We start from the raw sequence: 72,089 nt of genomic DNA, 5'->3' as shown, positions 1-72,089 counted from the left end.
ATGCACACGCACAAGACAGAATCTAAGAGCAGGTTTTAATTTGATTTGAGATTAATTCCCTTACTTTTAGATTATAAATATATTTTTGCTCACCCAATCATTACTGTTGCGTCTGAAGTTTGGTAATATTAAAAATTGTAAAATATAATGATCACAATAGGTAATAAACTTTGAGTTATCAATGCAATTCAGCATGAGATATTATTAATTGTTAGTTTAACTTTTACGGATACCCAAGTATAGTAGACAACATTTAAAGAATGTGTCAATTGTGTTGAAAGTTATATTTCGTAATAGCCCCAATTTTAACCATGTGAATCCCTTAAATAGGGCGATTATACATTTTCCAACGTTTCATTCTAGCTTGTAAACCTAGAATTTATCTTCAACTACATTATACTTGTTTTAATTATTCATGGTTTTGGATCTGGAGACCCCTGAGCAGCTGATAAACATTCAATTCACTGGATTCTACTTTAAACGAATCTTTAATTTATAATATAGGAATAACCGTGAAAACAATAAGTTCATTTGAGTAACAGTACTAATATGTTTATATTCAGTAGCATAAGTCAGGAATGACTTAACTAGTCCCCTTTTTCAGTTCTAAATGACTGTCTTTACAGTAAAAAATACGTAAGTAAAGAGCTATAATATTACAGCTTCAGTAGAAAATCCATGTACTTAAGCTCGAATGATTACACATTGTACAATCCAGTGAACTGTAAAATCCATCCTCCTTTTCAATTTCTTTTTTATAAATATTGACAGGACAGGGCTCAATCCAGTTCTTTCCCCTAAGAAGGCGTGAGTTATTCATTATAGGTTTAGTCATAAAATATTCATTTGACTTTTTCATTAACTGTAAACCAATTATGTGGTATTTGTTAATCGTTTGGCTAGTAAAGAGTAAAATCTTTCACTTTTAAGATTTTTGGAAATGTTTAATATGAATGTATCTTATTGCAACATGAGAGTTATTGAAATTGCCTTGAATATTAGTCAGGGACTAATAGAATATATCTTACCAATTGTTTATCACAAAGATAAGTATTTACCCTTCAAATAATGTCAATAGAATCTTTTTCAGCCGTCGAAAATCTGGTAGTGCAGAACTGCTTGCATTTAATTTCCTAATTTCAATGACATGCACACTACTTTATTTAAAGGGCTCTTACCACCCCTTATATCCCCTTAACGCCTCCGCCAACCCTGATATACACTTGCCCTTACCCTGCATTGTCAAACACCCCTGACATAGTCTAATCTACTATTTTTTCAAATGTAATATATTAGGGCTATGGTAGATGTGTGTTACACTATGGGATACCGTATAAATTAAAAGACCAAATTGTCTTAAACCACGTGTTCTCCCATAACTGCAATAAACATTTATACTTATATGCAAACCCCGTACGAAGGACGGGTACTCTGCTAGTTACAAGCATATAATATTCATAGCTAAACAGCCTTTGGAATGAAACCGTTGGTTTTATGACATCAGCTCCTTACAAGTTTAAATTGATCTTAAGTCTTGTATTAGACTGTATAGTATTTTAAAATTAATAACTTAAATAATAAATATGCATTTTTATTATTTAAGTACAGGTTTTATTTTTCAAACTTCAATGTAGTGTTAAACATTTAATTAGTAATTAAAAGTAAGAATATTTAGAATATTGTGCTTTAGCTTAACATGGGTGACATTGGTTGCTTATAAGTTTGCAGAACGTCACATTAGCTCTTGCTATAACATTTATAACCAATCACCTAATTATAATCGATAAATAATTAACTGCTCGTCCGTCATAAAAATATTTGTGTACATTTCCTCTAATATAATATAATAGGAGGAGTAGCTATGCCATGGTTTTGTCTTTTTTAGGAAAATAAGGGTTAATAATGATTAATATTATTAAAACTAAACAAGGATTATTCCATTATGTACATGACTATGTTATAATCTTTTGAGATATGCGATATAAAGTGTTTTTAGAATTTCTTTTGTAAATTATTTATTCAAAACGATATATTTTGATGTCGTAATTGATCAAGTTAATCTTTTTACGGATCTGTAAATGTATTATAAAAATATATCTGTGTAAGGCATGTGTTTCCTAAATAGTTCAAACGTGTGGTTCAAACAGAAACGTAAGGTAGAGAGGAACACGTTTCCAATTAACTTTACAAATCGCTTTACAAAGGGATGCAGTAGTGGCTTAGTACAGTTAAAGACACATTACTGCAACTAATATTAGGAAGTAAACAACATATGATATAATACAGTTGTTATATTACACCCCAAACGAAAATAGATAGTGTAGGCATAATCAGCAAAAAGGTATAAGTTAATTATCTGGTAAAACTGTAATTATCTTAAAATGATGTAAAATACAAAACCATTTTTGGTGAAATGTTTACATACTTGTTGACTTATAAACTTATAATTGAGTTGTTAAAATTAATTAATATATCCTACACTAACATATATATTTTAACTTTAAACACAAATATTAAACCAATGTAGTAAGCGTAATTTCAATTAGGATGTGCTCAATCACGTATTACCACGTTCATATTGCATCTTCAAACCAAATTTTAATCAGATTTAATTAATTTGTAGCTAATGAACTAATTTAATGAGTTTCACATTTCGTTGGCATGAAACATTTCGAACGTAATCTATTAAAAACTGTTATGTGATCTTGAATATTTTTTTTATCAAGGCATTCAAGCGTACAAATTTACCTAAAAAAAGTACATGCATTTTTATTAATTTATATAACAATTTATGTAAGTTCTAAAAAAAAGACAAACCTTAAAATTAAGAAAGACACAATGTTACGAATCTTTGTTTTAGTTTGTAATATCATTAATAACGAAAGTGTGACATTTGTTAAAGTCAAATATTCTCTCCACGTTTTCATTTGCTTATCATTCCGCGGAAACTCCTAATCTTATATTTGATAAGTGTTTGCATATTCTACCCAACACCTTCCTTGCATACTTAACTAACAGTTTTGTTTTAACTCTTCTCTGAATGAGAATATATTCATTTACAAACAAATAAATAGACGATGGTACTGATGTTATGGATGTTTGATTTAGAATAAAAAATAATTGTAAGACAAGATAGTATAAAATAATGGTAAAAAGCAGAAAAATCTAATATGTATCTTGTCAGTGACTACAGAATGAAATTGGTAGGTATTTATTAATCATTTGTATTGACGATTGTTTCTTTGCAGTACAGTAGTCTGAAAATACTAAACAACATTCAATAGTCATGAATAAAAATGTAGGATTTAATTTTGTAAATTGAAATACAAAACCTTGGATTATACAAAATAGTGCATTTAAGGGGAGCAAATTCTTCTTTCAATTTAACGCTTTCATGTTTAAATTTTAAAAAACATCCTTTGAAATGTAAGCTTACAAATATAAATAGCTTACAAAAATTTTGAAAGAAGATAACTAAAGAACTTAAGACAATATTCTCATGAAATTTAACAGTTGAGTTTGTTTTCCATCTATAAAAAAGGACACAAACATTTTTAGAGATTACGGAAAAACACTGAAAAGCCCTTAAACTAAACTACCCCTTATAAATAGAAATGTTGTGTTGTTTAAAACAAAGCCTTTACGGAGCACATATATTCCCTATAGGGGAGGATCCCCATGTACCTAAAGTGGGGAGTCTTTATCACCTACACAACATGGCTGAGTATCGCAACTGTTAAAGACAATACAACATCTTTTTCATGAAATTTTTAAATAAAACTGTTACTAGTTAATTAACAGTTTGTTTAGTTAATGTTTGAAAATATAGCAAATGTTCCAGTTTACATAGAGATAATGGATTTGATAGTGGATTGAAATATTTTTTTATATCCAGTTACCTTAATCACCTCGAGTATACAATTCTGTAAAAAGGGCCATATTTTCCATGGTGATTTAAATATGTAGAGCATAGTTAAAGTAAATGGTAAATTATATTATAAGAAATAGGTTTTATATAACCGTATCAGTCAGTTTCCTAATAGTTATGATTAAGTACGTATGTTATTGTTTTCTTGTGGTTATTTACTTTTAAAAACTCTACTATTGGCCCTTATAATTGGAACAACCGTGATTGAAAAAAAATACTTCTTTGCATTGCTTATCCAACAATGATTAGCGACAAAAGGGAACGACAATAATTAAATAGAATATAATAACTTAAATAATGAAAGTATCTGGATATATTTTTAGACATTTTAGGATTATACATGGGGTAGCTTCTGCTAAATTGTATGTCAAAATAATCTTGAGTAAACATTTTTAGTACTAATTTACATTTTACTTTAACTATAATTAACCATTTTGACCTTGTTAAGACCTTGTGCCTTTTTTTCCTTTAGATTATTAACAAGTGAAAGTACAAAAAATTAATTTACTCTACTAAAAAAAATATAAGTGACGCTACACAAGCCATTATTTATGTATTTTCTTAAAAAAATTTGTGACGTAAAGTTCTGATATTTGTCAGCTTAAAAACAAACAATTTGGTAGTTGGAAATATCAAAACCAACAATTCGGTAGGTGGAAGTTGTCAATTTATTTTCAAAGCTTCTGCGATTGAATGACGTGTGTTCCTGTTTGTCAATCAGTTTACTTTCGTCAAACGCTTCGTGTCAGCTTTAAGGTTTGATGAAATGATGAAGTTAAAATCAAATATTGTATTGGGGAATGTTATTACCAATTATAATTTTTTAGGTTTCAAATAATTTGTATTCGTGCACTTCTTTATTTCACCATTAAAATTGTAAGCAACATTATTGATTTTTATCATGATAGAGAATGGAATTTATAAATATTTTCCCCTTTAATTTTAACAAATAGGACTCAAAGAAACGTTAAAGTAAATGATTTTGATATTAATTAAGTTTTTAGATGACCGTATTTGCTAATTTTTACGTAAACCCAATCGATCCTTTCAAATGAAACACTATATTTTAGATTTTAGTGGGGATATAATAGTTACTGTTGTTCTAAGCTTACCTTTAAGAGATTCGTGAATAAAAGTAATGCATCAGAGAAGTAAAATAGTTTCAATATGTTCCGATATGTTCAATATGTTTCGATATGTTCAATTAAGAGCTACGTCCCAATTAGAGAAAGTGATTAGAAATATTTATTCTTACGCTAAACCCTGTTCACGAAAATTGTTTCTTTTATACTTTAAAATATCAGAACTGTATTATGGTAGTTATCTTTGTACGAGTCAAAATATGTTATATGCTCATCTGAAGTCATTATGAATTCCCGATAAACTTTGCATTTACCTGTAGTTTTGGCACATTAGATTACCCACCTGGTATAGGAGTTTTTTTCTAAAAATAATTTTATCCTAACACTTTAGATTGTCTTTTAGGAGTGATAAATTTGTAATGTTGTTGTTGATTTTGATGGAACTTATAACATCGTCATCAAAGACGAATTCTAATTTTAAATTATGTTTATAATTATATTTTAAAACTCATTAAAATTGTTAAGTTTAACGTTAAATGTACATTTTTGATGAATATTTAATTCAAAGGTCTGAGGTTGAATCTGTGTGTAAATCAATGTCTGTAGTATGTCTTCTTAACTTTCGAACAATAAACGTCACACACAGGTTATTTAGTGAAAAAAACATATACATAACAAATCACTGAAGCAAGACTATAATTCAAAAAACATGTTTAGACTTTAAGTGAAGTTTCTTTATGGTGAATAAAATATTACTGCAGATCTCATGGTAAAACCCGAACATGGACCGATTAAGAGTTCTAACACACAACGATCCATGCAAAACGCTTAAAATATTCAATAAATTTCCTTATCAAACAAACAGCACAAGTCATATGTTTTGATTCCTATTCTATCTTAACAATGGAAAATACATTGGTCCTAACCAAATAAAGACGTGTGTTATGCGGAGACAGTCAGATCCCCCAAATAAACGTCAAAGTTCTCGTCAATAGAGAATGTAAACAATGTTATCTAGGATAAATCTTTTGTTTTGTTTCTGTGACTTTTAAGACAGAAATGTGACTAGGTCATAGTTTTGATGTGAAGGTTAAAAATATTTTTAGCTTTCAAACATGGAAGAATATTACATGATGGGACAACATTGTTGAAATAATGTTTTAATAATTGTTTTAACCCCATTTTCAATTATAAATTATTATCACATAATCTTAACAAGTGAATACAGTTTTATGAAAAGTAATAATGCTCGCAGAAAGAAGAACTATTTTATTTGTTAAACCATCGTCATGCTTGTAATTTATACGATAAACAATAAAAAGATAAATTAGGTAAGGCAAATTCTTCAGGAAGTAGTTATATCGTTTCCTACTAGTTTCAGTGAACTTAGAAAAACTCTATGACTATAAAAACGCCAAAATATAACTCCACATTGATTTTTTAGAGCCGGCTGAGGATTGAATATCTCAGAAATTTACAACAATGTAATACATTATTATTTTACCTTTGAGTGAGATTTGTCATTCTGCCATCGTACGTCAAGCTAAGCTGAAAATAGGCTTAGGCACATAAAGGACGAAACCTTTTGGACTTAGGATAATACAAAGATATGAATAGCATGATATCCTAATAAAATAGCTCGGGAATAAAGCGGAAGAAACAATATATTTATAAGATAGAAATTGACTTAAACACTATAACAACTTAAATAAAAAAGTAATCCCGACCTGAGAATATTTAATCTGTTGTACATTGTAATATATGGAGCTTAGAAATTAAATATTTCATTATCCTACTCTAAAAGAGTTCCCCCTATTGGGAAGAAGCTGTTACCGGTACAGTCCAAACTTTATAAAACTTGGTATGTATGTTAAAGTAGGAAAGATAAATTTTAGAAAAAAATAAATAATCTTGATTCAACTTTACATTTTAAAATGGTGGTCATTTTAATTTTTTTTAACATAAATCACTCAAAAACGGCTAACTTTAAGAAAAACATTCAAGAACATTTCTATTTAGCATTTGCAATTACCTATCAAATGATACGAAGTGCAAAAATATTGAATTAATAAATACCTGAAATACAAAATTTTTCGTTCTAAAATGGGGTAGAATAAGGCTAGTCAGGTTTGCCCCATTTTCCAACTAAAAATGGGTTGAACAAAAATTCCAAAATAAAAAATGTTTATGTAAATAATACAAAGTGGGGGATATCTGGTTAACGAAGCGATAAAAAAATATATTCCTGATTTTCTCCTTATTTTGACCCATAGAACCATTTCCCTGATACTATTCTAATTATACTTCCAAATACAAGTGAATCCTTTATGTGCGTAATGTATTTTAACGCTTAGTAATATAACATTGCAATGGTCTAAGTGAAACTCTTAGTTCAGTATAATTTGTCAGCATTTAATGATAACTGAGTGACACCTTCCTAAGCGTCCGAGACGTAATAAAATTTTGATTTCCCCTTTATTCTTAAATGTTTTGTTTGATGATCACAACTTGAAACTCAACAATGAGTTCACATTACATTTTCTTGCAAGAATATCAAATAAATGAACTTTTCATACTTAATAAAATTATAAACAAAAATTATACTATATTTAATTATAAAAGTTACTTTTAAAGTATCAAATTTCATAATTGAAATACGATTTAAAGACCGGCTACTTTAAACAAGCCAATTTTCATATGGTTTGATTTAATTTGAATGTGTATACCATTTTACTATGCGAATGTGTGTAGGTAGTACTTTAAGGTAATGAATGTCTGTGGCAAGTCGTCATTTACCTTCAGACCATTCAGAGTATCTTGCCCGAGAAATATATCTACTAAGGCTTTACTGAAACTGAGAGGTTTAGAGTAACCAAAAATGTAATTCAGAATCAAAAGTAAAGCGTATAAGATGTAACGCATAATAAGATGTAATTCATTACGAGTAACATATTTTTTGGATTATTCGCAATAAGTTAGGTTGGCGTACTTTAGTACTTTAAATACATATTTTAATAAACGAACGATCAAATAGCTTTGGAGGGTTACGACTTTGAATTGCAAAATCAATGACAACTCTTTGATAGCCTTTACTGGTTAATTGTCAAATAGGAATTATTTAGTCGGATATAAATTCTGAAAACTCCTTAAGACTAAAATGCATTTCTTTGGATGAAGATTTACGAAAAAAAAACATCTGTTTAGTGGCATTAAGATTGTTTAAACCTGTGGCCAGTGGCTGCAGCTTGAATACTCACCGGTGGCTTTGTGAAAATACGATATATTGTGTATTTATAAGATCAAGAAATTTTGAATAAAAACTGACTCTTATATTTAGGTAAAATATAATAAATAGTCTGATCTATAAACATAATAAGCTGTCGATAGTTTTAGAGCCTAATTTCTGTCAAACCATTAAGTTTTTGACATTTACTTCACGAATGGAAACCCATTTTAGAGCTTAATTTCTGTCAAAAAATAGCAAAGGAAAAGAAAAAAAGACGAACCATGTATACAGCATCATAAAATCGAAGAGTGTGTAGAGACGGTCTGATCCCAACATAAATGTCAAATGTTACGACGAAGGAGAAAGTAAACAATTTTATCTAGGATCTGGAATATTGATTTGGTTCTGATATTCTTGAAGTTGAAACAAGTCTGGAATCGTATTGTAGTCTAAGTTCTGATTGGTGAAATTTTGGTGACATGCAAATATTAAATAAATATTAGGCCTATAATTGAAGGCACAAAATACGTTTTGAATTTACAAATTATTAACATTAAAAGCTATTAAATTAATGATGAATTAAAAGTCGAGTTTTCGCTAAATTATATTGAAAACCCATTACGAGTGTATTTTACCTTTAGATATGTAACAAACATGATTTTACCCAGATTGTTTGTATATTTGAGTATTTCAGTGGCAAGCAATAAATATGTCTCTAGTCTGCACTGAACTCTGGAGTAGAAGAGAAGCCGAGGAATGCTTAAAGTTGTGGACATTTCATTATTATTAGCTCATAATACTGATGTGTTTTCGGCACATTCGTTAAAGACAATTGATAATATAGATGATTGGAGCTTATGGAAAATTACGATTATCAAACTCAACTGTACAGTAGTGCCTTATTATAGCAATTACATAAATCTCAAAACAGTGTTTTAAGTATACAAATTTTCTTTAACCATAGAATTAGAAGAAGAAGAAAAAACATGTTTGAACTAATAATAAATACTTTTTGGCGAATGAGAAAAAAATATATTGTAATAATTTTTAAATGGAAATAATAACCTAAGAGAGTAATTTTAAGCAGTTTGTAAAACAATAACGTTAAATTTAATTGCTACATTATAGTATTACTATTATAAAATATTATCGAATCATTATAATAGGTTTATTTACAATTAAGTATGAAAACAAAGCTTTATAAGTTTGTTAGTGTTTAGAATAGTTTCACATGTATGTCATCCTGAGTGACAAGGCATTTATTCATGTATTTTCGCAACACCAACAATGTTTACAAGAATGCTGAACATTGGTGTTTTGTCGACCAGCAAGAGTGATGTATGGCGGTCCTAGTGAAAATTATGTTTAGTATATGTCACTCGCTCTATAAGTCAACGCCATACTAAAATACCCCCGCCGCAGCAAAACTGCCGTCTAAGCGAATTTCCATTTGGCCGAATTGATTTTCAATTGATCTATTTAAATAACATTAGGTTTAACGAGTACCTAGGTTTGCTGCTACAAGGAAACTAATAAAGTAGTGTGTTTTTAGTAAAATATTGATAGCTTACTATAAAATAAATAAATTTGCAAAGTTTGATCAAAATATATCCATAAACAAGCAAACTACAACATTTTACAATATTCTCCATCAGAATAACATGGGAATTTTAAATTTACCATTTTTTTTAGTTTTCTCCGTAACCAATAACCGTACAAAAACACTTTGATATACTGAATTGTTTGTTTTTTTAAGCTCTTTAAGAAGGTTTAGAGAAAAATTGGGAAATTTTGTGTTTTGAGGGTAAAAAGTGAGAAAACCCAATTTTTACCCCATAAAACCCCCCATAAAACCCTGTTCCCATGGTCCGATCATGCTGGATCGCGAACTCATTCAAGTTTATCCCGCCTTACACCTTCAAACCAAATTTCATCAAAATCGGATAAAAATTACTCAAGTTATCGTGTTCACGGACACATATATATATAAATCTATATATATATCTATATATATATATATATATACATATATAAAAATTTGAACGAATGGTGTTTTTGGCCTCTGGGGACATTAAAATGAAAAAGTAAATCGGTCCCGGGCCTAAGTCTTACCATGAGACCTAAGGTAATAGCTACTTCCCTATAGGGAAATTCGCTAAAACTTGACAATTTATGTAAACAGAAAAATATAAACCGGTATATAAAATAAAATATAATATACATAAATATCCACTGTGCATTTAATTACAGTGACTAAAAATACCACAAAAATTACCCCGCAACAGCAAATCTGTGACTATGCAAATTTTACTCTCTCACATTGTATTTTTACTAAAACATTTTCCCTTCAAGACATATTTATTTCCCGTTTTAAATAACATTGGATATAACGGGTGCTTAGGTTTGCTGCTACGAGGAAGATGAAAAATGTTCATTATTATATAATTTAACGCATTTTATATGATTGATTTTTAGGACAAGCATAACAGGACATAGGAAATATTTAGGAATTTTATATTAAAATAACAGAGAATTTAGTGTTTCAACTTATTATATTCAGGAGAATGTATAAAGACAACGATTTATTAAATTTTCCTCAATCAATAGAAACTTGAATTTATTTTCATTATACTGCAATGGAGGATGGTATAGCTCAGTTTTATTGGGTCATAATTTTAAATTTAAAATAATTATTAAATTTAAAAAAAGACTGAAATAGACGTAGGAATCCCTCTTCGTGCATTGCAAGTGAAATAATGTTACAGCTAATATTGATAACATGATTGTAGTAACACAACTACATAATTGGAAAAAAATCATAGAGAGTTTCGAAAAGGTCCTTTCAAATGTCGATACCACCTCACATCCCTGCATTGGTAACTTCAGAAGGATAAGAGACGGGTAATATATTTTGTATACAATTCAACATGTGATGCTTTGTTCAAAGGGATGATTGGCTTGGTCCTCTCTGTGTTAGTGTGATGGATCCTAAATAGAAACTACCCTGGACAAATAGTACAATCCTACAAAATATTTGTGTCTAACTGTATATTACTTATAAAAGAAAAAAAAATTAAAATGCTTATCAACCTATTATGATTGTGGTTTCATCAACAACAATTGCTATCAATGTAATTTAAATAATAAACACTTAAACTGATGTAATAGTTGTCTAAATATTATTCAATAGTGCTTTTGGTAATATTTTTTAAATCAGATATTTAAATATCCAACCTTTTTCAATATTACTGAAAATTGAATCCCAAACAGCTATGTTTTCTAATCTGGTAAGGTTTAAAAAGTTTGAACAAATTACAAATTTTTAAGTTTTTATATCACTTGTTTTTAATTTGCTTCGTATTATACCTTTAATGCACAGTTACATCAACTATGGTCATACATAGTGGATATTTTAGTATCATCATCTACTACTAGATAATGACTGGCATTTTTAGCTGAAACACAAGACTCACCCTACTTGACATGTGGAGTATCTAAAGACCTGTCTTCAAGCACCCATGTTCCTGGTCCCACTGATACCGTAGTGTTTGACCACTATTGGTACACCTACTCCACTCCCATCCTTCTTCCTTTATAATTAATTAGCATTTGAAAAAGGGAAGTTGCACATTGTTCTACAAACCATCTTGATTATGTTATCTTGCTACACAAGTAGCTAGAAGAAACAATTTTGTTAAAATATCAGTGATAAGTGCTTAAGCCCTGGATCCATATGTCCTTTTTTTCATATTTTCTACATAGTTTTAGGAAAATTATGTTTTGCCATTTCAAATCAATATTCTTATGAAAATAATTTAATACTTTTTATGATATGAAGTATTACTACAAGTTCAATACAACAATAGGTGTTTTTTACAATAATACAGGTTTTTAACTTAACACTAAATGTCAATAAACTAATGAAAATCTACAAAAAAAATCAAACGTTTTATGGGTTATTAAACATGTAAATATTCTTTTTTACATGCAGACGAGGGTAAAAATGGGGATAATAAATACTTGTTATATGTATTTTTAATAACGATCGTATAGGCAAAAAATTATGTATTTTAAATACTTTTATTAAGCCTTACATAATTATTAAGTACAAATGCAAGATAACTAAAAAAAATCATTAAAACCAATTAACATATTGTAAATACTATATTACAACAAAGATATAAACTACATTATAAAAACTAATTCCAGCTTTAATTACTATCTTTTGGTACATAGCTATGATTCAATAACTAACACACAGGAATGTACATTATTACAATTAAAGGAAATAACATATCAATAACTGTTCCCACACAAAATATTTAAATGCGTGATTTTTACACATGTTAAACCTGCATCATATTTGATTTTAAATTTAATTCGTTTCGAATGACACTTCAGAGCTTACAAAATAATATACGAATGTGTCAATTAAATGAAACGACTAAATATCCTAATAGAGTTCATCACACAAAGGTTTATATAGGTTCTCTGAGGTAAACATGTTTGCACTTCGACAAACACTTTGACACAAATTACCATTACCTGTGGGGGGCTTCAATATACAAGCAACACATTAGATTAACTTGGATTTCAATTATTGATCCTAACAGTAACAGCTTTAGGGTTGTTAGTCACATTTCTTCGTTACACGCACTTGTGTAAAAATTGTTATTCCCTAAGCATACTTTGTTTTAGATATAATTATTTATATGTAATAATTTAGTACAATATTCAAAACCACGACATTTTCATCACAGTTTTAATTTGAAATTTTTGTTAGTAATGTACAAATAATTACAGTATTACAAAAAAGAGTAGTATAATTCTATTTATAAAAAAATACAACTTTATTTAGGTGACATCATAATCATTAATTAAACCCATAAATAAGAGCAGAAAAGTAGTATTTTTAGTAAAAAATAAAGGAATGTGTAAGAACATTATGGTTCATCTAAAGTTTTGTGATAAATAACCGAAGACATATTGATTGGATTTCAAAATTATGTTTAAATTAGTATTTTAACAGTAGATTTCATTCAATATTGAATCCGATCTGTTTACCCTATCTGGTAAGTCACTTGATAATTGCATAAATATATTCCTTAGGTTTATTGTTATTCTAAGCTTATTTTTTGCTATATGTTTAACAACAAAAGATAACTAAGGTTTGGTTATAAGTTTTTTTTTACGGTTTTATTTATATATACATGATTTTAATTATTCAAAACTCGGGCCCTATACTGTTATAATACATTTATACAACTAATTATAATTAAGACTGTTTTTAATTTCTTTTAATTCACCATTTGGATTTGATTTATCTGGATTTGTAGTTGAAGAAAATCTTGGTGTAATGCACTAAACTGTGAATAACATCTTTGACTGTACCACTCTATCTTAATTATTATATTGTTCCCTCTTAATGTTCAATTTTCATAAAATATTATTTAAAATACATAAGGTATTACCTAATTTCTATATGTTGTTTTGATGATTTGAACCAGTATTCCAAATTACAGTATTCACAAAAACAAATAGTTTGCACAGGAGCTAAAAGACGTAGGAAAAGCCAGTCTGACATAGATGTCAAAAGTCCCACAGGGTCGAACGCAAACAATGTTATCCAAAATCTTACTTGTTTTTGTCTTGCCAGCTTTGGGGCTACAGTAAGCCTAAGTTACAGCCTAGCCTGGCTGAGTCTCTTATTTTTATTGTAAAGAAAATATATGTCACAAATATTTATCCTTGTACAATTTTTTTTTAAATTTTAACATATTTTAAGCAGTTGTAGTGATCAATTGGTTAGGATAGAGTTTAGAACTTTACATATTTGCAATGTCGTTAAAATTAACTTTGTTTGAAACAAAGCCAATATGAGTTTTATGGGAAATAGATTTCATACATGTTGTCTGTCTTATCACACAATTAATTATATTAAGAAGTAAAACTGGTAATGTCACCATTTCAATAGTGATTTATTTGCATTTTAAAATATAGAGAGCTTAATTATTAATTTGGCTGACAGTAGAAAGATCAATTTACAAACGTAATTGGAAATTTGATGGATTAGCGCCAATTGATTACCAACGCTAAATCACTACTCGAGTCAGCATTAAAAATGTGACTCCATCAAATAATTCGTAGTTTATGATGATATTTTTTTTTGACAGACTTAAACACATTACTAAACTGTGTAGGGATATTTACTCCATAATGAAATTGAATGTATTGTTTAAAAATTGCCTTGTGTTTCCCAACAAAGCTGCATATTTTAACAATTTACTAAGACAACAATGTGTAAAACAATGTGAAATAATTGTGATTTGTGGAACATCTCTTGTGTTATACAGTCGGAGGTGCTGTTAAAATTATGTTGAACGTTTGTGACTTTCTCAGCGAGTCAACATCAGAGTATAACATATTCTTTGTAGCTTTATGCGTCATGCGCGTGCACGAGATAGAGCAGGTTTTAATTTGATTTGAGATTAATCCCCTTAATTTTAGATTATAAATATATTTTTGCTCGCCCAATAATTACAACTGCATGTGAAGTTTGGTAATATAAAAATATTACAAAACATAATGATCACAATCGGTAATAAAAGTTGAGAAATCAATGAAATTTAGCATTGTTGTTACCTATTGACATTGTTGTCAAAAGGTAACGCAAATTGTTAGATTTACTCTTACGGATACCCAAGAAAAGTTGAAAACGGTGAAAGCAAGTATTGTTTGTGATAAAAGTTATCTTTTATTTTAACTATGTGAATCCCTTAATACATGATACATTTTCTAACGATTCATTTAGTTTTTATACCTAGAATTTATATGAAAAACAAATCAAATGTAACCCGTATAGTGTTTTTTTAATATCCATTGCTTAAGATATATCATAGCGTTGTATTGTAACTGTGAGTCCCCTGAGCAGCTGATTAACATGTAATTTATTGGATTCTACTTTAAATAGATCTTCGTAATTTGTAATACTAGTGAACCTGTGCGGCTCAATGCGCCGCAAAATAACATATGCATTTAGAAAACAAATTCATCGTATCATATATTGACTCGACGTCGAAAATTAAATACAATAATAATGAAGCCTTGGAAGGGAAGCTGTCCAGCCATTTTCTAGCTGTATGTGTATTACATTTAGTAAATTAATAAGTGTTCAAGTTCAAGTATGTTATAGGCAGCGAGCAAGGTTATAGGGTAGTTATGTTTTAAAGATTTTATAACACATAAAAAAAAAAAAAAAAAAACATTTTATCATATCAAACCAATAGGCCTATGTAGCATATTTTGAGGGTCATAAAAATGCTGCTTGAAGAAAACAAACACTAAAAAAAATTTTTTTATCACAAAAGCACTTCCATGAATACTACGATTTTAGCCTTAAAGTTACCTTCAGGAAGATTACCTTGGTCAGAGTTTTCCTTAACGAATATGCTTATCCTATTAATAGATGTAGCCTACTTAAAACAACATATAATATAGTCGCTCATGACTAAAATTGGTCTGGGTGAGAACAGCACTGCAAATGCCAAAGGTAACAGAAATTAGCATCTTTCCATTTTAAAAGGTAAGTTTGTTTCAGACGGGTAAATTTTTATCCTCGAAATCAAAATATGTCCCCACTCACTTGTTCCAGTTAAGACTTTACATTCTATTAAGTTGTTAACCATTCTGATCACAAAGCCTTGTGCCATTAATAAGGCCCTTTTTGATGTATTAATATTCCTCATAAATAAAACCACTGCCCCCTTTTATTAGTCTAATCTGTGTCTTGGCAATCCACTGGGTGTCTGCGCCTTCGTCTGTTTCAAGGACCCACTCTTCTTCCCCTTGGTAAACTGACAATTAATTTCCTGACTTGTCAAGTTCATGTAGTAATTCATTAATACTGTTAGTTTATAAAGAAAATTTGAAAAAAGTTACTTGGCTTGGTGCTTTCATAACTGCAAACTCAAAATACACCCACAAGTAAAAAAGAATCAAGATATTGGTTAAAAAAAACTATGTTTGTGTAATAGCATTATTCACATGAAGTAGATGATATGTTTGATTTGTCGATCAGCTGTTTAGTTTCAAATGAATTAATAATGTCAAAGATTTGTGATTTAAATACATAAATTATTATAGTAAAGTTTTTAAATCATGGTACCTAACTTATTCTCCACTAAATCTTACTATTCCCAGCAATAAAATAAAGTAGTAAGATCCATTATGGGTAAACTTTAAGGTACACAATCCTTGATTGAAATGTAGTAGGTATACATTAAGAGTCATAATACACAGCAATTATTATGTAGTAGACTTTGACTATTTTCAAGTAACAAACATATGTTTCTGTAAATAAAAATTATCTCCCATGTTATCCTTATGGAGAAATATGAAACTTTAAAGGGCTCCAGGGTCTCAATCTCTCATTATTTCCCTAAAAGGAAAGTTTCCTGCACAACTTCACGTTACCCTCTTTCCAATGACACCAAAAACATGTCAATCGGTTCAGTAGTTTCGGAGGAGTAATTGTCACAAAAATCGTGCTTGCGTATTAAATAAGTATAGATATGAAAAACATTGAAAACAATAAGTTCATTTGAGTGACAGTACTAATAAGTTTAGATTCAGTAAGACTTTTGGAAATGTTTAATATAAATATAACTTATTAAGCAACGTTTGGTAAAAGACGTATAGAAATTGTCTTTCTATAGTCAGGGACTAATAGAATAGATCTTACCAATTAATAACGTATTAAAGATACATGTTTATCACAAAGACAAGTATTTACTCTTCAAATGCTGTCAATAGCATCTTTTTCAGCCGTCAAAAACCTGGTAGTGCAGAACGGCTTGCATTTAATTTCCTAATTTCAATGACATGCACACTACTTTATTTAAAGGGCTCTTACCACCCCTTACATCCCCTTAACGCCTCCGGCAACCCTGATAGACACTTGCCCTTACTGTGCATTGTTAAACACTCTTGAAGTATTCTAATCTACTATATTCCTACAAAAAATCATCAACATCTATAAGTCTCTTGTAGCTAATATTACAAGCATATAAAATTCAAAGCTAAACAGCCTTCAGAATGAAATAAAAGTATAACTGTTGGTTTTATGACGCCAGTGCCTTACAAGTTTAAATGGATCTAAAGTCTTGTATTTAACGGTACAGTATTTTAAAGTTAATAACTTTAATACTTAATATATATGTATAGTTGTTAGGTTTTTTAATTCAATGTAGTGTAAAATCTAGTCAAATTAGCAATTAAAAGTAAGATTACATATAAGTATTGCAACTATAGATAATTACAATTACAATTTATTTATAATATTGTGCTTTAGCTTAACATGGGTGACATTGGTTGCTTATAATTTTACAAAACGTTAACATTAGCTCTTGGTTATAACATTTATAACCAATCAGCTAATTATAATCGATTAATAATAAACTGCTCGTCCGTTATTAAAAATAATTGTGTACATTTTCTCTAATATAATATAATAGGAGGAGTAGCTATGCCATGTTTTTTTTTTAGGACAATAAGGGAAATAATGGTTTATATTATTAAAACTATACAAAGATTAGTCCATTATGTAGCCTGCATGACTATGATATAATTTTTTGAGGAATGCGATAAAAAGTGCTTTAGAATTTATTTTGTAAATTATTGATTCAAAACAATATATTTTGATGTCGTAATAGATCAAGTTAATCTTTTTTACGGACCTGTAAATGCGTTATAAGAATTTATCTTAGTGAGGCATGTGTTTCCTAAATAGTTCAAACGTGTGGTTCAAACAGAAACGTAAGGGAGAGAGGAACACGTTTCAAATTAACTTTACAAATCGCTTTACAAAGGGATGCAGTAGTGGCTTAGTGCAGTTAAATATACTGCAACTGATTGGTTAGGAAATAAACAACATATGATATAATACAGTTGTTATATTACACCCCAAACAAAAATAGATGGTGTAGGCATAATCAGCAAAAAAGGTATAAGTTAATTATCTGGTAAAACTGTAATTGTCTAAAAATGATGTAAAATACAAAACCATTTTTGGTAAAATGTTTACATACTTGTTGACTTAGAAACTTGTAATTGAGTTATGAAAATTAATTAATATCTCCTACACTACTATATATATTTTAACTTTAAACACAAATATTAAAGCACTGTAGTAAGCGTAATTTCAATTAGGATATGCTCAATCACGTATTACCACGTTCATATTGCATCTTCAAACCTAATTTAAATCAGATTTAATTAATTTGTAGCTATTTAATGATTTTCTCATTTCGTTGGCATGAAACATTTCAAACTTATTCTATTAAAAGCTGTTATGTGATCTTGAATTTTTTTTATCAATGCATACAAGCCTACATATTTAACTGTAAAAAATGTACATGCATTTTTATTAATTTCTATAACAATTTATGTAAGTTCTCAAAAAAACAAAAGACAAACCTTAAAATTAAGAAAGACACAAATTTACGAATCTTTGTTTTAGTTTGTAATATCATGAATAACGAAAGTGTGACATTTGTTAAAGTCAAATATTCTCTCCACGTTTTCATTTGCTTATCATTTCGTGGAAACTCCTAATCTTATATTTGATAAGTGTTTGCATATTCTACCTAACACCTTCCTTGCATACTTAACTAACACTTTAGTTTTACTGTCTTTACTCTTCTCTAGATGAGAATATATTCGTTTACAAACGAATAAATAGATAACTGTACCGTTGTTATGGATGTTTGATTTAGGATAAAAAAGAATGGTACGATAAGATGGTATAAAATATTGGTAAAAACCATAAAAAATCTAATATGTATCTTGTTAGTGACTACAGAATGAAATTTTAGTAAGGGGAGAAAATGTTTTATTCAATTAAATGCACTAAGGGTTGATTCATAAAATTTCCTTTGAAATATAAACTTATAAATTTAAATAGCTCACACACTGTTTAGTACCAAATTCTGTTTTAAATATTATTTTGTGGAGGTACTAGTACTGTCGCTCCTGACGTCATGAAGACGACGCATCCCCACCATCGCAGAGGCACTCACGCACTGACCGGCGTCGCGCCCAGACGCACGCTACCGCAACTCCCCATAATGAACATTTAATTTGTCTATGCACACTCTGTCACTTTACCAGTTATGTATCAATATACCCCTCTTTTATGTAATTTCTGAGTGAGTTATTTGTTCCCCCGCTACACTATTGTCTACACCGCTCCTACGATGACAGCTACCATCTACCTCGTTCATGCCACTCTTGGACCTGCTTCGGACAACCCTGGACCACACCAAGGCCTCCCAGACTTCATTTCTGTCATTTCATGTCTGCCCGCATTTAAAAGTTTAAATTTGCTAAACTGCTTGCACCAAACACACACATTTTTAGAGAAGATAACTGAAGAACTTAAGACAATATTCTCATGAAATTTAACAGTTGAGTTGGTATCCATCCGTAAAAAAGGACAAAAGGATTTTTAGACACACTGAAAAGCTTTTAAAACAAACTACTCCTTACAAATAGAAAGGCTGTGTGTTTAAACCAAAGCCTTTTTCATAGCACATATATTCCCTGTAGGGGAGGATCCCCATGTACCTACAGTGGGGAGTGTTTATCACCACACAACATGGCTGAGTATCGCAACTGTTAATGACAATACAACATCTGTTTCATAATATGTTAGAATAAAACTCTTACTAGTTAATTAACAGTTTGTTTAGTTAATGTTTGTAAATATAGCAAATGTTGCAGTTTACATAGAGATAGTGCATTTTCTAAAATTTTCTTTATCCGGTTACCTTCATCACCTCGAGTATACAATTCAGTAAAATGGGCCATATTTTCAAAGGTGATTTAAATATGTAGAGCATACGTTAAATGGTAAATGATATCATAAGAAATGGGTTTTATATATCCATATCAGTCAGTTTCTTTATAGTTATGATTATGTACTTATGTTATTGTTTTCTTGTGGTTATTTACTTAAAAAACTCTACTATTGGCCCTTATGATTGGAAAAACCTTGATTAAAAAAATGTTTTTACTTATCTGCATTGCTAAGCCAACAATGATTAGCGACAAAAGGGAACGACAATAAATATAAAATAATAACTTAAATAATGAAATTGGCTGGATGTATTTTTTTTTAATTTTACTATTATAAATATGGTAGTTTCTGGTAAATACTACGTTAAAAGAACCTTAAATTAACAGTTTTAGTGATAATTTACCTTTTTACTTGAACTATAATTAACTATTTTAACCATGGTAGGCCTACTTGATAGACAGAAATATGTTAATTTTTGTTTCTTTAGAATTTTAAAAAGTGATAGTACAAATAATTAATTTACTCTACTTAAAAAAAGGAATTAACTGATGCTACACAAACCATTATTTATGTATCTTCTAAAAAAGGTCGTAACACAGATATGATATTTGTCAGCTTAAAAACAAACAATTTGGTGGTTGGAAATTTCAAAACCAACAATTCGGTAGGTGGAAGTTGTCAATTTAAAGTAAATGATTCTGGTGTTAATCAAGTTTTTTGACGTTCATATTTGCTCATTTTCACGAAGCCCAATCGATCCTTTCTAAATGAAACTCTAAATTTCAGATTTTAGTGGGGATATAAGAGTTACTGTTGTTCTAAGCTTACCTTTAAGAGATTCGTGAATGACAGTAATGCATCTGATAAGTAAAATAGTTTCAATATGTTCCGATATGTTCAATATGTTTCGATATGTTCAATTAAGAGTTACATCCCAATTAGAGAAAGTGATTAGAAATTTTTATTCTTACGCTAAGTTTACGAAATTTTTTTCTTTTATACTTTAAAATATCAGAACTGTATTATAGTAGTTATCACTGTACGAGTCAAAATATGTAATATGTTCAGCTGATGTCGTCATTATAAATATCTGATAACATTTTTTTTGAACTGTAGTGTTGACACATTAGATTACCCACCTTGTATACGCGTTTTTTTTTTTAATATAATTTTAACATAAAAATTTACTTAGATTGTCATTTAGGAATAATTAATTTGTAATTTGATTGGTGATTTTGGTGGATCCTATAACATTTTCCTCATCAAAGACAAAATCTAATTTTAAATTATTTTTATAATTATATTTTTTCAACTCTTTAAACTTAAGTTCAACGTTAAAGGTACCTTTTTGATGAATACAAGGTAGTCTAAAGGGTTTAAATTTTACAGTATTTAATTCAAAGGTCTGAGGTTGAATCTGTGTAGAAATCAATTATATGTATTCTTATATTTTGAACAATAAACGTTACACACAGGTTCTTTCTTAAAAAAAAAACCATATAAATAACAAACCAATGAAGCAAGACTATAATTAAAAAAAAATTTAGACTTTAAGTGAAGTTCCTTTATGGTGAATAAAATATTACCGCAATTCCCATGGTAAGACCTGAACCCGGGACCGATTAAGAGTTTTAACATACAACGATCCGCGCAAAAACACTTAAAATAATTAATAAATTTAATAAATAATTAAATTAAAAATTCAATATTAAATAAAAAAAATAATTAAATAAATTAATTAAATATTAAATAAATTAAATAAATTAAATTAAATATAATAAATATAATAATTAAATATAAATTAAATATTTAAATAATTAAATTAAATTTAAATTAATAATTTAAATTAAATTAAATTTAATAATTTAATTTAAATTTAATAAATTTAATAATTTAATTTAAATTTAATAAATTTTCTTATCAAACAAACAGCACAAGTCATATGTTTTCATTCCTATTCTATCTTGACAATGGAAAATACATCGGTCCTAACCAAATAAAGACGTGTGTTATGCGGAGACAGTCTGATCCTCTAAATAAACGTCAGCATTCTCGTCAAAAGAGAATGTAAACAATGTTGTCTAGGAGAAATCATTTGTTTTGGTTCTGAGATCTTTAAGAAGGAATGTGACTAGGTTATAGTTTTGATGTTAAGGTAAAAAATATTTGTAGCTTTCAAATATGGAAGAATATTACATGATTCTACGGGACAACGTTGTTGAAATTATGTTTTAATAATTGTTGTTCCTCCATTTTCAATTATAAATTATCATCCTATAATCTTAACACGTGAATACAGTTTTATGAAAAGTAATAATGCTCGCAGAAAGAAGAACTATTTTATTTGTGAAACCATCATCGAACTTGTAATTTATACGATAAACTCAAATAAAAAGATACATTAGGTAAGGGAAATTCTTCAGGAAGTAGTTTTATTGTTACCTACTAGTTCCAGTGAACTTAGAAAAACTTTATGACTATAAAAACGTCAAAATATAACTCCATATATATATATATATTTTTTTTTTGTAAGAGCCGGCTGAGGATTGAATATCTCAGAAATATACACCAACAATGTAATACTTTATTATTTTACCTTTGAGGAAGATTTGTCGTTCTGCCATCGTACGTCAAGCTAAGCTGAAAATAGGCTTAGGCACATAAAGGACGAAACCTTTTGGACTTAGGATAATACAAAGATATGAATAGCACGATATTCTAATAAAATAGCTCGGGAATAAAGCGGAAGAAACAATATAGTTATAAGATAGAAATTGACTTAAACACTATAACAACCTAAATAGAAAATAATAATGATCTCAGAATATTTTGTTTGTTGTAAATTATAATTTATTGAGCTTAGAAAATAAATATTTCATTATCCTACTCTAAACGAGTTTCCCCTATTGAGAAGAAGCTGTTACAGTCCGAACTTTATAAAACTTGGTACGTAGGTTAAGATGTGAAAGACCAATTTATAAAAAAAATCATCTTGATTCAACTAAAAATGTTAAATTGGCGGCCATTTTAATTTTTTAACTTAAATTACTCAAAAACGGCTAATTTTTTTGAAAAAAATTCAAGAACATTTTTATTTAGCATTTGTAAATTACCTTTCAAATGATACGAAGTGCTAAAAGATTGAATTAATAGATACCTGAAATATAAACAATTTTTGTTCTAAAATGGGGTAGAATAAGGCTAGTCAGGTTTGCTCCATTTTACAACTAAAATGGGTTGTACATTTTCAAAAATAAAAATGTTTATGTAAAAAATACAAAATGGCAGATATTTGGTTAACGAAGTGATTTTGGAAATAGTTTTATTCTTGATTTTCTCTTTATTTTGACCCATAGAACCATTTCCCGGAGTTTGGCTGTTTACTTACAGGACAGCCTGTATACGGTTAGGTTTTGAAAAAAAAAAATTATTTGATTAACCTATGAAGAAAATACAATAATTTATTTTATGTATCAAATAAAAATAGTCTATTATTCTTTGTAAACCTAATATTCCATTTTAGTTAATTTGTATTAAAATGCGTACATAATTTTACGTTTGCGTCACAACAAACTAAATGTTTACCAACAAATGTAAAACATACCAACATTAATGATTCCTAAAGCTTTTAAGGTATGACATAACAGACATCTTTATTTATGTTAATTTATTTTGTGAATATAACGTAAAACATTTTACATGGCCATTCACATTTCATATTCCCAAAAAACCCTTTAAAACGCATAACCAAATTTTTTGATAAAATATTCTTACGCATAGCATGCTGATTCCACTGGTTTGTACTTACATTAAGAGGAAGCATATCTCAAGCCCCGTACCTCATTTGTATTCAATGAGATCCACCAGGCACCAGGAAGTTCCGATGATGACAATGAGTTGTAAGCTTGCTCTATGTTAACATGATTTACACGCTGGTAGGGGAATGCTAGGGGATGGCATAAAGCGTGCAATTAAATAGTGTTGATACTCTCAATTTCTAATTGGTATACATCCTATTAAAAAAAAATGTTGTAGTTTATCATATCGTTTGTGCTTTTACGAGTGCTTAAACGAGTGCTAAATAACTAGTGCATGTTTTTTTTTTACTGAAGTTAATGGTAACCTTAAGCCTCAGAATAAAAAAAATTAATATCGCAACGAATTTACCCAGTCAGTGTCTTATACAATCTTATTTTTTTAAACTGAACATAAAAATTATGAAACAATTAAATATATGCATACCAATGTCATCGTCATGTATTGAGATAAAAATTATATGTGGTGATTAAGGTTTTTCGTTGTAAAAGATAAATTTACCTTGTTAGATTCTTTAAATAGCCCAATATGTTATGAGTTAACAAACACATATACTCAATTGCGATTTATAAGGCTAGGTCCACTTGTCCTATAATTTACATAATTATGAGTGATTAAAAACCCATATGCAAACATACTTATATGAACGTAAAAAAACAATATTAGACTGTTTTACTGCAGAAGATATATGTGCTTTATTGGTTGAGAACTATACATTTTTACCTTAATAAAAAACAATTTTCTAGAGAATCATACATTTTATATTGTACTCCTTATCAAACAGTTTTGTATGAGTATAATCCAAGCACTTCATGTGCCTAGAGTTAAGCTATTTAACTGTAAAGTCTTTCCTGTAATTGTTATGTGTATTAAAATGGCTTTGGCTTATGTACAAAAATGTTGTAGGATTGCAATTTCAAATTATGTTCTTTAATATAACATATTTACCAAATATAATACACAACAGCTCATGAAAGTCTCATTTAAATAAAATCAATCAAGATTATTGTATTTGAACGATAAAAACTATTGCAAGATAAATTCAAAGTATACTTTTTACCAGGGCATGTCTATAACCTATTCCCTTCAAACGCTTCTAGAGAACAGTTGAAATGTTTTTATTCAAGAGTTGCCAAACATCAAAACCGTAATGACATATTGCTTTGAGACGACCTAGTGTGCAGATGTAGAATTCAATTTTGCTTTTATGTTTACATTCTATTACCTTTTCAATTTCAAAAAAATACATCTGAAACAAAACGAATATGGTTTTAGCAGCTCGTGTCAAAAGTTTATAAAATCTTTTATTTTCACATGTATGCTACGGATAAATATGACATAAATAAATACAGCGTTGGTTAAAATAAATACAAAGGTTGTATCATATCAGTTATTTTTTACTAGGAATGGAATATTTCTTGGGGCTAGAGACCAGATTGATTCGTTACATTACAAGAACCTTTAAAAATATAAACATATGACTTAAAACGAAAATAATATTTTTTTATATACATTATAGATTTATTTAAATGTTACTATCCAAAAAATATATCTTGATATTACCCTCCTACCATATTATGGTTTTTACCACCTGCATGTTTTTCAACGAGGCTATGTAATGCCAATTTACAAAATTATATATAAAAATCCATCCCATCTTTAGGTCTAAAAACAACTTTATTTAATTTGTATTCGTTATGACCAATTACAACCTCTAATTTTACCATCAATTATTTCTAATACTTTTAACATGTAATTTTCAAATATTAAATTTCAATACCCTCTTTTTTCATAGTATTTAGGAAAATCTATGTTTTAGTCCAGATTTTCGAGTTTATACTTTGGGTGACCCTGAACAAGGAAAAGTGGTTGGTAAAGTGATATATGTGCGTTTGTAGATGAGTACAGAGCTACAGACTACACCTCAGGTGCGATTTTGATGAAATCGTAGGTATAATTCTATAAGTACTAATCTATGGCATCTCCAGGCATTTAATTTTTTTAATTAGTATTTTTAATTAATTAATTTTAGACCTGGTGATTTTTCATAAAACGTAGTAAATGAAAAAAATCAGATAGTTGAAAAAATGGTTCAAACTGTTACAACTGCCAATGACGCTCTATAAAATTCAAGGATTAATTATTATTTTTGTTTAACTTTTTATGTGTAAATGGAAATTAACCCAGAGCTCTCATTACACAAAATCGTTACTATGAACAAAATATCAGATATGCAAGTAATTATTTTTTCTCTGGAAAATTTTTGTTATGAAGTTTGATTGATTTTGCCTTGTCTCATAGTTAAATTATTTAACATTAAGTTTTTTAATAATATGGTCGGCCGATAGGGAAGATATAATTAAGCCAACTGATCTGACTCTCCCCACATTATAATACGTAGCATATCTTTGAGACTCTTCAAATCACTATATTACTTTCTCGGTTGATTTGGGGGACTTTGGTACACTTTGTTGGTATTTCCCCCATTTAACAACATTTAAACATACCTTTGATACTGGTTTCCCTTTAGAAAATGGTATTAACTGTAATCAATCGATATTATCCAAATTATTGGTTTTATAGAAGGTTTTAACAACTGTAGTTCAATTTCGTTATAAACTGGAATACAATTTTACATTGTATCTAATAAGAGTGGTGACACGAGTAAACAGTATATTACACTAAAATCCCATAAAATGCTGGAAAAATATTGACTATGGTAAGCACCTTTTGCCATATAGTGGTTCCAAAACACTTTCGGAACCATATAGTATGGGCACAAAACTAATTGTAATAGACAAAATTATTTCACTCCTCACTAAATGTGATAAAAAACTAAACCAAGATGGTTTAACTAAAGTTGGTTTATGACAGCAAATTAGAAAACAATATAAAACTAATTACGGGAACTTTTTCCTCCGAAAGTATTTATTTTTACTTTCAAGCTTAGTTTACTTAAATTACGGTCCAATATGACCAAAAATATAGTTAATTACACGGCAAGTAATAATTTTTCTCACTTTGACTCGGTCATTTAGCATGACCTCGTGTCAAAAAGAGACACTTTGCGCCTTAGATATGATCACCTATTATTACTACTAAACGAAAGGAAGTGTAAAATGTTAACACATTCTTAGCTGTTCTTAAATTTATGGATTTCCTACTCCAGCTTCTGAAATACATTTAATAAGTTTGAAAACACTAAGTAGTGAGAAAATATTTACGGAATGCATGTGATAAGTAAACATTAATGTTAATGTCTTGAAACTCTAAGACTCAGACGGTAATTTGGCTCAGACTCCCAACCAGTATTTTCGCTGATGCTAGACTTGTAATCTGCCCTACTGGATGGGATTTTCATGTGTCCTTTACTCATGTTTGCAAAAACGTTTTTTTCTATTATTTTAAAATAACACTTCACTTATTTTACTCTCTATATTCCTTGCCTTTAAGAGAAGTGCAACTGTTCATTTAGATTTATTGTGAACAAGTTCGGAATATTTAAGTTAAATCCGTATGCTAATTTTACGGGTGCATTGAGAATTATCCACCAGAAACAACAAAATTGAACAAATTTTAGAATAAATAAAATCGTTTAATCAAATAATGCAACAAAAGCTGTTTATTGTATAACTACAGTATATTTTCCATGATGCTTATAAATACGTTAGCTTGCCTGAAATGTTTTTTTTTTAAGTATGTTTAAAAACTTGAAAAAGTAACGAATTGGAGTAACGAGTTTGTAGTTTTCATAATTTCAAATCAGCTTTTGTAAGGATACAATAGCTGACACGATAAAAGTAAGCTATTTCAATGCAGTATAAGGCTGGTATTTAATAGTAAGTTAGCGCTAAGGGCACAGGAAGTCGTCTAAGACCTAAGCTACGAAAAAATTAATATTTTGTACATGAAAAAATAACTGCACATGTTAAGATACATCCATTAAAAATGTCATTTATTTTGTAACTAGGTATCATACAGGGTGAATAAAAAGTCAAAACCCCCCCATCTAATATTTTTCCAAGTAAATATACAGAGATATCCTTTTGGTGGTCGTGCAAGCTTAGCAGAAAGTTTCATTTTATGATTTTGAAATTTTTGAGTGTCCCTCCAAAAGGGGGGATTTGGGGGGTAACTCAAATATTTTAAATGTAAACCCCCTTCAAGTGACAACTCATTTTGAAGTGTTTACAAAAACTTAAAGAATCGTGAAAACTAGAGGTCGATATCTCTTCTCTATCCAAAATGGTAGCCTGTCAAATGTTGTAGAAAATCAATGGTAAAATTGGTTGGTAATGGCTACCATTTTGGATAGAGAAGAGATAGCGAACTCTGGTTTTCACCATTCTTTAAGTTTTTGTAAGCTCTTCAAAATGAGGTGTCACTTGATGGGGGTTTACATTGAAAATATTTTAGTTACCCCCCAAATCCCCCCTTGGGGGGACACTCAAAAATTTTAAACGTAAATCCCCATTTTTTGACACTTTGTTTTGAAGTGTTTACAAATACTTAAAGAATGGTGAAAACTAGAGGTCGCTATCTCTTTTCTAACCAAAATGGTAGCCAATATTAATATTACGAACCAATTTTACCATTGATTTTCTACAACATTTGATGGGCTACCATTTTGGATAGAGAAGAGATAGCGACCTCTAGTTTTCACCATTCATTAAGTTTTTGTAAGCTCTTCAAAATGAGGTGTCACTTGAAGGGGGTTTACGTTTAAAATATTTGAGTTACCCCCCAAATCCCCCCTTTTGGGGGGACACTTAAAAATTTTAAAATCATAAAATGAAATTTCCTGCTAAGATTGCACGACCGCCAAAAGGATATATCTGTATATTTAATGGGGAAAATATTAGAGGGGGGGGGGGTCTTGACTTTTTATTCACCCTGTATATTTATTACAGGTGTGTGTTATTTGTCGTTTTAGTGACTGTGATCAGTTACATTAAGAAATTAAATAACTTACATGTTTTTATTGGTGATGATTGATTTGGTTTAAGCCCAAATTCTTCTTTCACAGCACTGCAATCTTTTAGAACTGAATCTTTTTATATTGGACAGTTTTACAGTATAGTTTGTTTTCCGTGTTTTTGTCTTGTTCTCAGTGTTAGCGACAAATCTAACCAAATCAATGACTTCATCGATGATTTATTTTACCTGATGATGGTCTGTGGAGGATTACTTGACGAAACCATATGTACCATAAGCTATTTAGCTTAATATTTTAGAGCCTGAGAACATCACCCACAGTGAAGGGCTCGAATTTAATTTTGATGCCACTTCTAGGAGACGGTGGATGTCAGTGGCGCGACTTACTGTCTAAGTGAGGTACTCCGTAGCCATGTCACACGGGTTCAACCTTTAACGCATTCAGTTAAAATGTATGAGTAACATGGTTTGTTACTGGCTTAGCTTTGGCTTTGCTTTGGACAAGCATGAGAGTAACGATGTGTTAAATCTTTATCATCATTGAACACAAATCATTCATTGTAGAAACGACATCAGATACATACAAATTATATTCTAAGATTTACGTCAGTTCCTGATATTTTAATGTCCATTAATAATAAAATACTGATAATCTGTGTTCAAGTGTTCAACCAGTAGTTGTTATAATATACCAGTTATGTTTTTTTCCGGTTGAGATCTCTTTCCCCGATCGCGGCCTTATAGTTCATTTGGGGAAATATTACTCTCAAGTATGATGTTTGGATTTGTGTGTATCTATTTTGTGGAATAAAGCGTGTTTTAATTGATTTTACATGTGGATAGGAAAATCCTATAAAAAAAGAGATTATTTATACTGCATATCATATTTAAGACATAAAAATTAAAACATAATAGCGACGATGTTCCAAAAATATTGTTTCTTTGTACAGGTTTTTGGCAAATTACTCTTGTGCTTGTTCTTCCCTAATTACTCAAAGCCTTATAATCGTAGTTTCGTTTTACCTACAGACTCTTGTCTGCAATGATTTATCCCACACGATACTTATAACACTATTTGAAGCATATAGCTTCTAAGGTAGAGTCAACGATAAATTCACACCTAATGGAATGTTCTGCTGGAAACCGCCTCGTGTAGGAGAGAGATAACAACAGACTTATTAAACGTTAACTGTACACCATGTTTTTAGAGGTGTGTATCATAAAAACACACAGCTATATTTATTGATCAAAAAATGTTTTTGTTTTGTTTTATTTTATTTGTCATTAATTTTAAATATGAATTAGTTCAGATAGTTTACGGTTTAATTACATTTCATCGAAGTAAAATAAATGTAGTTTTGTATTAAATGATGACAATGCATGTACAAAAACTCATAAATCTTATTCTAGGTCCTTGTCCTTGCAAAACAAGTTGTGAATAAACTATAGTCAGTTATTTTCTTGCTTGCTATAAACATTTTAAATAACTCTGACATAATTTTCAAGAAGAGTTCAAGGAAGAGTTTCAGGGAAATTTAAAATTTTTAGGATCGTTTTTAAGACTTTATCGCAAAACGATAATTTAAAGAGTTTGGAATACTGTGACAAAACAGATATTTATCCAGAATTTATAACTGATCCTTACCTTTTAAAATAATCGTTTTATGATCCTGAATGCTGCGTAAGTTTATAATATGTTTAGTATATCCAATTATAATTTCTTCCCTAGTATCCCAAGCATCCACAAATATAACGATATCTCTAAAACAATCTTATCCTTTACTTTTTGATTTATATATCATTTTAATGCATTGCTTCACACAGCATAATCAAACTTAAGTCATCACCTAGATACAAACTTAGTAAAACTTGATGTATACATTCGTCAACCTATCGATATTGAAAGTTATCTCATTAACTGCACATACAAGATGTAACAAGTGTATAGGCTAACTTCGATGCTTACTTCTAGTTTATATTGCTAGAAGTTTATATTACGAACTAAACACATATGTAAAGTTTATCTAAGATATTAATAGGAGACGACACACAAGATTGAAGTATTTTGGTGGAGTTGAGAACAAATAAGTATACCATCAAATATGATATATCTGTTTTGACAAGATCAACTATATGCATTGCGTAAGTCTAATTGGATGGTCATAAAAAAATCTTTCTTTCTTTAAATAGGAAAAATTTTAATTTAATATATTGTTTTTAATTTGAAGATAAGTTAGACCAGCCTTTTGTATAAATATTTGGTGTAAAACATGTAAATTTCCTAAAAATCGCGTAAGATTCCTAAAATAAATACAAAGATTATGACTCAGTGTAAGATAAGAAGCTAAACTTAAAAATAAAAAAATAGACGTGAATTTCAAAAAAAAAATTCAAAATGTAGGCCTACATACTTTTGGTCGAGTTTTAGACCACTGGACGACCACTAGTTACTATTAAAGTATAAAACTAAAGGAAGTGTAAAATGTTTACATATTTAGCTTTTATATTATTTACATATTTAGAATTTATGGATTTCTTACACTAGCTTCTGAAATACATTTAATAAGTTTGAAAACACTAGGCTAAGTAGTGAGAAAATATTTACGGAATGCATGTGGATAAGTAAACATTAATGTTAATGGCTTGAAGCTCTAAGACTCAGACGGTAATTTGGCTCAGTCTCCAAACCAGTATTTTCGCTGATGCTAGACTTGTAATCTGCCTTACTGGATGGGATTTTCACGTGTCCTTTACTTATGTCTGTAAAAACGTAGTATTGAGAAAGAAAATATTTTTTTATATTATTCTTAAATGAAACTTCACTTATTTTTTCCCTATATTCCTTCCTTTTAACAGATGTGCAACGCTTCATTGAGATTGTTTGTGAACAATTCCGGAATATAAAAGTTAAATCCGTATGCTAATTTTACGGGTGCATTTAGAATTTAGCATAAGAGAAAACAAAATTAACAAATTTTAGAATGAATAAAATATTTTAATCAAATAATGCGTATATAACTACAGTATCTTTTCCATGATGCTTATAAATACGTTAGCTTGCCTGATATGTTTTTTTTTTAGTATGTTTTAAACTTGAAAATGTAACGAATTGGAGTAATGAATTTGTAGTTTTCATAATTTCAAATCAGCTTTTGTTTGATAGGATACAAAAGCTGACCCGATAAAAGTAAGCTATTTCAATACAGTATAAGGCTGGTATTTAATATTGAGTTAGTGCTAAGGGCACGGGAAGTTGTCTAAGACCTAAGCTACGAAAAAAATTAATATTTTGTACATGAAGAAATAACTGCACATGTTAAGATACATCATTTAGAATGTAATTTATGGTGTAAGTAGGTATCATATATTTTTTACAGGTGTGTACATACTGTGTATGTACTGTCGTTTAAGTGACTGTGATCAGTTACACTAAGAAATTAAATAACGTACATGTTTTTTATTGGTAATGATTGATTTGGTTTAAGCCCAAATGCTTCTTTGGCAGCCCTGCAATCCTTTAGAACAGATTTTTCAAACTAGAATCTTTGTACACTGGCCGGATTTACAGTATTATTTGTTTTCCCATGTTTTTGTCTCGTTCTCAGTGTTAGCGACGAAGCTAACCAAATCGGTTAGATGACTTCATTTATGGGTTTTTTTACCTGATGATGGACTGAGGAGGATCACTTGACGAAGATACCATGTACCATTTAGCTTATTATTTTAGAGTGTGAGGACACCACCCACAGTGAAGGGCTCGAATTTTAATTTGATACCACTTCTAGGAGACGGTGGCTCAGTCATTGGCAGCCATGTCACATGGGTTTAAACTGTAATGTATTCAGTTAAAATGTATAAGTAAAATGATTTGTCACTGGCTTAGCTTTGGGCTTTGCTTTGTACAAGCTTGAGAGTAACGATGGGTTAAATCTGTCTCATCATTAAACTCACTCGTTCATCGTAGAAACGACTACAGTTAAATACAAATTATATTCTAAGATTTATGTCAGCTCCTGATATTTTAATGTCCATTAATAATAAAATACTGATAATCTGTGTTCAAGTGTTCAACCAGTAGTTGTTATAATATACCAGTTATGTTTTTTTCCGGTTGAGATCTCTTTCCCCGATTGCGGCCTTACAGTTCATTCGGTGAAATATAATTCCCAAGTATGTTGTTTGGATTTGCGTGTATCTATTTTGTGGATTAAGCGTATTTAATTGATTTTACATGTGGAAAGGCAGATCCTATGAAAAAGAAGTTGATTATAATACAGATCCTAATTATAAGAGAAAAAAAATGAAAAACTTAATATCGATGATGTTACAAAAATATCGTTCCTTTGTATAGGTAAAATTTATAAACGGTGCAAAGCCTCCCCTAATTACTCAAAGCCTTATAATCGTAGTTTCGTTTTACCTACAGACTCTTGTCTGCAATGATTTATCCCACACGATACTTATAACACTATTTGAAGCATATAGCTTCTAAGGTAGAGTCAACGATAAATTCACACCTAATGGAATGTTCTGCTGGAAACTGCCTCGTGTAGGTGAGAGATAACAACAGACTTATTAAACGTTAACTCTACACCATGTTTTTAGAGGTGTGTATCACAAAAACACAGCCATATTTATTGATAAAATAACAATTTTTAGTTTTATTTGTCAGCAATTTTAAATAAAAATTACTTCAGACAGTTTATTGTTTAATTACATGTCTTCGAAGTAAAATACATTTAGTTTTATTTTGAAAATGATAACAATATGTGTTTCTACAAAAACTCTGAATCCAGGTCCTTGCAAAATAACAGTTGTGTATAAACTAGTCAGTTATTTTCTTGCTTGCTATAAACATTCAAAAACACTGTTATTATAACTTTTCAGAATTTTTTAAATTTGAAGATCGTGTGTAATACTTTTTTGCAAAACAATAATTTAAAGAGATTGTAGTACTGTGATAAAAACAGCTATTTAGTAAAATAATTGTTGTATGGATAAAGTTTAGAATATGTTTGGTATCCATATACAATTATAATTTCTTCCCTAGTATCCCAAGCGGATGACTTAAGTTTGATTATGCTGTGTGAAGCAGTGCATTAAAATGAGGTATACATTTAAAAAAATAAAGGATATGATTGTTAAAGAGAAATAGTTATATTTGTGGATACAAATATAGCTATTTCTCTATGACAATCATATCCTTTATTTTTTTAAATCCATACAGTACCTCATTTTAATGCATTGCTTCACACAGCATAATCAAACTTAAGTCATCACTTAGAGACAAACTTTGTAAAACTTGATGTATACATTCGTCAACCTATCGATATTGAAAGTTATCTCATTAACTGCACATACAATATATAACAAGTCTCTAGTATAACTTCGATGCTTACTTCTAGTTTATATTGCTAGAAGTTTATATTACGAGCTAAACACATATGTAAAGTTTATCTAAGAGATTAATAGGAGACGACACATAACATTGAAGTATTTGGTGGAACTAATCAAATAAGTATACGATCGAATAAGATATATCAGTTTTGGTAAGATCAACTATATGCATTGCGTAAGTCTAATGGGATGAGTGATAAAAATCTTTCTTTCTTTAACTAGACACATTTTAAATTGGATACTATGTTTTTAATTTGAAGATAAGTTAAACCAGTCTGTTATATAAATATATGGTGTAAAACGAATAAATTTATCCAAAAAAAAGGAATAGTAAAAATAAAAATTTAAACATACGTTGGAAGAATTAAATGTTTGTAAATATGACAGTGTAAATATGATTCTTGGGTTAACAAGTTAATCCAAAGGTTCCGTTGGAAGGGTTGATTTTAATTTTAGAAAGACTGATAAAATGATAGTAATAAACTGAAAGTTAACTTTAATTCTGGTGGAACCAATTAGGTTGGAGTGATTTCAGGAATCCGACTTCCAATTACATATACGTTAAAACGCCATTCCGATTATTTTAATTTCAGATTGATAACTTGACTGGGAAAAAGGATGTACATGTACAATTGTTATATGTTTATTGTATTTTAATTATAGCCATCTTAATAAGTAAATTCAAATATCTTAGTTTTTTTTTCTGTGAAACATGCCTGAGTGAAGTAGAATTATTTTATTTGTAAGCTTTCATTAATAATAATTGGCATTTTCATCAAAATATAACGGATAAAAAATTTATAACATCTTGGTTTTTTCATTAAAATAACATTTTATTTAAAAATAACGCTGTAGATTCGAGTCTAATTAATAATCGAGTTGCTAAAAGAAGGCTCAACCTTTTGAATCATTGTCCACCACGATCGTTAAGATATACAGGGAGTTTCCAAATTGCTGGGACATATTTTGTGGACTTGTTCATTGGGCTTAGACTAACATAAAATTCAGTATAAGTATAACTCTAAAATTATTAGATTTCAGTTTGTAGGTCTCATTGTGATTTATAAGAATTATTTATATATCTTTTAAAATCTATAATGCCTAGTTTCATGAAAACCGTATTAATTAAAAACAAATTTAGTGTTGGAAAGATAAAGAATTTAAATCCAAATGAAATGAGACCTCTTTTTAAAAATTAGATGACGAACAACCGAGTTATCAGTTCTTATCTCAATTTGGTTACGCAATTTATTAGTACTACAATACTGTTTATTATTTGTTATTTTACAGAGCAGAATGGTGGTTCTATAAAAATTGCGTAACACATAAGCTATTCAATACAACACGGTGTATTGTCATTGTCATTGTATTGTCATGTATTGTCAACAAATTTTATTAATTGATATTGTTGTTTTGCGTAATTTTAAGTGACTAAGGTAACATTGAAGTTTTTACCAAATCGTTTTAGCTTGGTCAAATATAAAAATAAAATAAACTGTTTAAAGATTATAACAGTAAATTACAACTTGTACCACATCAAAGAAAACTTTACAAGCACTAAAGCAGAATAAATTTGTAATATTAGAATAATAAGAAACTCTGTTTAGTGAAATCAATAAAATATATATATTTTTGTAACCAAACATTATTTCTCTTATAATTTAATATACAATGAAAAATTGACGTAAATATAATTTAAAATGAACTTAATTAGCAATTTTTCCACATTAACTCTTCAATATCTAAATTAGTAGGTGTGTGTATGTGTATCTAAATCTCTTTTTAAAAGTGTGAAACCCCTGAGTAAGCACTAACACACTGTCAAAATTGTTAGGGTTATCTCACGCCATAAAGTTGGCAGTATTGTGGGTGTGAGGTTGCCCTCTCCGTTCCCTCCATTTCTGTGTCAGTTACGCGGGAACTCTCCGTCACTCGCCAACTGTTCGGGGACGCTCAGTTTTTTTTATAATTCGAAATGTTTAAATGTTATTTTTATCATAAATATTTGTCTTATTTTTACTTGGATTGTCTATTGATGTATTTCTAAGTAAAATGAATTAAAACTAAGGCACACACTAGTTTGATTAGATATACGCCATGGATCCTTTAAAAGTTTTGTGGGTGCTAACAAATAGTACGTATTTGGGTAAGTAATATTTAACATAAACGTCATATAATACAATTAGTATACTATAAATCAGTTATATTTCTCGTTTTATATTAATGTTGGTAAAGAACAATCGGCATAAAATATGACCACAGGTAAAGTAAAAATTTACTATAGGCTACAAAAAAATTTTTTTTATATATAAAATTACTTTTCTCACAAAGAAAATATAATAAAATTCCCCAAAAATAAGATGATTACATACTTTAAATAAAATAAGATATAAAATCAATTGAGTTAACATTAAAGTTTATTCATTATGGGTTTAGAATGAGTTATTCGAACATAAGTGGGGTTAAATGGTTTCAACGATTTAAACGATTTTTTCAACGATTGATAAAATGAAATACATTTTAGAGGGACAGTGAAATAATGTTAGAAATAAACAGTATTTGTTTAACAACATTGGAAGGTATTAAAATTTATGATTGAATTAATGTTCTGTGTCACTAATCTTCTTAACGTTTTCAAACCAAATTCAATGCCAAAAAGTTCGGGTCTAATTTATGAGAAATGCCATTCCTTTATGTAAATCTGTTTGATAGCTCTAAAAAACCATATTCAATACAATATTATATCTTTTACTATGCTATATACAACAAAACTGAAACATCACATACTGAAACATACTGAAACATTTCAGTATGTAAACGCTTTCAAATTGTATAGAAGCGTATCGTAAAAAATACGTTGAAAATTAGTTTAAAGAATATATTTCAATCGGGTTTTCAAAGGAAAGGTTGAATTGCAGTTGTCGTGGTGTTATATCTTGGCTGACTTTTTATACGTTTATTTTATTGGCATAACTACATTTTAGGGACTTTTCTTGGGTTAATTTTAATTACATTCTTATTTACAACCTTTGATATCATGTTTTATGTTGAAATACGAGATAATACCTTAAGATAAAACATGTAATACACTTTCGATTTAACATTTTGTAAACAATTACAGTGAAGTAAATATGCTATATGCATTTCATATTAAGAATATCAAGAAGTTCCCACTATGAATATCAAGTTGTATTCAGCAACTATTCGTATTATACGGAACGCGAAGGAAAGGAAGGGAGTTATCGCTTGCATATAATAGTTATAGCTCATATTTGCAGTAACCTATTTGCTATTGTAGTTTAAGTCTCTAACTTAACCATCAGTACGTTATAATATTACACGCACGTATTAAAACTTAAATGTATATGCCTGCTAATAAGGTTTGTTTATTCAAAACCTGTTTTTAATCAATATTTTTATTACTACTTTTTTCAATCAACAGGAACGTGATAAAAACAAATATATGCAACTAACTATATCAGCAACAATACCTAGCCAATATGATATAAGTTCAAAAAATCAAAAAATGCCTGAAAGAAATGCAAATTCAAGTTTTAATAGTACAGTTAATTGTATTTTCTCAAATTTGTAATACACGCACCATACAAGTGATTAGAATTGTCAGGGGCATTTTGTCTTCAATTTTATCCTAAATATAACATTATTCAAATCAAATAAAAAATCCTCTATTCTAACAGTGTATTGTTCATGAAACAGCAATAGCATAGACCCACAATGTGGTAGAGCTGTTTGTTTGGACTCTAGGTACAATCTAGGTACCAAGGTATCTAGGTGGGATTAGGTAGGTCGTTATTAATATTCTTTAGTCAGACTTTCAAAAATACTTCAAACAAATACTAATTTTTTATGTGTAGACATAAAGTCCATATAATATAGAGTATTGCGATTTCAAAAGATTAACCCTATTTCAATCACTATAGGTTGTTGAAGTACATAGTGGGCCTAATCTACTATGTCATGACTCCGCTGGCGCTTTGGAGCTTTGGAGTCTTGCCTGCACTTTAATTATTAGAAGTACCTGATTATTGTTTTTTTTTTTATCAAACCTTCTCATTTCTTTCTAATCAAACATCATACGACTCACTCCCACGCACGGGTTATCCCATGTGGGGTTAATTTCGTTTATTTTTAGTTATACTTTTGAAAACCTATTTCTATTGCATATATTACATTTTGTAAATATTGTATATTTTATACGTAATAAAGGATTTTGATTTGATTTGATTTGAAGTATAATCTTAACAAAGTTGTAGTTTATAATTTGACTTAAAAATTCTGTGTTTTCATGGGTCCACTTTCAAAAGTTTCTATAATTAGAATAAAAACCTCTTAACTGTGATGGAGAATACCTGTCTTGAGAAAAATAAGACGGCTAAGTTGTAATACACTAGAATCTTCCAGGCTTTAATTTTGAGTTCGACCAAAAAGACGGGGCTTTCCTAAGCCAAAGGAGGATTATTACGTAATAAGCCAAGTTGAAATTGAGTTGCTATTCACTGTTGAGAATACTTTTTGCCTTTAGGGTCACTTGAAAACAACGTACTTCAAAATCACAGGACCTTATTACTGTAGAGTCTTAACTTTAAAAAGTTATAGAGTCTGACATTTTTATGTCCTCTCAAATGTTTTTGAAATCAGATAACAAGGTTGTTCGAGTGAGTATTGTCATGAAAAATTGTATACTTTTTTTATCATGTTATAAGTGTTATCTTGATTTTTTCCTATAAGATATTATTTAACTAAGCACATACAATTTTCTCCATAAAAACTAAAATATTTTTTTGAGGGATTGAGCGCCTTGGACCTTACGATGAGATTACTAATAACAAAAATACATTAGTTTATTTGTAACAAATTTAGTTAATTGCGTAAGTAAAAAAATGTAAACATTTGTATTTAGAAAATATTTTTTTTCGGCAAACTTAGTTGTGGATATATTATTAATCAATTACCATCTAGAGGTATTGATTCCAAATGATTCTCTAAAACCCATAGACTTAAGAAAATAAATTTAACCATCTTCACTGTAATAAAGTGTACACATTGTTACACGCCAAACTAAATATACAGGGTGTTTTTTTTTTTTTTTAAACTTGCATCTTTATTTATGTAAAAACCACAATAGATAGAAATATAAAGTTTGCGGGGATCATCTATTGACGTAGGGGGCCCAATAAAAAAAAAAATCAACGTTACATTCACATTCCCCCCCTTTCCCCTCCTGACCCCAACATAATTGTTTTTAATAGCAAGGGACTCCTTGTGACATATCAAATGAAAGAGCATGAAAAAAGAAAATTTTTGAAGAAAAAAATTGAAAATCGGTTTATAAATTTGTGAGATATTCCCACCCCTCCCTCCCCCGAAGTTAATTTGTTTTTAATATCAAGGTACCCTTTGTGACATATCAAATGAAAGAGCATGAAAAAAGAAAATGTTTGATGAAAAAAAATTGAACATCGGTTCATAAATTTGTGAGATTTTCCCCTACCCATAACTTTTTTGTTAATAGCATGGTACTATTAACAAAAAAGTTATGGGTAGGGGAAAATCTCACAAATTTATGAACCGATTTTCAATTTTTTTTTCATCAAACATTTTCTTTTTTCATGCTCTTTCATTTGATATGTCACGAGGGGTACCTTGCTATTAAAATAAATTAAGTTGGGGTAGAGGGGGGGAAGGGGGGATGTGAATGTAACGTTGAATTAAAAAAAATGCACCCCCTAAGTCAATAGATGATTCCCGCAAACTGCATATTTCTACCTATTGTGGTTTTTACATAAATAAAGATGCAAGTTAAAAAAAAAACACCCTGTATATTGAAAATCTTGGACTAGAAACGGTAAATCTTATGTTTTAAATATGTTATGTTTCAGGTGTGAAACAGGATTCTAATATGATCAATGCTTATTTGTAGTAAATTCTATTTCATATTCTAAAGCTAAACTTGCCCTAAGTAATGAGCACAAATATTAAGTGATACCTGACCATATTGAGTATAATTTCTAACTAATTAATTATTAAATACAAACATTAAAGCTTTGCATCTTACCTTATTGAGAAATGCTAAGCTCTAAACAATATTAATACAGTATTAAGTTAGATGTAAAGCGTTGACAGCGTTAAGAAAATCTCTAAGAGAAAGCCGCAATGCAATTGAAGCTAAATACCTTAGGGAATAAAAGTTATGTGGTTATGCCAACTCCTTGTATTCCCCACCTGCTAAATTATTCTCTTTACATATTATTCAGTTGCCTCTTAGTTGTAAAAAAGCCATAATAGCAAATGTTACGTTTAAGGAACAAACTACAGTTGGCTCGAAAGGATTTGTTGTACCGAATTAACTAGTAGACTACATTCAAGCCATTAAATAATGCATTGAGTTCAATAATTTTGTTTTTGTTTGTAAAACATAATGAAAATGTATACACAAAATAAAGTAACTCTTTATTTAAAGTACTGTATCAAACCAAAACATCCTGAAAATAAAACTTGTCAAAACAATGTTTACCGAACACAGTTTCGTTCAATGGATTGATATTAAATGTATTACAATTTCAATAATTTCCCTTACAGGCAGTAGGCCTACAGACACTAAACAGTATTTTGAAATCAATTAATTCAAAACTCTTAATATACAATTAGTGATCCCTTGTTAAGTACTTAAAGAGATTACTCCCTAGTGTAGAACCTAATATTTGGGGTAAATTAAGTAACTACTTTTAGAGATTGAAAATTACAACAACCAAATTAATTTTAATTGTATTTGCTCCGTGAACAAAATATGACTTAATATAACCTAATAAATTCAAATTTGAAAACAATAATTGATCAATGATAATTTAAGCGTACTTACGTTTCAAAACTTTAGAACACAATTTTTTCCACAGACGGTTCCGAGAAAATAATTCTACTGTTATGTAATTCAAACCTCGTTAATGTCATTATAGCGTCAAAGGGTGACTCGTGTTAAATAATTTGAGACAAAGTTAGATGAGGGAAGGTGAAAGAAGGTCATTTTGGGTGAACAGCTCCTTTACGCCTGCTTGCAGTCCTTTGGAGCGTGATGACGTATTAACGTGGCTTCTTCCTAGCTGCTTGAGACTACTAATGCATTCAAACCATTTGGTTCTGTTTACATATTGTGTACAGATAGTATTGTTCTATGAAATAAATATTGGGTTTTTAAAAAACTTTTGAGTATATGTTTTATAATTTATATTTTTTTTTTTCGGGAATCGTGAAAAGTAAAAATGTGTTTCAATACTATCCATGTTTTCCCTTCAAACAAACACAACTTATAACACAAACTTGTTTTAGTAAATAATGAGTGAGGATAATTTTGCAGATTTAATTGAACTTTTGCAAATCACACAAACAATCACCTAACACTAACAACCTAACCTTATGTTAAACAAAATTAAAGATGAAACTTGGATTTACAACATTATTGTTTCACAAAACCAACTTCATGTTATATAATTTCGTCACATGTTAAACAGATTGAACAAAGGTCTGCCGTTTGATTCTGGTTATACCTTCCTGGTTACTATCAGATTTTAACAAAAAATTCTAACTTTCGGCTAGTTTATACTTTGCTAGTTTATATAATCTTAAATCTGATTTTCGCAACCATGTCGCAATACATGGTCAAAATACAACGAATAATCAAGTTCAAACGACAATTCTAAAGTATGTATAACCTTTTTGAATGAGTTTTAATCAACATCTTATTTAGTAAATAAAATAATGTATCAATTTTATATTTAAATATATTTGTGTTTATATTTTATTTTTAATTGCCGTGTTTATAATATTATCAGTATTTTTCATTTACTATACATAGTTTGCTTTAACCCGGACAAATGTATTTGTTGTTTCACTATTGCTAGTAATGTGTAGCAAATTAACAAGCTCAATTTCATTGTTGATGGTTTTTAATTAAACACTTTGTAGTCGTGAGTTACCGGGTCTCAGGTTCCCTATATTTGTCATGTTACTTATCAACTAAATACCTTTTAAATGGTCAGTATCACTGCTTAATGGACATTTTCTTCTTTATTGTTTGCAAACTCAACTAGCATGCCAAGAATTTCTTGTTGATTGATTAAAGTAAATCAAAAATTGTACTGAATTCTCGTGTCAAGACAGTGCTCGTAATGTAGTGATTAGCGTACTAAAATTACTGTCTCGATATCTTCAATTTCAATTGATGACACGATTTTTTTACTTTAGCTAATTTATTTCATATTTTTGTCTTAGTGAATTTCTTATATAGAAAATTAGCTATTACTGTTGGTCTCATAGTAAGACCTGGACCAAGGACCGATTTACTTTTTCAATTTGAGAAACCCTTGGATGCCAAAAACAACTTAGTGAGCAGATAATCTATATAATACTAGTATATAAAACGTACCGACTTTCAGAACCAAGTTAAAAGTATACCTTTACTCATATTATATTTAGGTTATGAAATTAACACCCACCCTATTTAAAATGGGTTTTATTTTAAAACAACGTAAAAGATAAAGATGAAAGTCGTAAACCAAGTAAAATTGAACGAACTACAGTATTTAATAATATAATAATAATAGTTATATAAGTTAGACAATTATAATGAAATAATATAAGTAAAAGTTATAGGCCTACATAATTTATATTGTAAACTTGTTTGTATGGATTGAACATTTTCAATTATTTATTCATAGGCATCGTAAAGAAGACTAATATTATTTTTGATACGCTTTGTTGTATGCTTGGTAATGTTTTATAATCTTTGAAATCATTTAAAGATACATTATGCAGTTGAAACACTGCTAGCAGATATTTTGTTATTGGAAATATATCCAGCACAAAAGTATTAGACAAAATGTTATGCTAAGCAAGTTATTTCTTCATTACATGATTTTGAAAGTGTAAACTCGTTGCTATATTAACTCATCGCTTTTCATAACAAGTCTTTCGTGAAAATATAATGAGGCACTAGAGTTTCATGAAACTGTAATTTGCATTTATGTTAAATCCATAATTATAACTAAGGCTAAAAGAGCTGGTTACCTAGAAGATTATTTTATATATACGGTTTATAAAATTCCAATTAACTTAAATCAACCCTTGCTACAAAAAACTGTCTGGAAGATTACCTTTGAAGATTTGAAGATTGCCTTTCATTACTTGGTCCTATTACCTTAGAAGACTTTTAATTTTGAATTAAATGTTCTCTTGGTTACAAAAGGCTGTTATAAGGCTGGATAAGATAATGTTATCCAAAAGCATAACGTTGTCCAACTTAAAAAATAAACTCGCTTATTTAGGTCTGGTGAAAAAAATCGATAATTGACGGAAGTATAAAACTTAATGGTTAAATTGACAGTTTTAAAAGTTCACAGTTAAGACTATTTGGGAAATATTAAGAAATAGGTATATTTTCGCCTGAAATACCTTTTGGTTGGGGTTTATTTTTGTAACAAAATGGAAAAAACAGATTACTATGGACATTGTTGCGTAGGTAAATAGCAAAGCCCGAGCAAAAGAAATATGCTCACTCTTAAACAAAAATCAATAATACATTTTTAAAGTGCCTTGTCAGTCAGATATCCGTCTCATAGTTTTTTTTTATTTGTATCCCTAAAACCATCAAAGACACAACTTATCGAATTTTGTATACGATTTAAAGTATTAATACAGTAATTGCAAACATTGATTACCTAAACATATTTTTGATTTTAAATGGTGGTCATTAAAATTTTTAAACTTTCAAAAAAGATAGCTAGTAAAAGAAGCAGAGACCACTTCATTTAGTATAAAATTTCCTTTCAAACGACACCAAGGCTCGAGCCTCAACTTTGAGCCTTATTCATTTTAGAAATTAAAATCAAGATTTGTTAGTTACTTGCGATTCCATATTTTGTAACCTTGTTTTTATTTTTACCAAAATAGTTTTTTGATACATGAAATTAAATAGCAAATTTCATAGATATCAGTTTTACATATAACATTAAAATTATAAATAAGTACATAACTAAATACTGGATATCTTGCCTACAAGGTTAAATAAAGTCATTAATGATTTTAGTTTAATTTCGCCCACAAAACTATCTCCGGTTTACTTACAGGGCGCTCTATATAAAAACAAATTTAAACGTATTTTTACAACCTATTTATTCGTAAGGTTAATGAAAATACCATATTTGAAATAAAATACAATAGAGTGTCAATATTACGGAAAATTTCATCGTAATGGATTATATTGAAGATATGATAATTAATGCGAATTCACTACAGAATGTGTAATATACAAAACGTAATCTTTTCCATTTTCCGTTGCTCATCGAACCGAGCATATCTCTTCATTGTCGTGTCTGGACGGTGTCGCCCTCTAAGTCTACAGGGACAATATATTCCTGTTGCATGCTGGTTCAACTCCAATTCCAGTCTAGTCTGTTTTACAATTATTTAACTCTAACATCACCATAAAGCTAATATGTTGAATTCTTAGTCTGTTTATAATTGATAGTTCGTTTTAAGACTAAGTTTGTAGTAATTTTAAATCAGAAAAAACAGTAATAAGGTTTGATTTGACCAATAATGGCCAATTGCAAGGTATTTAGATGTAATGTGTTTAAAAAAAACAATTCTTCATAGTTACAACTTCCATATAAAATATTATGTTATTCATTCTTTATAAGTAAACTCAACAGTCTTGCATGTCACGTAATAAAAATAAACTGTGCAACGCCTATATTGTATACAATAAAACTTAATACTGTTCAGTAAAATGTAATCAAATTAAATTCAAAAAGTACCTACTTACAGGTGTGTTACTCAAACTCACATATAATTTTTTATAGAAATACATATTGGGATTTGCAGCAAAGGATGGATTTTTTATTCACATTAAACACTTAGATGAATCATTGGTAATGTTATTTAAATTTAAACTAATAATTTTGACTTTCTGTACAGGGCCATAGACCAGACCTCACCTTGGATTTCAGCCATTAAAATACACACATTACTTTTTATATACGTATAATCTTTAACAGTAAAAATATGTAAAAGCTTCTTTATTTTAATTAGTACAAAAAAATATGTATACTGTGTTATAATTTAAAAGGCATTGTGTGATTTTTATGAACGATGATTATTTGATGCTAGAGGTTGGATTTATTCAACTGAAATAAGGTAAAATGTACAATTTATGAATATTTTTCTTTTCTTTTCAGTGAGCAAGTACATGAAAAACTCCAATAAGGATGAGAACTCCCTGTATTTCCAGCAGGCTGTGTATGAGGTTGAGGTAGAAGAGAACGTCAAACCTCACTACACAGTGATCAGAATCACAGTAGAGAGCCATGATACTTGTGAGTATAGGCTTGATTTGGCTTTATTATTCGTTTGGATACATCAAATGTTTTCAATTGTAAGCTCCTTGTTTTATTATGATAAGAATGTATCTTGTAATAAATAGCATACATATACAAGGTGTCCCGGAACTCTACCAATATTTTAGGGCATTGTTCCTGGGTAAGAAACATATCTAAATATCATATTTAAATTGTCCGGAAGTCCTTAGTTACTTAATTAATTTAAGAAACACAATTTTAAACGGCCGCCATTTTGTTTTATGAATTTGAAAAATCGTCATACTTTTTTCGTAGCTTTGTCTAGTTGTTATAAATTTTAATGTTTGTGCCAAGTTTCCATTTCGTATGTTTAACCATTCTTTAGAAAAAGAAATAATAACTGAAAAAAACAAAATGGCGGCTGTGTGAGTAACTAAGGACTTCCGGACAGTTTTAATATGATATTTAGGTATGTTTCTTACCCAGGAGCAATGCCCTAAAATATTGGTAGAGAGTTCCGGGACACCCTGTATAATATTACATTATGTAAGAACAAAGATTTAAGTTGCTAAGCATATTTTAGTCAGACTTCATTAAGACATAGATAAACTTAAAATTGGTTGGCTTAAAAGTTCAATCTATTATTACTACTAAGCCTACCTACTTATGTAGTCTAATTTTACGTTATTTGGTAATCCAAAGTAAAAAAAAATCAGTTAGAGAATTAGTGGCATTATTCGTAACACGGTCCAAATAATAAAATTAACGCAGAATAATAACGATTTTATCCTAAATTAAAAGTTTGAGTTCAACCAAATGTATATTCCTAGCTATCCATGAGAGGTTTTCTCTCTGCCATTTAAAATTCGTGATTAAACCAAATAACCATTATAACAATTCTAGACATTGTCGAATTGAAATTAATAAGCTATGGTTAACAAATAAACCATTTTAAAGAATCAACAAACAATATTAAATAAGAATGACTAGGCTACTTTCCATCAGTGCCGAAGCCGTTAATTTTGAAAGGTATTTTCTTCCTTGCATTTAAATTTTAAGTTGCGGAGAAAAAAAGAGAGAAAATAACTGATGGACGATAATTAAAGAATCCGAGTAATAAATGGACCCAGACGTACGGCCTGTTATTGTTTCCTTACAGTAAGGGTTGCTTTTTGAAACATAAAGAGTTTTTCCACTTCACTGCAATTCCAATGATGAACATTTCTTTGTACGCTAATCAGAAACATTCACTTTACATTGCCTTGTTATATTCGTATATTCGTGCATGCATTCCGTTAGTTACTTTATTCATTTTTATTTAAATGCTGTGTTTATTTATATAACGTGGACAAATCAAAGCTTCAGAAGGAAAAAGTACTAGGTAACTAATGATGGTTATCAATAACTAATGTTGCATTTCCAACAAAACGTTTCAATTGCGCATAGAATGCAGTTCAAGGTATAGGCGGTATTTTTTTACGTTTAAGTTTTGTCTAAAACTTACGCACACGTTTTTAAATACAGGATTATAAAAGTTTGCTTAAATTGCAACCTTTGTACAACAAATGAAATCTATATTGTTTTGTAAAATATTTCCATGGAAAATAGTTACTGTATTCTTTTTGTGTTGTCGATTTTATTTCGTACTAATGTTAGTTTGATTATAGATTTTAAAATCACATTAAGCAAGTTTTTACTTACCTCCCATACAAAAGTTTCAATATTGTTTATTATAACAAAAAGAATCTTCAATGTTAATTTATAACAAATTGACAAAACGATAATATGCTATGGGTAACCTCAAGTATAATGTGCTGGTGAATTCAATGTTTAGTTTCTCTTTACTAGAACTGGACTTTACCTTGATAATTGAAAAAAGTGTGTCATTCGTCATGTGAACCAAACAAACAGTTTAGAACGCTTTGGTTTATACGACTCACCGATAAAAGGCAAGATCTGGGTCCCAGATTAATTTCTCCCTAAGCACCGGAGCAGATTTATAATCAACTCTCATTTCTCAAGTAAATCTAATTATTCTGGCAATCCGCCAGTAGGAGCTCGAGTTCTTATTGTTCCTAATTTTCTGATAAAATATTTCCTTTGGATTCATTATACGGATTTGACTGTCTCTAAGCTATAACTGTTTTAGATTTATTAAATTAATTGTAAAATGATTTATCTGAAAAAACTAAGTGTTAATCTTGGTAATTTTACTTCTATTACTGAATTAGCTTTTGCCATTGATTTCAGGAGTACACTATTTTTTTCTTCTGCGGATTTGAATTACCTATGATTGTTAATAGAAGACTTTATACCTTTAACCTTGAACAGTTTAACCAGATTTATTAAAACAAGTCTATGTATAAACTGTTCCAATAATACAAAATGGTCACTTTAATGTTATTTACTTGTTTAAGGCTCTAAATCATAAAAAAAAACACTACAACTCGCATAAATACCCCTGTCGCAGCAAACCTGCATACTAAGCGAATTTCCATTTACCCGGCTTGATTTCTACTAAAATATTCCCTATAAATTTTCAGATTTATTTCCTATTTAAATAACATTAATTTTAGTGAGTAGTTAGGTTTGCTGCTACGGGGAAGATGTTGAGGTGTTTTTTCAATTGAAATATTGATAGGTTAGTATGACATAAGACAAATTGCCAAATTTGATTAAAATATATCCATAAACAAGCAAACTAGAACAGTTTATTTATTCTCCATAAGAATAACATGGGAATTTTAAATTTACAATTTTTTTAATTTTCTCCGTAGTCAATGAACATTCAAAAAAACTTCAATATACTAAATTATTTGTTTTTTTAAGCTCTTCAAAATGGTCTAGAGAGAAATTAAGAAATTTAAAGTTTTTAGGGTCAAAAATGAGAAAACCCCATTTTTACCCCATAAACCCCTGATCCCATGGTCCGATTATGCTGGTTCGCGAACTCGTTCGAATAAATGTAGGTTTACACGTATGTACCAAATTTCATCAAAATCGGATCAATTTTGCTCGAGTTATCGAGCTAACGGACACATATATAAATATATATATATATGTATGTATATATATATACATATATGTATATATATACATATATACATGTACATATACATACATATATATGTATGTATATACATATATATACATATACATACATATATATATGTATGTATATATACATATATATATGTATGTATATATATATATGAATTTGAACGGATGGTGTTTTTGGCCTCTGGGGACCTCAAAACGAAAAAGTAAATTGGTCCCGGGTCTAGGTCTTACCATGAGACCTACAATAATAGCTTATTCCCTATATGGGAAATTCGCTAAAAACCTATAGATTACAATTTTGATATGTTTGTTCTTGAGCAAAAGTTTTTGTTTTACCCTTGCAGTTTTAGCCAGCTTAATGTAGCATCTTTGGGAGTCTTAACTGTCATGTATGCAAATAGTTGTAAATATGTAGACAATAATGTAAGCTATGAGGAGATAGCTTAAGAAGATTTTTCAAGTTGCCATACAAGCTGATAAATAGTGTGTGTAAGGTGTTAAAATATCTTCTTGCTCAAGACCGCAAAAAACTTAATATAATTAAAGTTGACCGATGAACCTGGGATAACCAAAAATCTACAATTCTAGTTCCTGACATCAAGTACGAGATTTCAAGTGGGAACATTGGATCTGTGTTTGGGGTGGAATCAAACAATGGCAATATATATGTTGAAGAAGCTCTTGACTACGAAACAAGGCAAAAGGTAAGTAGTAAAAGTAAAAAAAAACAAATGTAATAGTCGTTTTATTATCGACACCCCTCTTTTTAAAATACATTAAATATCTACTGCCATATTTTTCCAGTATTCGGCAAGGAAAATGCACGTATAAGGAGCTATTTATTTTAAAGAAAGTTATTAAAACATAAAATGAACTGTTCTTCATTACCTTCCATATGACAAGGAAAAAACCTACATATGGATGTAATGTGATGAATGCTTAAGAACTTATCTTATTTAACAATTTCATTCCTTAAAGGTTTGTGGTGCCAAAAATCTTTCTTGCATTTTCAGTACGAATTAATATATTCTGCAACAGCAAAGCAGACGACGAGTTTTACAACTGTCATAATTTATGTGAAGGACGTCAACGACAATCCTCCGGTCTTCGAAAAATCCGTTTATACTGCGGATATCACCGAAGAGGATGGGAGAAACCTTCCAAGAAAAATACTACAGGTAGGCTTACAAGTCGTTACAATCGTAAATGTATAAATTTAACATATTTTGTTGGTAAATACTTCATTCCAATGAACAACTTATAGAAAAACTTCAAAAAGCCTAACCAAATTGAATAATCACGATGATAAAATATAACAAGCTATAATAACATGATTGATCGAGGTGATTCTATAACACATGAAACCATTTCCTTAATTAATCGCAAATAAATGGTATGATAATTCCTTAAATTAGTGCATAACTATTTTATAAACCTATGTTCAATTCTTTAATATTCATTATTGTTATTTATATTGTCAAAATACATATTCAGTTTCCATGTAGCAGATTTATTCAGGACACGTGTAGAACCTAAATACAACAATGTGTGTATGATTTACTTCGTATACTCGAGTCTCAGTCATGTCAGCGTATCCGATGTCGTACGTGGTTTGACTTTACATTCTGTAATATATGTCTCGATATCTCAAAAGGCATGCTCAATTCTCGAGAAGGAATTTACTTTCAGAGTTCCAACACGATTAGTAACTAGGAATTCGAATATCAAATGATTGAAAGATATTCATGGTGTGCACTGATAGAAAATATATAAAAATGTAAATAGGGAATATAAGGAAATTCGCATGAAGTAACATGTAGTTTCCAGTAATTATTACATTGTATTTAGCCTACTTAAGTAAACACAAAAAAAATAATTGAGGGATTTTTTCAACCTGGTGGTTTACTTGAGCAGTAATGTAATTATTTGTTATTTTCATATTATGATGATCATTAGTTAAGAAAAAAAATCATGACATGCATTTTAAATTCTCCATAACTGTTCAAAATATAGAGTACGTTGCATATTTATGTGTATAAAATACAGAAAACCGCTTTTTGCAACAAAGAAACGCTTGTATTAGAATAAAAATAAATATCCATAAAAAACAATAAGTGTCGTATATCCCGAAAGAAAATAAAATTTCCAGAAAAGTGTTTGGAGGATAAAAATGCACGTCATTTTAGTTATTCTTTAGTGGGCTTTTGAAATAGGTAACACGATTGGGCGAAGAGAAAAAAAAACGATAACAAAGATTATCAATTGTAAAAGTTAGTTAAGAGAAGGCCAGATTTTCTTTTGTATTGTCAAAATATATAAAATTGGCCACACTTAACAGGCAATAATAGTTCAGACAGTTGAATGAGTATGTTTAAGTTGGTTTAAGCGTCTAATGTATAACTGATGTCAGGTAGAGGCGGTGGATGGTGACACCTTTCAACCGACCAATATTGTCTATTTCCTGGCAGGCCAAGGTATAGACTCTGACGACCCTGCAACCGGCAACTTTGCTATTGATAAGGGGAGTGGGGAGATATTCGTCTTAAAGGTAGGTACGTTATTATTTCTATATACTGAACATGTTTAGTTGTTAATAAACTATTAATTAGAAAGCTTTGTACAGAACATTGCTGGAGAGAAAGAAAACATTTATTAAAATAATAAAACACTGTACTCATAGGCTAGCAATAGGGTGTTGAAAATGTCTGGAACCAACACTATATCTGGTGAGTGGTTAAAGAAAAACAACTGATATTTTTTGTACGGATATATTATGGTTTTACCTATCTTTTGGTGCCTTGTGAAATTTTTTACCACTTATAGGGAACGTCCTGTGGAGGATGCAGGAAAACGTTTTAATGGAAGCCTATGGTAAATGATACATCATTTTAAAGGCCATTTTTTCTGAGTAAGGAGCCACAAGTTTCATCTCAAAAGGACCACCCTAGCAGAAATGGCGACTGTTTGAAATTTAAAAACATTGCTATTTAAATGGTCCGTATTTGTTTCCTTTAAATGCTATTACAAACCAGTTACGAAGTACAGTAGTTTATCACGTGGTGAACTGAAAAATGACTGAAAAAAAACATTTAACTAAATTGTTTGTGTTGTTTTACTATACTTATTTTTAACAGAAATACCAATTAAGCTTTCAATTATTTTTAAAAACTTCAAACAGTCGCCATTTTCGCTAGGGTGGTCCTTTTGAGATGAAACTTGTGGCTCCTTACTCAGAAAAAAATGGCCTTTAAAATGATGTATCATTTACCATAGGCTTCCATTAAAAATTTTTACTGCATCCTCCACAGGACGTTCCCTATAAGTGGGTTTTTAAATTTCAAACAGTCGCCATTTTTGCTAGGGTGGTCCTATTGAGATGAGACTTGCAGCTCCTTACTCAGAAAAAAAATGGCCTTTAAAATGATGTATCATTTACCATAGGCTTCCATTAAAACTTTTTACTGCATCCTCCACAGGACGTTCCCTATAAGTGGTAAAAAATTTCATAAGGCACCAAAAGATAGGTAAAACCATAATATATCCATACACAAAATATCAGTTGTTTTTCTTTAACCACTCACCAGATATAATGTTGGTTCCAGACATTTTCAACACCCTGTATAGCTAAGAAATCAGCTTGAATCAGTTGTCAATGTCATGCGTTGCATCCTAAGTATTGTTGTGGTATTGCGTATCTTATGGCAATTCCAAGTAGAAATTACATGAATACTTTTTATTTGTATGTTTTTCTTTAGCCACTAGACCGTGATCCTCCTCTAGGCCGGCCCCAGTGGAGGTTCACGGTGTTTGCTCAGGACGAAGAAGGCAAAGGACTCGTTGGGTTCGCCGATGTCCAGGTCAATCTTCAGGATATCAACGACAATGCTCCTCATTTCTCACAGTCCGAGTACATTGGAAACGTCACGGAGAACAGTCCTAAGGGTAAATATCTTTGCGATTATTTTGATTGATGATAAAATATTGTGTTATAACAATCAAATAATTTTTACTCACAGATGAATATCTAATTAATCGCTGTCTACCTAAAAAAGGAATGTATTGTGAGGCATTTAATATCCAATGGATCAAAACTTACTAAGTTACGTAACGATTCTCTGGGATGATATATGAAGATATTTACTTTGAAATAATGTTTCAAAGAACGAAGTTTCCAACCTGTGTGTATTTAAAAAAAATTATATATATACTTGACATTTAACTTCGTTTGCAAATGTAAATACGTGTATTCTTAATGGTCTGCAGCTATATTGACACAATTGGTACAAGTTTTAATATGTTTGTGGTTCTACCAAGCAAGATAGTATACAATTTGAAGTAAATAAATCTTACATTTTTGTACAAATATATATATATTTATCTTATTTATATCTTTAGGAGTATTGGTCATCAAAATCGATGCAGAAGACAGCGACGATCCATTCGAAAATGGTAATGCAAAGATAAAATATTCTATTGAAAAGAACGCTATTGAAGAAGGAACCGGGCTGCCAATCTTTGAAATCCAACCGAACACTGGCGAAATAAAGACACTTATCTGCTGCCTCGATAGAGAGAAAACGTCTGACTATTCAATACAAGTAATAGCAACCGATGGGGCTGGTTTGAAAGGTTTGTAACTAAGGCATTCAGTTACAGGCTTTAAGTTTCGTCTTTTCGTGTAAAATATGTATAAATAGTTAATAGACTAAAGATATTTATTTTAAATCCCTAATTTGCACCCTTTAATACATATAATTAATGGTATACTTATGATTTAGTCAAATCTTACACTGTTCTTCATTTTCTCGTAAATAGTTGAACATTTGCTTCAACTTAATTATGTATAACCTCGTAAAAAGCTGCACGTTTTATCTTCTAATTCCTGAACAGAAAGCTGAGCCAAATCAGCTTAACTTGACTGAAATACGAACCACTTGGCTTTTGCCTCCGGATTATCAAACTAATTGAGCGTTAAATATTGACGAAACTTTGGGCCTTTCAAGATTCCTTCATTACTCCGCATAAGGGAAAATTAAAATATTAAATATTAAGTCCCCCAGTCATAAAGTGAGTCTGTAAAACACATGTCCTAATTGATATATTGTTATTAAACTTCCATTTGAAAGGAGTAATATACCAATCATACGTGTTCAAGATAGTAATACACTGCTTCATTTACATGTAATTACTAATTGAAAGTTATAGCATATACACTCTTCTCTGAATAAATTGTGGATAAAACTATTGACTATATAACACTAAAACTTAACTATATAAAACCTTTAAAAGGCAATAGCAGAGTAGTGTTTCAAACTCCAATGATAGGGCAGAGAGTAGGGTCCCTGGCATGTCTACAAACATTTAGGTCTTTCGGATCGCTATCACTTTAAAATAATTTTAGCTCTTTTACAAACCATTTTAAAAACACTGATGTACAAAAATCTAACAGGAAATATTTATTACGTAGCCCTTATTGTGCCACCATTTTGGAGTGTTATATACACTATTTGTATCTAAATCTTATTTTCTTTGTTCGGATATCTTTGGAACGAAAATCAGTAGTCAAGTTGTTATAAGCGTTGAGCTAGTCAAAATGTTACAGGAACAGGTACCGTTACTATCAGAGTACTGGATATCAACGACTCAGTGCCTGTGTTCACCAAGGATGAGTGGGTGACAGAGGTAGAGGAGACAGTAGGTGACGTCAAGCCAGACAACGTCACACCAGTGTTAACAGTGGCCGTGCGCGACGGTGACGAAAACAACCGCTTTGTATACAAGGTAAAACTAGTGCTTCTGATGAGTGTATAGCTTTACAGTAGTGTCCGGAGCCAATAAAACTTGCCAAGGAAGAGGAAGTGGCAACTATCGACTAAAAAAGTTCTGGAAATACTTTGTACTATGTTGTACAGGTGGCGGAGAAGAACAGGTACGGCACGGAGAAGTTTGTGGTGCCCTTGGACTAAGAAGTTCTGGAAATACTTTGTACTATGTTGTACTCACAGGTGGTGGAGAAGAGTGGGTACGGCGCTAAAAAATTCATGGCACCCTTGGATTAAGAAGTTCTGGAAATACTTTGTACAATGTTGTACTCACAGATGGTGAAGAAGAGCGGGTATGGCGCTGAGAAGCTTGTGGCACCCTTGGACTAGGAAGTTCTGGAAATACTTTGTACAATGTTGTACTCACAGATGGTGAAGAAGAGCGGGTATGGTGCTGAGAAGTTTGTGGCACCCTTGGACTAGGAAGTTCTGGAAATACTTTGTACTATGTTGTACTCACAGGTGGTGGAGAAGAGCGGGTACGGCGCGGAAAAGTTCTCCATGATAGGGAACGTAGACGGTACAGGATCTCTTGTAGTGGTGCAGCCCCTGGACTATGAGGACCCTCTCCAGCGGAATGGCTTCAGGTTCCAGATACAAGTAGTGGACGAGGTAATCTTTGATTGAATTAAAAACCAAAGCTTTCTCGTAAATTATGTAAATTTTAAATAGTGGTATAGCAATTTAGTTTGTATTCCCAAAGCATGATTTTAGGAAAAATTGGGAAAATAAGGACGCCTTTAAGGACTTAAACCTATTCTAAGCAAAACTTTCATGTATTTGTTGCAGTCTCAAGGCAAAAAGAATGGCAATCAAAATTTGTATAAATCAAATCCCAGCCTTCCATTTAGCTTCCATGCTATAATGATGATTTACCATTTGGGAGTTCAAGGGAAGTTTGAAGTGCTTATCTACTAAACATAGACAGCAAGCGTTGGAATTCAAAACTTTAGTATAAACTCTTGAACTCGCAGTGAAGTATTTACCTTCCTGTAGACCCAAAACTTCTTGCGGCCTGTTAACAACGTGTATGCCAATTGAATGCCTGGAGTTTTAATTATTCGGTTAGAATCATGATATTAAAAATCTCACTTCATGTTTGAAGCATAATTATAGTTACCATGTTTAGAACTTTGTCAATGTCTAATGTTTTGTTTGTATTAAACGGGTTAGCCACTTTTTATTTGCAGCATACTACTTCATATTCAGGATTTGAATCGTATAAAACATTTTATCCTATAACTTCTTTATCCTCATATAACTTATTTACTTGTGTGTGTGAGCCAACAAATTATAAAGTAAATATAAAACAACTTTTTATATCACCTATGTATTACACGTTTTAGTGTTTATACTATTTATTATATTTTGAGTTATTATGGCTAAAGCCGGTTTTGATATTTATTTATAATTTTATTTCTTGTCCCAGGACCACAAGTTACAGTTCCAAACAGATAACAACTCTGCAAATGTATTTCAATTTTAAAAATGCTGTAAAACAAAACCAAAACTATAAGCCACTGCCAATAACTTCTTATAGATAATGGATTTTTTCAAATGGATAATAACGTTCCTTTTTTTCACCAGGACGACCACTCGCCTCCAGGTTCCAGCCACACAGCGTTGTCGTGGGTGGTTGTCAAGCTGGTGGATGTCAATGACAACGCACCACAGTTTGACAACCCTCACCCAACATTGACCGTGTACGAGGATATCCCCACAGGAACTGTCCTAGATCAGCTGATGGCTAAGGATGTGGACCACAGTGGAAGAAGCAACATCCGGTTCGTCATTGACCGTTCTTCCGACCGGAACAGGCAGTTTCACGTTAGTCAGGATGGGAGGCTAAGCGTGCATAGATCGTTGGACAGGGAGACAAATTCCATTCATCAGGTTAGTACTTGACAAATATCTGAGAAACGTGTTGCCAGTTCAAAGATTTATTTTAAATATTGATAATTGTATAATAATATAAGAGGCCAAGTTCTATCATCAAACACTCTACCTTTGTTAGTAAAATTATGTGAACTTGATGATTGAAGAATTGTTTTATGTTAACAAAAATACGTTTAGGGTCAAATAACTTAGCTAACTATTTCTGTTAGTCATAAAATTCAGTAACAGACCTACCATTTGAAAGGAGTAATCTACCAATTATTAAACACCCCTTCCTGTACCTAAGAACACTCCCAGCCGAAGGAAACCGACAGTGGTGTCTTGTTCCCAGCTAATATATATTCTGTTTGTACAAAAAACTATTGTAAGTAACGCAAAACATTATAGGGCTACGGTATAAATGAATCTAAATCCTTCAATAGAACTGTGCATGTTTAAAAAATATTATATCAATCATTTCCCGGTAGACTAGACGTTGCAAGTTCCAGTTACGTCCAATAAATTTACAATGTTTAGAGTATGAATAAAATATGAATTAAATGTTGCACTTAGAAAAACATATTTTATATAAATGCAACACGGTATTTGCAGTTGAAGGTACTCGCGGTGGACGATGGCTACCCACCACAGACAGGGTCCGTCACAGTCACTGTGTTAGTGGAGGATGTCAACGACAACGCTCCAAGATTCATGGAGGAGTACAGACCCGTGGTAGCCGAGAACGACAAGCCGAGAGAGATACTCAAGGTGTTCGCCATCGATCCAGATGATCCAATAAAAGGAAACGGTCCGCCGTTCACTTTCTTTCTGGATCCTCGAGCTAACGAGACGATCAAATCTTCCTTCAGAGTAGTACAAGAGAAAGGTAATTTCTATCTACCTTCTACAAAGAATCAAAGGCTTTATTCGAGTCAAACAATGGTCTTCTAAAATAAACTTTTTCGAAAATGGAACTAGCTTTTTTATATGAAAAACATGTTAACACAAAAGTTTTTTAGCCGATTTATAATTACTAAAACAATTATTCATTTCTGGAAACAAAATATTGGTACTATCCCTAGTTTATATTTTTGTGTTTAATGTAAAACTGTAAAGTTATATAACTGTGAACAACAGTATTTAATTTTTAATAATCTTATTTTGTGTTACCTTTTATTTAATATTACCTACTGTTTATGGTCCGTCCTGTAGTGAATACAAACTAGGTGATTGAGGAATATGAGTAGTTCATAGTGGTTTTGGATGACTAATAATTAATACATTTCTTCATTTTAAACCCTATAATAAGTTACAAATACATTAGTGATTGTGTTTAACCCTAGTATAATCTACAGGATATGAAGATATGGCCAAAGTCGTGTCGTTAGTTACATTTGACAGAGAGAAGCAGAAGCAATATTTTGTTCCAATTGTGATTTGCGACTCTGGACAACCCGTAAAAAGCAGCACCAACACTCTGACTGTGATAGTGGGGGATATCAACGATAACCCGATGTATCCAGGCTCCATGGAGGTGCAGGCATACGTGTACAGGGTAAGCTACCCTAGTAACACTTTATTGTAAAAGAAAAATGTGGTAACATTTTCAGTACTGTATTATCAATATCTTTCGAAAATCATTTAAGACATTAAACCGAAATTAAAACCGCAATTTAGTAATTTTGGCAGCTAATCTAAAGGTGTCTTTGTTCAATAGGTACAAAACATGGACATTCCAATTGGGAGAGTCTACGTAGAAGACCTTGACGACTGGGATCTGCCTGATAAGAAGTTTCGATGGGATTTGAAAGAAAGTCATCGGTTCAAGCTAAACGAAGAAACAGGAGAGTTGACAATGAGGTCTGGGACTCACAGAGGTCTTTACAGCCTACACTTTAAAGTTCAGGACAGAAAACACAACCAGAATAACGTAAAGGCCCATGTCAGAGTCAGAGTTAGAGACTTGTCGTATAACTCTATCACAAACTCTGGGTCTTTGAGATTGAGTGGTATATCGGCTGTGGATCTGGTGGTAAGTTGAAGAAATTATTTTATTTAAACGTGGGTTAAACAGTTATTATGTAATTTTGTTAGAGTAATATAGCAATAACACATTTTTCTTGTGGCCAAACATGTTGGGTGGTTGTTTTGAATAATTTAAAAACAATTGCTGTTGAATAAAACTGATTAAAAGTCATAACAACCATAAATACCTTTTACGTTATTGTAAATCATTAGGAGGATATAAACTAGTTTGGTTTGTTTTGAATTATCACTATAGGATGTGTCTGACATAAAAGTTAATTTGCGTAGTATTACTAGGTCACACGTATAAAAAAAATATTAAAATAGCAATGCTTATAAATTGTATTTTAGGTTCCAAATTACGTTAACGATCATTTATATGAGAAGTGTTTGTAATAATTCATATGTAGCACTTTTAAAACCTCAATTTAACTTCAATGTACCTATGCAGTCTACTCGAAAGTAATACACTTACTTCTTGTAACATACAAAACGAAACAAATAAGAAATTTAAAAAAATCTGTATTATGAATCAAATCTTAAACAAAGTAATAAATGTCAAGAGTGCCTTGTTAAAAGTCCTGATTGATCAAGATAAGTAGTGTTGGCGTAATCAATGTTGTTACTTCAACAGAAGAAGCGGAACGGTGGAAGCAAGCTCTCTATGTTACAAACAAAGTTAGCGGAAGTTTTGAAAGTAGACGAGGAACACGTCTCTATCTTCAGTGTTCAGCAAGTTCTCGCACACCCTCCTCTAACGGACGTCCGGTTCGCCGTTACTAACTTGAAGCGTGAAGTGGTAGACGGGATGGTTATGCTGCATACAAACTTGGTTAGTAACTTATGCTCTCTCACGTTCCTTTAGACTAACGGGAGTTTTATTTTGAAATATAATGCAAAAGTTAGTTTTGTTTGCCGTAAACTTCCATGAGTTAGTTTTAAACTTTGATTCATTTTCTTACACTTTGTGGGACGAAAGAAATAATTTAGCTTGTACCTCAGTTTGCCATTAAGGACTAACATAGAATTACTTTGGTTCTTTTAATTCAATAGAATTACCAAACTTTCTTAAGAATGTTGTATATATATATAAAAAAAATAGGTTGCATATACTGGGTGTCCCACGAAGAGGTTTTTTTTTTAATGAATTTGGTATGACAGACGTATAGAGCGCGCTACAAACTTGAAATTATACAGTCGTGACTTATGTAAAGGTGTTGCCCCCGAGTCTTAATTAGTTTTGACTGATTCGAACAAAATGGCGGAAAAACAAAAAACTTCAAAACTAGTAATCGTATTTTAAGGGTAGGCCTACTTTTTATCCTGCCATGTACTTTTTATTTACATTTTGTCCTAATGTGCCTGAATTAACTGATACTTAGGGGTATTTATTTGACATATGTGTATGTTAGGACTGTTGAGTTTCATGTTTGTAGAGTGTTCGGTGCGTCTAATATATTAATTAAAAAATAGTGACTCTTCTTAGGACCCCGGTATGTTCGTAAGAATATCCATCACAATGAATCTGTATGTCTAAAGTACTATGTTTACCAGCTTTTAATAAAGAGAATAATTCTAGTTATGATATTCCTCCCTAGTTAGTCCTGCAGTGAATTCCAACCTTTACTGAAGGGTTGTTTTTCCTTTTTTTCCCACTCAAATCGTCTACGAACCAAATATAATTAGGTAATTGCTATCTACTGAATTACATTTCCATTGTAAAACCTAAAAATCCGTCTAATTTCATTCTCACCCCATATACAGATAGAAGAAGCAGTGAAGCTGAACATCACTATGGTGGGAGTGGACGAGTGTGTTGATGAGCGGCGTCATTGCGAGGGTAGTTGCACTTCACGACTGGAGGTGGGAGGATCATCTTTAGTCAACGCCAACACCACAGTGCTGGCTGGGGTGAGAGTTGTAGCGGTGGCCGAGTGCCTCTGTGGAGCATTGGACTATAGTCGCCCAGAGACGTGCAGATCTCGTCCATGTTTCAACGGTGGTCGCTGTATAGAAGGCCGATATGGAATCAGGTACAAATTAGAAATAAATTTTCTAGCTGGTTTCCTTAACCCCCAACAAAGCATAGAAGGAGAACAAGAGCTTTCATCTTGGTAGAATACCAAAGTCACCAGATAGTTCATGAGAAAGAATTCTATCTATTTTAGTGAAGATACTACATACCTTAATTCTGCAGACCCAATAAAGGATCCTAAGGAATTTCCATCTCTCCTATAAAATAGTCAGTACTCAAAGAATGCATTATTTTTATAAAAATATTATATACTTACATATTGATACTAATTTTGTTATTTTATTACAGTTGTTCGTGTCCTAGCGGTTTCAAAGGACCCAGATGTCAGAAGACCTCGCGCACATTCCACGGTGCAGGCTGGGCTTGGTATCCTCCCTTGAGTGTATGTGAAAACTCCCACCTCTCCTTTGAATTCTTGGCTAGAAAGGCAGATGGTCAGTTGATCTACAACGGTCCAGTAGGGCCTCCTAAGCCTGGAGGAGTAACGAACTCAGGTACTCTTATAATGTGTGGTTTTTACTTATTAATATTTATCATCCATAGATTCACATTTTGGTATAACTAATCTAAATTAGTCTTCCCTAAAGGTCTCGTTACTTATTTTTCAACTCATTGGGGCTCAACGGTTGATCAATATTTATCGTTCGATTTACCGGGAATATATGCTACACATACATTATACTTGAATTAATTTTGAGAGGAAAAGGTTAAAAAGAGACGACTCTGGAAATATGGTGTTATTACCAAACTAGAATTTAACTTCATTGAATGAAACTGTAATGTATATCTTTTATGGCCAAGAATAGTTTCGGAATTAAGTAATTGAAACCTTACAGCCAATAACATAAACAAAATGCAAAACTTATCATGTTAATTTAATGTAATTAAACATTATTCAAACAATACATTGAAGAAAATGTTAATCGTTCAATGTTGCAATTCCACAAAAACTGGTTTATGGGTCTAAACTGGAAACATTTGTCTATGATGATGTTTTTTTTATGAAGTGTCCCCACTTGATACATACAATTATCATGTAATTTTTTCTACAGATTTCCTATCAGTGGAGTTGGTAGACGGGTATCCCCGGTTGCTGATGGACTACGGTTCAGGGACTATAGAGCTCAACCTGACTACAGAAACAAGACTGAACGACACCACCTGGCATCGACTGGACGTTCGATGGACGACAGAGGTTGGTAGCGGGACTAGATGAGAAATCTTAATAAAGATCAAATGGATAGAATTAACCAAAACTCATACTTTACCCTGAAAAATGGAAACATAAATGATAATGGAGCATTTTTCTCTAGACAATGTCCAACCAGATAATGAGATTTAAAACTGTATAATTTTACAGGGGTTTTTATTTTAAAAATACTCCATCTAAAGAAACTAAATAATTCTACTAAGATAGGCCTACACATTAGTTTTATATTCAAAGATCATAAAACTCAAAAAGTTCTATGAAAAAGTTATATGTTTCTAGTTCTGTGAGTCATGTTCTTTTGGTTACGGTCGCGTAGATAAAACGATGTGGTGATATTTGACTATTTTCCTGTCTCTATGCGGCAGTTCATTCTCAAGACCCTAACACCTACACTCCAGTAATAGTTCCTTGAGAGTGGACTGCAGTTTCGCTTCCATAACTTTAAACACTAGTTTCTCGCCTGCTTCATGCGCGGCTTCTATAGGAATTGACTGTAGAATCCTATTTCAAAGATACATCAAATTGCTTCATATAATTTTATATGAGATCACACGATGTAGATAGAATATTATTTAGAAAATGTTATAGGTCAATTCCTAATTGTTTTTTTAAGTTTTATCATTCAAATTTAGAATATACAGATACATTGCAGAGTTTACTTTGATAAAACCTAATTTTTGTCGTTTAGCTTACGATTCATTAAAAGTGACTTTACTGCGTTTTATTGCTTAACAGTTTCTTTATTAATGATTGTTATTTTTGGATTATTGTTTAGTTTCATTTTTTAAGAAAATTATAATTAAAAAACACAGTAATCCTAAATGTAATTGGGAAACAACTATTCTAACTTAGCAATTAAATTAGACTTGAAAGATACGATTCAAGAGGTTTATAAGTCTACTCATATTGAAACAATATTAGCAGAACTGGGTCTGAACGATTGGAGGTTGTAAATAAAACATCCACTCAGTCGCAAGCGGGATCACCGCAGGGAAATTCCATTGTAAAGGTAAACAATTATGGAAATGCTCATTCTATACAATGTAATGTGCGGTGAAGGAAGATGTTACGGGTAAAAAAGACCTATCCAATCAACTTCTCTTTATATTTATGTCTTAGTTATAGCACAGACTAAAGTCATAGTTTTTTTAATTTTATTTAAGTAACGTTTAGTCATAGTCCACTTTTCAAATAAAAAAGATAAATAAAGGGAAATTATATGGTAAATGTAATTAGTTCCATGTTAAAGTATGTGACATGTATTAGTTTTTGTGTTATTTGGTATATAGTTTTACTACTTCAATACTTTTAAATAAAATAGTGACCATATGAATGTAGTTGTTTTAACCCAAGTATGAATGGAAATGAGTGTTGGAAGAGTGACGCGATTTCGTAAGGCCGACCTGTTCTTTTGACAGGACTATTAATTAATAGGCCCGGATATCCAATGACAACTAAGGGACCTAAAGCGTATAGAGGAATTTGAACCATAATAGTCTTCTATTGATGAATTAAAATTGTGCTCATTGCCAACCTTCCAAAGGCTAGCCATCTAGGGAGCGAGCTGGTCTATAGTGGTTATAGCGCGGGACTCCGGTCCAAGAGGTCCCGGATTCAAATCCCGCCAAATCACCAATGAGTGATAATGCCGCAACTCCTAGGTCTAGCCTGAAGTAATGTGAAAAACAATCCTAGGCTCGTGCCTAGGAGCTATCCACCTAATCTCGCCCTAAATAATAATTAAAGCGCTTTTAACAATCCAAAACATTTAGTAAAAGCAAGGAACGTTTTCTAAGAGACTTAAATTCTATAACAATGTCTATCACTTACAACCACAATCTCAAAGTTAAAGTTAAAATATTTCAACTACTTTTGTATTGAAGTACTTGTGTTGCTAATGTTGAATATTTCGCATATTTTGTAGACGGTAGAGCTGGTGGTGGACCGATGTCTAGGGGTGGCAGGTCTAAGGGAGGCCAGCAGTTGTCGTGTAAAGGGTGCGATGCCTCCCTTCAGTGAGTTGCTGAACCTCCAGACGCCTCTGCAGCTTGGAGGACGCCACATCGCTGACGCACTGACATCTTCGTCATACCGCTGGAACCATGTGCCTTATGGAAAAGGTTTTGATGGCTGCATCAGAAACCTCATGTGTAATAGTAAGGTAAGACTTATTTACCTTTCCGTCAGTTGATTTTTATCGTTTTTTGAGTCCATATAAGCTGTCAACTTTTTTAGCTAAACCTATTGATGAAGCTAAGTAAAACACCTTTCCCTATTTGAAATTTGTTCAAGAAGAATAGTTATTTTTGTAACTAGTGGGCGAAGTGGCACTTTGCTGCACACGAGAGCAATGTTTACGGAATTTGCGGAATGATCTCGAGTGCAGCATAGGCCTTTTGCACTCGTGTTACACATTATATTTTCCCTGCAGTCACTATAAAGCATATAAATAACAAGTCTTTCGAACACTATACAACACGTTTTTAGGTTCAGCTGGCAACACAAATAGGTGCCATGGAGAAAGTAGTCCCCGGTCCGTATCACTCTGCTATTTTTCCTCGGCAAGAAATGTGCTCCGCGTTTTGAGAAAATAGTTCCATATGGTTTTTTTTAATGAAGTGGTTTCCGCGCCTTAAAAAATGCTTTAAAAGTATTTTCTTGTTTATTAAGATCGTAGGAATGTTTTAAAAACGTTAAAAAGAAAAGTCCAGAAAGTTCAGAAATACCGAAACTATAAACACGAAATGACAGGTTAAATCGTAGTTATAATAGTCAATCAGCTGCTCATAGTATTATTATCTTTAAGTGTTGCCAACCTATTTCCAAGCGTACACGGATTACGTGCATAATAGAACCACGCTGTTTTGTGTTGTTTCGTTAGAATCCTGATGTGCGCCAAAGTATAATACGTACGAAAAAGTATAAACCGTACGACAAAGTATAAATATGCTGCAATTAGTAGCTTTCTGTACTATAAACAGTACAAGGAAGCCAACTTTGTCGGGTGACTGTAGGAAAAAATATGTACGTATATATAGGATGTTTGAAAAAGAATAGGGCAAAACTACACTAGTGTATTGTCTGTATTCTTTGAACAACACAAATGAAGAATGGAATGAAAATGTTCACAAGTTTATTGTTGATACGGTTATGTTTAGTCTTAGGTATTTGATTATCCATGACAGATTTGTTTATTAGCAACTTAAAATGGTGTGTTGGGTATCATATATTACTAAAACTGGAGCAGTTGTGACTGTTTAGTGAGACTTCCCTCCACAAAGTTTGCAGATACGACAAAAAGGGTCTCATCAATTTTTTTTCGTTTTACATAATACGTTGGATAAGGAAATACCCAAAAACATTTACAGTGACTCTAGTCCAAACTAATTCAGTTACAGGGACTAAAAAATGCTATCAAAACAATCTTACAAATTTCAATTTTTATTACTTACAGCGGATTCAATCAAGGTTTGCAAATTACCCAACTGTTTAGTTATTTACTATTATTGTTAAACACCAAGTATTCGGCACTGAATGGAAAAAAATACTTTTATTTACATACATGTATTATTTTTCATTTGATTTCTCATAAAGAAAACATATATGATTTGCAGTTTGTCGGTTTCAGCTGTACGATTTGGCGGGCAGCGGACTGACCCAGGGTAGCGAGGCTGGCTGTCCCGGTCTCTGTTCTCCCGAGTGTGAAGTCCACGGAGATTGTGGGGGCAGTGCAAGAGAGCCCCGCTGCAGCTGCTCTCCCGGCTACCAAGGCCCCCACTGCACCACCCCCACCCAGCCTGTCACTCTAGAGCCCCACAGCTACATCAAGTACTCCCTTAACTACGAACCTGACCTCCATGTGACGGAGGTCCAGCTCAGGTTCCGCACCAGAGAGGAGTCTGGAGAGTTGTTCCGTCTGGGGGACCAGCGAGCTGACCAATATGCGGTGTTAGAGGTGGGCATAGCGTTCAGTATTTTTCTCAAAACATTTTGAAATAATTTTACCACCATTTAGCAGAACTGGGGTTTCTTCTATACTTTCCTTACATATCTTATTATTTTTTTCACTTTTATGCATTTTATATACATGGTGTCCATAAAAAACGTTTCAGGACTTTGGGAAATGAATCCCCATACTAAAAGGAAGAAAAATGTTTATGGAAAGGTATGTCCGAAAATGCAAATTAACCCAGATATCCGCCATTTTGTTTTTTATACAAAAATATTTTTATCTGTGAAGTTTTTTATTCGACGATTATGAAATTTGGTATACATGTTAATATACACAAGACCTATAATATAAAAAATAATAAAGTTGTTCCGATTGTAAATTTCAAAATGGCGGCCGTTTGAATTTTTCGAACTTAAATAACTCAAAAACGGCTAATTTTATGAAAAAATGTCAAGAATACTTTTTTTTAGCATTTTTAATTTCCTATCAAACGATTTCAAGATCAAAAAGATCGAACAAAAGATAACAGAAATATAACGTTTTTTGTGTAAAAATAAGGCAAAGTTAGTCGGGGAACCCTTAATTTTTGCCTTATTTTTACACAAAAACGTTATATTTCAGTTATCTTTTTTCCGATCTTTTTGATCTTGGTATCGTTTGATAGAAAATTAAAAATGCAAAAAAAAGTATTCATAACAATATTTCATAGAATTAGCCGTTTTTGAGTTATTTAAGTTAGAAAAATTCAAACGGCCGCCATTTTGAAATTTACAATCGGAACAACTTTATTATTTTTTCTATGACAGGTCTTGTGTATATTAACATGTATACCAAATTTCATAATCGTCGAATAAAAAACTTCACATATAAAATATTTTTGTATAAAAAACAAAATGGCGGATATCTGGGTTAATATGCATTTTCGGACATACCTTCCCATAACCTTTTTTCTTCCTTTTAGTATGGGGATTCATTTCCTAAAGTCCTGAAACGTTTTTTATGGACACACTGTAGAACACATTTGATTAAAAACTAGCATTAACATATTATTTTAAATCTATGAATATCTCGTTTATAAAATGCTTCTTCTTCTTTTAGATCGTCGAAAGCCGGCTAAAATTTCGCTACAAGCTGAGTGACTCTTCTAAAGCCGACCTAAGGATCTCAGCTCTGAGGATAAACGACGGCCAATGGCACAACGTGAAGGTAACCATCCCATTTCAATGTTTTCAATATTGATTTTTACAGGAATGGAGGTTTTTTGTATTAAACCAGTTAAATAAATAGGTTTACTTAACTATAGATACTACTCGTATAGATACTAAAGAATATTATATAAAAATTGAAATTAATAATACAGTTTTCATTTGTTTACTTGCTATATTGAGATTAAATTGTTTATATACAGTAATTGTCTTAAAAACCTTATGAAGAACAACCTTTGCGTTTTGAGAAATATTTTAGAACCAAGCAGGAAAAAATATTTTTATTTTAAGCTTAGAAATTTCGATAATATCCATAAAAATTTGCAGATTTTAATTTGTATCGCACTAACAAACATTAGGGCCCACAAGAAGTAGTCTTGAAAATGCATACGTAAGAATGCATTTGCAAAAAAAATCACAGAGAATCAAAATAAAAACAAACAAGAAGGAGAGTGAAACAATAAACAGATATCAAAATCTATACTTTGAAGTCCTACCGAAGCAAAACTATAAGCTACAAATAGTTTGAAAAAGCTAATAATAGTCTGATACCTCAGAACACTAAGACGCTTCATAAGCAACACTGTGTTTTAATATGATTGGAAGCAGAGTTAACACATACAATTCATAATGTCACATTGCATCAGAACATGGAGCAAATAAAAATATGATGATCAACCAAAAATTTTTATATTTTAAAGCTCAAGACAAATCGTAACTTAGGTTTTCACTTTTAAAATGTATTCTCCTCAACCCCCAAATAAAAGGTCATTCAACCTTGAAAATCCAGGCACTAATTACTAATTTTTGTCTAAATATAGCTAGACAAATTCAATTAATAAAGTGCGTGAAGTGTGGCCCAGGTTATTCGAGTGGGAGCATCAGTCAGCTTGGAGCTAGACGGTGGAGAAGGGAGGAGGGGTAACAGAACGACAGACTGGGACTCTCGACTACAGCTGGTGGTGGATACTGAGGAGGGCGTGTACCTTGGAGGCAGACCTGAGTATACGGAGATAGGGATCATCGCTGTGGAGCACGACTACCAGGAAGGCAAGTAGCGAGTGTAATAGGTTTGAGTACAACTAATGTTTTTAAGCACCACCTTCACATCCTAAGACGCTAGGTTCTAGCCTGAAACTGTTTTACATATTACTTTAGGCTAGGCCTAAAGAGTCGCAGCATCATAACATGAATAAAATGCAATGGTAATTGGCGGGGTTTGAACCCGAGACCTCGGGCTTCGAAGTCCCGAGTTCTACCACTAGACCAACTCGCTTCCTAAACTACTAAGAAGCTACAACTGTTACTGCTAATACAGCTACTAAGTACATCTAACAAGAAGCTATTTTCTCTAAGTGTATACTACAGTTATATGGGAATGAAAATACAATATGTTAATATCTCTAATAAAGGGAGTCATTAGCGAAATGCGAACTAAAAAAACGTAGCCTTATTTTTTTATATTGGATTGAAAATATTGTTGGCAAAGTTAACTCACTTGCTCCTGGTCTAAAGATGAAAACTAAGTGGTTAATCTAATATTTAATTAAAATATAATATATATCTTTTCAATTAATATGGTAAATAATGAGTTCAAATAAGAAATTAGAAAGAAAAAAGGAATTAGTTTTTTAAGCTCAAGCAAAATTTACTTATGTTGGTTCCTCTTGTAAATGTGTATATCGATCGTTTTATAGTTTTAATACAACTACTAAAAGTATGTTATAATTTAGGACAATGTGATTTTAAAGTATGCGTACCCAGATGGTTTTACATTGGAATAATGCAATGATACAGTAAAGTTAAATTACCCATTTAAACCCCTCGGATCATTGTGGTTGTCTTTGAATTAATTGTGTCTCAGAACCAAACTATGTATTCTTATTTTTCACATGTCTAGTATTGAGCGAAATATACGAATGACAGATCATTTTGTGAAACTAAAATCGCTATGAAATTTAATATCCTTAAAAACATATTCACGAATAAAAGAAAAACTTTTTAGGGATGTTTTGATATTCAAGAGATAGGATTGAATTGAATTCTTTGGAGTAAGGTTTTACTGTTCTTTATTCAAATGCTCTATACGTTCCTCTATTGTTTATAAAGAATTTAAGAATACATTTCTGAGGACAAAGAGAACAAAACCTACAATAGACTGAATTGCCAATTGCCGGGTTGGTTTCTGTAGCGCTTAAACTCTAATGATTCCCCGTGCACCTTTTATTGATTCTTTTCTTTCGTAGATTAATAATGAGAACGTGTATGTTCCTTTCTATTTACACTTCATAAAACACATTCAATCTATTCAAGTGAGCAACGTATCCATGGTTCATAGTTTTAGAAACATTAATAATACAAACCTATTTGTAAACCATACATTATTAATTTATTAATTAACTTTGAATATGGAGGGACTAAAAAAAAGTTTAATAAAGTGCATTTATTTTTTCTTACACTACACAAAGGTTTAGCAGCTAATTTTTCACCATTATTTTGGTAACGACAAATTTAATTAACCATGCTGCATCACCTATATACTATGTGTTCTTTCAAGCTAGATAGTTACACTGATTGAGTGTTGTTTAACTCCAGGTTGTATTGACGACGTGCGGCTGAACGGTCGCCCACTGCCGCTGCCGCCCGTGTCTAACAGCACGGTGTGGGCGGCCGCCCTGGTCGCCCAGAACACCGCCCTGGGCTGCCCCACGGACAAGCTGTGCTCCACGGCGATGTGCCGCGGGGCCGCCCACTGCACCCCCAACGACCCCTGGAACACTAACCGCTGCTTGTGAGTTAAAATTCATATTTATGAAGAATTTATTTGGTATTTTGTCCAATATAAAAAATGAAAAAAAACTGTAGAATCAGTAGAATACTTTACCTTTCACAACCTGTCCTCTAATGTCAGGTCACAGACACCGTTAGCAAACCAATTAAAAAAATATGCAACTGTCTCCTAATCGGTCTTCGAAGTAACAGTGTTATAATATTCAATTATTTCCTATAGTATAACCAAGTATGAACCAAGTTTAACTTCAGGTGATTTACCGTTTCAGTTGTGGAGAAGGCAATGTGCTCACGCCCGACGGTAAACTTTGCGTCCCAAGCAACGACTGCTGGGTGAAACCCTGTATGAACGGTGGAGTCTGTCAGGAGGTAGACAACAGACAACAATTCCGCTGTGTGTGCCCAGACAACTACTGGGGAGACCAGTGTGAGCTGGCCCAGGACAGACACACTCTCAGGCTGGGAATAGGAGCATTCGCTACCGTACTGAGCTGTATACTGGTGGTGCTGTTAGGTAAGTAATAGTATGAGCCATGTAGTAGGTTACATAGGACAACAGTACCAATGTGTGCGTCCAGACAACTACTGGGGAGACCAGTGTGAGCTGACCCAGGACAGACACACTCTCAGGCTGGGAATAGGAGCCTTCGCCACCGTACTGAGCTGTATACTGGTGCTACTGTTAGGTAAGTCGTAGTGTGAACCATGTAGTAGGTTACATAGGACAACAGTACCAATGTGTGTGCCCAGACAACTACTGGGGAGACCAGTGTGAGCTGGACCAGGACAGACACGCTCTCAGGCTGGGAATAGGAGCCTTCGCCACCGTACTGACCTATATACTGGTGCTGCTGTTAGGTAGGTCGTAGTGTGTAGTAGGTATACCATGTAGTAGGTACAGTATACAACAGACAACAGTACCGCTGTGTGTGTCCAGACAACTACTGGGGAGACCAGTGTGAGCTGGCCCAGGACAGACACGCTCTCAGGCTGGGAATAGGAGCCTTTGCTACCGTACTGAGCTGTATACTGGTGCTGCTGTTAGGTAGGTCATAGTATGAACCATGTAGTAGGTTAGAAATGACAACAATACCAATGTGTGTGTCCATACAACTACTGGGGAGACCAGTGTGAGCTGGCCCAGGACAGACACACTCTCAGGCTGGGAATAGGAGCCTTTGCTACCGTACTGAGCTGTATACTGGTGCTGCTGCTAGGTAGGTCATAATGCATTAGATAGACAACAGACCACTACTGTGTGTGTGACTGGACTGATGACATCTGATAGCAATGGTAACGTCTAGTCATTGACTATTGAAAAACTAGAGGGTTCATTCCCATGTTAAATATGTATCCAGTTTTTGGTTACAATTAAAGTACATTAGTTGAACTGAGCCACTGGCAGAGTTTTCTTATAAAATTTCATATATCTATCTAATACAACTTTTTTAATTATGTCAAACTGATAGGATCACTTGTAAGCCATGGGGTATTTCAAGTAGCACTTTGACCTCAAAATGTTATTTTTTAGTCAAAAGTACAACTGGTTTATTGCTCTAACGTAGGTTCAAACTTTTGAATTTGTGCCTTATTTAAGAATAACTTATTTGTTTTTACCTCGTACTTTCGCGTCATTTTACGATTTATGAGTTATTTAAGGACCATGTACTTATGTTACAGTCGTTCTTCTGATGCTTGTGGTGTACAACAGACGTAGAGTACACGGAGACAAGAAGGATATTGAGTGTGACGTCAGAGAGAACATTATAAAATACAACGACGAGGGCGGAGGAGCAGACGACATGACGGCCATGACACTGACAATGTCTGCAGGTGGTGACGTGTCCTGTCATACTCTGGTGGAGGATACAGGTAACCTATCAACCAAACCGAAAATAATCATGTATATTCTGATAAAAAAAGTTAATCTATATTGAACAATAGTTTTATTTTCAGAGCTTACAAAAGTATTTAAGACGAGATGATAAAAAAAAACGTTGGAAAAGAACTAACCCGTACGAGGAATCTTAAAAATGTAATATCAATATATTATTGTTGTTCTGAACACATTTGCTCAAACGACTTGTTTACATGTTATTTGCTCCGCAATCAATGCCAGTTCCATTTCCTCTAGGCACTAAAATTGGGTGTGATATCAAAATTACGGGTGACTTGACGATCTAAAATTACTTCTGTGTTTTGTTAAAACCACAAAGAATTGTTTTGGTGATAGCAATATTTTCTACATGTAAAATTGTGATTTTAATACAACAACTGGCAAAGTCAGAGCCTTTGCATTTATATTAAATTTGAGCTAATGCATTATTTTTATCACTAAAAAATATGTTTTAATTATAAACCTGCTATAGTTTGGTTGAATTAACTATTTGATACTTGTCATAAAAATTCAACTTTGTCAACTATTTTTATTATATTTATAAATTACTATTTTTGTTTAAGTACAAATACAATCCAACGAATAGTAGTTATTACGCTGTAAAACACAGG

General features: G+C 31.3%; 2 protein-coding genes and 1 long non-coding RNA gene across 3 annotated transcripts; all 3 read left to right on the top strand.

The window, feature by feature from the left end:
* Window positions 1–36,285: 36,285 nt before the first annotated feature.
* Window positions 36,286–49,498, top strand: LOC129000611 (putative neural-cadherin 2). The gene is made up of 4 exons (XM_054427572.1): window positions 36,286–36,384; window positions 45,488–45,625; window positions 49,256–49,371; window positions 49,472–49,498. The coding sequence occupies exons 1-4, from the start codon at window positions 36,336–36,338 to the stop codon at window positions 49,496–49,498; spliced, it is 330 nt and encodes a 109-aa protein (XP_054283547.1). The 5' UTR covers window positions 36,286–36,335.
* A 2,966-nt stretch (window positions 49,499–52,464) lies between these two features.
* LOC128999520 (uncharacterized) lies at window positions 52,465–54,439 on the top strand. Its single transcript, XR_008491301.1, has 3 exons — window positions 52,465–52,609; window positions 53,063–53,296; window positions 54,270–54,439. It is a non-coding gene; the product is annotated as an uncharacterized LOC128999520 (long non-coding RNA).
* Window positions 54,440–54,936: 497 nt separating this feature from the next.
* Window positions 54,937–70,637, top strand: LOC129000610 (neural-cadherin-like). Its single transcript, XM_054427571.1, has 18 exons — window positions 54,937–55,101; window positions 56,077–56,382; window positions 56,977–57,250; window positions 57,720–57,919; window positions 58,082–58,396; window positions 59,024–59,221; window positions 60,154–60,422; window positions 60,713–60,918; window positions 61,477–61,619; window positions 63,559–63,795; window positions 65,263–65,589; window positions 66,685–66,792; window positions 67,655–67,841; window positions 69,387–69,582; window positions 69,851–70,095; window positions 70,160–70,267; window positions 70,332–70,439; window positions 70,519–70,637. Exons 1-18 carry the CDS (start codon window positions 54,937–54,939, stop codon window positions 70,635–70,637), a joined length of 3,711 nt encoding a protein of 1,236 aa, XP_054283546.1.
* The last annotated feature ends 1,452 nt before the right edge of the window (window positions 70,638–72,089 follow it).

The sequence above is a fragment of the Macrosteles quadrilineatus genome, unplaced genomic scaffold (assembly GCF_028750875.1).
Source record: "Macrosteles quadrilineatus isolate MER2022 unplaced genomic scaffold, UCM_ALF_1.0 Scaffold_8__2_contigs__length_117827958, whole genome shotgun sequence".
In the NCBI taxonomy this organism is placed as follows: Eukaryota; Metazoa; Arthropoda; class Insecta; order Hemiptera; family Cicadellidae; genus Macrosteles; species Macrosteles quadrilineatus.
The sequence above is the reverse complement of the archived record's forward strand: the minus strand, read 5'-3'. Positions and strand labels throughout refer to the sequence as shown.

Excerpts from the sequence above, each read along its gene's own strand:
- LOC129000610 (XM_054427571.1), top strand. The coding sequence starts at position 54,937 with ATGTTGTACTCACAGGTGGTGGAGAAGAGCGGGTACGGCGCGGAAAAG. Across the intron at positions 67,842-69,386 it reads GGAGCACGACTACCAGGAAG|GTTGTATTGACGACGTGCGG; the intron begins GCAAGTAGCGAG and ends GTTTAACTCCAG. Across the intron at positions 70,440-70,518 it reads TATACTGGTGCTGCTGTTAG|ACAACTACTGGGGAGACCAG; the intron begins GTAGGTCGTAGT and ends GTGTGTGTCCAG.
- LOC129000611 (XM_054427572.1), top strand. The coding sequence starts at position 36,336 with ATGGATCCTTTAAAAGTTTTGTGGGTGCTAACAAATAGTACGTATTTG. Across the intron at positions 45,626-49,255 it reads AGTAGAGAGCCATGATACTT|TTCCTGACATCAAGTACGAG; the intron begins GTGAGTATAGGC and ends CTACAATTCTAG. Across the intron at positions 49,372-49,471 it reads ACTACGAAACAAGGCAAAAG|TATTCGGCAAGGAAAATGCA; the intron begins GTAAGTAGTAAA and ends ATATTTTTCCAG.